The 60116-nt window shown below is 42.2% G+C and overlaps 4 protein-coding genes across 4 annotated transcripts; 3 read left to right on the forward strand and 1 right to left on the reverse strand.

Annotated features, from left to right (window-relative positions):
* Positions 1-3748: 3748 nt before the first annotated feature.
* elnb (elastin b) lies at positions 3749-26701 on the forward strand. Its single transcript, XM_029519462.1, has 53 exons — positions 3749-3854; positions 5913-6071; positions 6518-6883; positions 6995-7015; positions 7218-7313; positions 8952-9056; positions 10970-11053; positions 11138-11704; positions 11967-12047; positions 12130-12177; positions 12266-12328; positions 12428-12475; positions 12635-12697; positions 12793-12837; positions 13009-13455; positions 13610-13645; positions 13737-13982; positions 14113-14145; positions 14239-14814; positions 14904-14933; positions 15119-15334; positions 15606-15638; positions 15965-16222; positions 16342-16374; positions 16475-16528; positions 16691-16735; positions 17064-17099; positions 17208-17330; positions 17419-17457; positions 17559-17612; positions 17867-17956; positions 18105-18128; positions 18560-18580; positions 18925-18948; positions 19027-19041; positions 19321-19380; positions 19697-19945; positions 20079-20345; positions 20447-20485; positions 20555-20611; positions 20720-21010; positions 21148-21204; positions 21290-21604; positions 21688-21720; positions 21890-22204; positions 22317-22343; positions 22684-22977; positions 23217-23264; positions 23510-23587; positions 23722-23769; positions 24060-24083; positions 24885-24950; positions 25073-26701. Exons 1-53 carry the CDS (start codon positions 3779-3781, stop codon positions 25114-25116), a joined length of 6567 nt encoding a protein of 2188 aa, XP_029375322.1. The 5' UTR covers positions 3749-3778; the 3' UTR covers positions 25117-26701.
* Positions 26702-27874: 1173 nt separating this feature from the next.
* On the forward strand, positions 27875-35884 carry LOC115053894 (LIM domain kinase 1-like). The gene is made up of 15 exons (XM_029518762.1): positions 27875-28108; positions 30403-30541; positions 31203-31312; positions 31461-31634; positions 31756-31861; positions 31974-32242; positions 32327-32516; positions 32658-32744; positions 33054-33185; positions 33273-33332; positions 33419-33484; positions 33598-33784; positions 34054-34109; positions 34208-34365; positions 34884-35884. Exons 1-15 carry the CDS (start codon positions 27984-27986, stop codon positions 35455-35457), a joined length of 2433 nt encoding a protein of 810 aa, XP_029374622.1. The 5' UTR covers positions 27875-27983; the 3' UTR covers positions 35458-35884.
* Positions 35885-38607: 2723 nt separating this feature from the next.
* On the forward strand, positions 38608-42785 carry LOC115054497 (septin-5-like). Its single transcript, XM_029519747.1, has 12 exons — positions 38608-38631; positions 38745-39092; positions 39254-39350; positions 39591-39677; positions 39816-39939; positions 40040-40174; positions 40264-40381; positions 40822-40923; positions 40995-41091; positions 41242-41404; positions 41923-42025; positions 42105-42785. Exons 1-12 carry the CDS (start codon positions 38608-38610, stop codon positions 42174-42176), a joined length of 1470 nt encoding a protein of 489 aa, XP_029375607.1. The 3' UTR covers positions 42177-42785.
* Positions 42786-43149: 364 nt separating this feature from the next.
* On the reverse strand, positions 43150-56461 carry mntb (MAX network transcriptional repressor b). Its single transcript, XM_029520143.1, has 6 exons — positions 56131-56461; positions 52182-52764; positions 52055-52096; positions 51747-51858; positions 47469-47661; positions 43150-47226 (listed from the first exon to the last, which is right to left on the reverse strand). Exons 1-6 carry the CDS (start codon positions 56201-56203, stop codon positions 46409-46411), a joined length of 1821 nt encoding a protein of 606 aa, XP_029376003.1. The 5' UTR covers positions 56204-56461; the 3' UTR covers positions 43150-46408.
* Between the last annotated feature and the right edge of the window lie 3655 nt (positions 56462-60116).

Here is a 60116-nt window from a genome sequence, read left to right on the forward strand (position 1 = left end):
GCAGCAGAGACGTGACTGGATCTATATGCTGCAAGTCCAGAGCAATACGTATTAGATTTGGTTAAAATATGATGAAATCAATGAGCTCCCCATTTAATGACTAACTAACTATGATGATGAGGACAGTGACATGCATCACAATACACAGGATACAGCAACAGTGGCCTATACTCACAAACTACGCCAAACTACGACCATTAAAGCAACGTCATGCACCTGTTCGGACTAAATCCTGAGATTTTTTTTTAAGGGGGTGTTTATATCGGTGGTTTGGGGTCTGCCGGTGTGATGTTAGATTTGGAGGTGTAATTCTTTGGCTTGGTCAGCAGTGAAAGTCGATCCAACGCAGACCTTCAGCCTGACACTCAACAGCACTCCAGTCAGTTTATCAAGTCAAACAAGTGCACGTCTGAGTGTGCGTGTCTGTCTGTTTTTCTGTCTGTCTGGGTTGAGCCTTTTCTGTCTTGGGCTCTGCTCTTACCCCCGTTTTCCTCTCTATCGCTTGGGTTTTCTCGCTCTGTCACCCAGAGGGGTAAATGAGCTGTACGGTGGGGGGTGAGCAGCACTGTAGCTCACACACGCCCATATATAGGCAGCAGACATTAGGTAAACGCTAGGTAGACGTTAGGTAAACCCAGAACAGGCTACTTTATTTGCAACACTGATACGTTTCTCTGAGCTGGCAGAGACGAGGACACATGACACTGCAGGTTGAGTGGATGGAGCAGCAGGTGGATGACAGAGACCGTCAGTGTGTTTGTAGCGTTGACTGTCAAAGTGCATATGAATCAAACTGTTTACACACATTGCTACACTTGAATAACACGTAAACTTTGTGAGAAAAATGTTGGCAGTAGAAGTTGCATTTCTGTGCCCATTTTTTGTTGCATGTTTCTTTCTTTCTTTTTTTTTTTTTTTTTTTTTTTTGCAGACGGTCGGCCAAATGCAGACAACATGATGTCATGTCTACATGTTTCCACTGTAACTACAGTACAATAAAGTTTGATAGCAAAGATAATAATAATAATCTATTTAAAAAATTTTTTCCAGCCAAAGTTAAACCACAGAAGGCAGAAATCTTTACATGTATGTGCGCATACTTTCTCTTGTCGACAGGAAACATTTCTGCTGTCTTACTGTTGACGTGAAACCTGCATGTCAGGCCACAAATAAATGAGTTTAAAGTCCAGAATCAAAAGAAGTGTAATGGATTTTTTTGAAAGCTCACATGTTTTCGGTTTGTCATGCTCTGCACATGAAGGGATTTGTTTTGGTCATTACTCTGTTTTTTGTGACTTAATGTACCTTTCCAACGGTGGTCTGTTAGAAAGTCAACCCTTCTCAGATGATTATGACTCAGGGTCACAGGGCACTCAGATTTATCTCAGCACACTTCATCATATGTAAAAAGATGCTCAAACTATCAAAGCACTCATGAGCTCACGGGTCACTTTTACAGTCTCCATCTCACCAGACCTCTGTGGCATTAAATTTTGGGCAGAATCCATAAAAACTGACCTCCGAGCAGACTCAACATAAGAAAAACAAAAACAACTTATTGACGGAGCTGAATTAATGTTGCTCTTTGCGTTTACATGTGCAGGTGTGAGTGTAATTATGTCACTGTGGAGGATGTTACTGTCGTGGAAACTTGTGCTCAGAATTTTCTCATTGAACAAACTAACTGGCTGCTTCCACTGTTGAAGGCTGTTTGAGACGTTTATCGCATTCATTTTACAGTTTCACGTGTCAGATTTTAACACCCTTTGCAAGAAAAACCTGTTCATCTTTTTTTTTTTTCTTTTGGAAATGTTACAGAAGTTTAATACCAGAAAAAAAGAACTGTATCTGTAAAACAAACACATAAGACAGTGACATATAAGAAATCCAAAGTCACTAGCATGGGAAATGAATTGCGGTTAATATTAAGTTGAGATAGTTGAGTATTATCTGACAAATCACCCTCTGGTCTGTATGCTTTGTATTGTGTTCTAAGATTGGAAATTTGTATTAATGTGAACAAGGCTAGAAATGCATACGTTGCCTGTATAGTTTTCATTTCGCCCTACATTTTTTATCTTATTACCCTCACATTATTTCACAGCATAACTATGTAGCTCCATCAAATGTGAACACAGAACATACCAGATCTGAAAAATGGAGCAATAAAACTCCACTTTCAGACCAATTATGGGTGGTCAGGTACATGTAGCACTGCCTCTCTCCTTTCCCCAACACACACACACACACTGCACTCGTGCAGGAATAAAAGTATACAATCCACTTGTTTACTAATTACACCATTTTGGACAAAACTTTTACATGATGACATCTCAGAAACATCTTACACGTTTAAGTCTGGTGTAACTCACATTCTTCTCTGCTGTTGATCCAGTTTGTCATTTGTTATAACCTACTTGAATCTCATGACTGAGGCAGAAATTAGTGTAAGAGACTAAAAACCACACAGAAAGTGAGTTGGATAAAATACCGGCCCCCAGTTGGATTGAAGGGGAGCAGGACTTTATAGAAAGAACTGATACTCATGTCCTTCTCCCAGAGTTAGGTCAAATGGTTGAAGGTCCACTCATTAACTGAGTGGACTCCGCAAAATGATCCGCTCTCTGGATTCAAGTGTCTCAAGGTACTTAATGTCTAAGTGCTATTAGCTCATTTATTTCATCTGTTTTCAGTCCCATTATCACCAGACTAAGAAAAAGTTTTGAGCGGAGAGAAAAGTAGCCAGCCCAAACATGGAGAAAAAGGCCGGCAGTACCACTGGTTGAAATAACCCTGAGTGTTTGCAGGTATGCTCAGTGCAGCTGGGACTTTGTGTGGTGAATCAATGCACGGGACAAATGACTCTTAGAACATGAGACGACTTTCTTTTATCACCGTATGGCTACTCTCATCATGATCTTTAGATTTCCTCTGCTCTCCTGTCTCCCTGTTGTAACTCTGATTTTCTCTCACATCAACGCAGAAGATGCTCTGATCCAACTTAAAGGTCTAAGAGGAAAAGCATGAAGAAAGAATAAAACTTTTCATTCCATCCTTTCACATAACTTCAGTTTTTGAAGAGCCAAGGTCTAATGTGTCCAACTACCTCCTTCCCGTTCACCCAATTATTCATTTCTGTCCATCTTCAACATTTAGCATTTACAATATTTATAGTCTCATTATGATTTCACTTTGACTCGTGAATTTTATCTTTTTAAGATACATTTTATAGATGGATGCCAAAGATTGATGATACAGGTCCTTTTGATTCACTACACGTGGTGTTTTCCATCAATTTCAACATGCACCATTTGAAAGTCCATAAAAAAACTTCTGGCACTGTTTTCTTCTACTTCCTGAGGTATCAAGGGAAAGAGAAAAGCAAGGACCCCCAATCTTTTTCTTTTTTTTGCAAGATACAGACTCCCCTGTTTCTCATACATGTTGTTCTTTCTCCGTCTCTCTCTCTCTCTCTCTCTCTCAGCCCACAACTCACCCTTGACACTGCCTCCTTTTGGCTGCAGAGAACCAAATAAATGCAGCTCAATTTGGTTTAATGAGGTAATTCACTGTACTCTTTCTCCCCCTCCTCTCTGGTCTATCTACCTCTGCGTCTCTCTTAGCCAATTACACAGTGTCCTGTCTTGCATCCTGTCTCCTTTTTTTTCTGCTCTCACTCATTTTCCCTCCTTCTTTCTAAAGGCCTTCCTGAGCCCTGATTGGCTTGCTGGGGATAAAACCTGGTGCCTGGGAGAGGAGAGGGACATTTGGGAGCGGGATGGCGAGAGGAACAGTGGCCACGTACCTACATGCAGTCCTTCTGCTGGCTCTGTGGAATCCATCACTGCAAGGAGGTGGGTCAGGTGTCACCTTAAGTTTAAGTGAGAGTCTCAGCAGCAGGGACACAATGAGTCAGATCCAGGTTTTCTTTACCATAAGTTCACTAAATACTGTATTTCTATTTACAGCCACAAAGTAATTTGGCATTTAGATGAGGTTTTGCCTGTTTTAGATGATTGATGGTGATAAAAAAAATTTCCCTGCATTTATTTTCTGGTATGCACACTGCGAGAAATTTGCAAAAGCGAATTTTTGTTGGTACTTCATAATGGTATCATTGGTAGTTCTCAAAAATATTATCATCATCGTGTCTTTGAAAAAACTTTGAATCAGTAAATTAATTGGTCAATAGTCTGACTGTGGGGAAAGATGGAACGAGCTTATGCTTATCTTAATCTTTACAGGGTTTGCAGGTTTTTCCAAGAGTTGTCTTATTTATTGAAAAAAAAAAAAGCTTTGGTGACGTTAATGTTGAGTGGTTTCTTGTTGCTGTATCTCGCCACACAATTTCAGAGTTGGCAGCTTTGTACTCAATTTTAAAATTTCTGTCTGGAGGAACTGTGTATAAACATGTTAAATTATTTTCATAATCCTTGGCCAAACAACAATTTTAATAGCACTGCTTCTTCCAAGTGACTTTACAAAGCCCAGGTGCATTATTCCTCTGAGCTCTTTTTCCTTTTGAGATATGAGGGGTGGACAACAAGATTATAATTACAGCTTTTAATAAGCCTCTTCACACTGTCCAGGGTGTACCCCACCCTCACCCAGTGTGAGCTGGGATTGGCTGCTGCACCCTCCGCGACCCGGAAACTGATGAGTGGGAGAAGATGAATGGATGAATGAATAAGGCTCTTCACGTCATTAAATCATTGTTTGCTCCAGACTTTGGCTCATTTACTTGTCTGGATGAGCTTAAATTTGGCTGTCATTTTTGATAAACTAAAAACTCATCAAAAACTAATATTCAGGTTAAGAATGGTCACTTGTTGAAACCAACAAAATGTTTAATGTAATTAATTAGAAGAGACAATAAAAAGCTGACAGGACATGAAAGCGGGCCAACAATATGTAGAAAATCTCATGGAAACGGCAGACACAGACACTGTCATCCCTCGACTCATTCTGACAGACCAGCTAAAATATTGCTTACATTGCTAGTCACAAGCCGATCTTGTGAGCGGAGTAATGAACTGAAAAACATAGTAGGTCAGTAGGGAGATGTTTATGTTACCGTAGAAAAACCCTAAAAACTCTCTATATGCCAAACAAATAAATCTTCATTGAAATCAGTGCCAGGCCCACCTGCTGTTTTATTGCATACTCTGGTCTGACACCTATACACATGTAAAGTTTCACCTGCCCGTCGTGTTTAAAAAACATTTTTTTTTGGGGAGAAGGATTCTTAGCTGAATGACTGAGCAGTGAAGTTATTTACTGTGTTCTTGTTAATGTGCTGTAAATGGCATTACTGTGAGATCAGTAACTTGCATTCTGAGGAATCCCTACAGACCTCTTATTTTCACATCTGGACTGTGAAACCTTAAAAAAAACTTTCCTTTTATAGACGTTCATTCTCCGTGTTTCTATTTTTGGCTATTAGGATTTGTGAAACAACATTGGTGCAGAAAAGTGTGAGAATTATGGCAACAGAGACGTGCCTTTTGGATGAAGCTGTGTTTGTTATCATTTACAGAGAAACTCATTGGTGATAATCGCTATTTGCTTGTACGGCAAACTGATCCCATTTGTCACATGTAATCCTTGTTATTCAGACCTATTAAATGCCTTTTATTAAGTGATGGCAAAGAGGAGAAAATTATGCCTCATTAGTTCAGACTTGCAACTTATAAATTCCACAAAATCTGTCTGTTACGAGTCCAAAACAATAAAACACTTCATTTGGGTATAAGAGCAATGCTCTGTTTTTTATAAAAGCAGCCGCGTCAGTGAGATGTATTCACAATAATGGCAAAATCAGTGTCTGAATAATTTGGTGAAGATAAACTAATTAAAAATATATTTGACTGCTTTTGAGCATTAAGTGACTCTGACCTGGTTATGTCTGTCAGGTGTATACATACCTGGTGGTGTTGGTGGAGGAGTCGGAGCAGGTGTAGGGGTTAGTGCAGGCCCTGGTACCGGATTTGGACCAGGTAGTGCTGGAACAGGGTTTGGACCTGGAGGAGCTACTGCCGGTCTAGGAGGCTTTGGACCAGGAACTGGTGGAGGTAAACGCATTTTGTGTTTTAACACTGACTGTGACTGCAGTCTGAAGTTATGGAGTAACTAAGAAGGGATGCGTTAAATTGTTTTAGGGCAGACACGTAGCAAAGCAGCAAAGAATCAGCTTTCAGGTGCAGCTGTGGTCATAAAAAATTATACGTAAACATGTAACTTTGTGTCATCACTTACACAGCCAGCGCACTTCAGATTTTCAGCATGTTTTGTTTAACTTACATCAGTTACTGGAAGAGTTCCAGGTTGTAGGCAAAGGAAAGCAGAAGGTGTGTGTGTTTTATGTCTCACAGAGAATAAATACCTCATGTTCATTTTAACTACATAAAACAAATCAGGAGTGTGTGTACAACATGTGATTGCTCTCATTTTCTGTACTAATGTCTTGTTTGTATTCATCTTTGTGTACAACTCACATTATTCTGGTGACTGTCCCCAGGGGGCTATGGTGGTCAAGGACCTGGAGGATTTGGGCCAGGAGGAGTAAGGCAAGGTGGGGTCAGCCCTGGAGGAGTCGTGCCTGGAGGAGTTGGACCAGGAGGAGTTGGAACAGGAGGAGTCGGCCCTGGAGGAGTCGGACCAGGAGGAGTAAGGCAAGGTGGGGTCAGCCCTGGAGGAGTCGTGCCTGGAGGAGTTGGACCAGGAGGGGTTGGAACAGGAGGAGTCGGAACAGGAGGAGTCGCACCTGGAGGAGTCGCACCTGGAGGAGTTGGACCAGGAGGAGTCGGACCAGGTGGTTATTGGCCAAGCACCTTTGGTCCAGGCAGTGTTGGACTGGGAGTTGGACCTGGAGGTGTTGGGACTGGTGGGTTAAATATGGCTACTTGCCTGAATGTTTATGTATTTTTTCGGTCATTTGTAATTTTCAAATATCCTACATTTGATTTTAATTAACACAAATTCTTTCTTCTTACAGGTGGAAAGCCTCCAAAAACTGGTAAGCCTTTCAGGTCTGAGTGTGGATGAGCTGTGATTTAAGTTTTATAGAATCCTCAAAAGAAAAAGAAAAATTTATGAAAATGTTTAGTTATCTATATGAGATATGTAGATACAGACTTAGAAACCAGCATTGCGGTTCCAACGTTTCAAAACAATTTACGTATATTTGTTTTCTTTTGGATCTTATTTGTGTCTTGGAGGTGGTTATGGTGGAGGACTGGGTGGAGTTGGACCAGGCGGTGTTGGGTCTGGAGGCTATGGAAGTGGGCCAGGAGGAGTTGGACCAGGAAGTTCAGGTGGCCAAGGCATTTTCTTTGGGTTATAATTAATTATAAATATTATTATTTTACATGATATATTATTATAAATACCACTAACAAATAAAATTTAATTAATAAGGGGTGGTGGAAAATCTGGAAAGTTGGTTCAGATTAAATGCAAAATGAAACATGACTCTCATCAAACACATAAAGGATCTTGCAATTTTAGCAATTAATCACGCCCCCACATGTATGGCACACCTGTACTTGCCTTTTAAGATTAAGTGTGGAGATTTATCTGATTGAACTGGGACACAACAGCATGCCAGTCTTGTAAACACAAATGCTGTATATGGCGACTTGCGTTTAGAGGAACAGTCTTTCAGTTACAGTTAGAATCAGGTGACAGTAAAAAAACAAAACAAAGCAAAGGAGCAATGTAATTAATGAAATAAGTAAAAGGAGTTGTATACATTACATAGCATGATACTATTTTGAATGATTATTCGAAGACATCATCTAATGATTATCAGTGAGAACAGCTATCTCTAACTGTGTTGATACGAGTATTTCATAACATTCCTCTGCTAACTAACACGTCGTAAACCTAAAGGATTTTAGGCACAAATGGATCCGTGGTCAGTCCCTGTACTGTTGTTATTGTTCCTCTGAGTAATTCAGTGCAACGAGTTAAGGATTGCATACATGTACTATTATTTCATTTCCTCATTACCTTACCAAAGTGAAATGCTATTGTTAGTGGGCCACCCACCCTCACACACACACTTTCAATAATGCATACATACACTGATAACGACTAATACATCAGGCATGGCAAGTCCCAGATAAAGGACGGAAGTCATCACATCAGTCAGAAAGACTGCTTGGCTTTGGAATTTCGGGCTTTTCAAAACATGCAATTGCCTATGCAGGACGAGGAGTGTCGGTGATAATATCCCAGCTATTCTTTAAGGTTAAGCCCTGGCTTTGTGGAACTTGAATTCCTCTCATTATGTTGGTGCATAAGAAATGGACCAGTGTAAGTACAGGAAACAGATTTATATGTCACACTTTCCAGTTTACCAGAAGTTTGGACACAAACATTGTGGTTGACTTAAACAAGCAATGAGAGGTCTGCGATTCCATGTAGATTGATGAATAAACAAAATCAATCCAAGACACCACTGTGTCAAACAATTACATGAACACAGTGATCTATAGCTGCTTATATTTTCATTATATGAGAGAGAGGAAAACCCCAATTATCAATATTGCAAACCTAGGTGTTTTACCTGTGCATACATATATTTGAATATTAAGTATTGTGTGTTTCTCTGGATGAGAACATTTATCCAGTGACACAGTTTATTTCCTCAGTTATCACCCCACACACTCCCCCTTTGTAGCCTTTTAAATTGTTACTGACCCTTTGAAAGCCAAATCCTACAAGTGATTTAAGAGGTTTTAAAGCCAAACCTGAAGACTTCAAAATAATCTAAATTGTCATGGAGAACAAGTTAATCCTTATGAGGCAGCCACAAGACACTTATATTACAAAAGGGTTGAGTAATACAGGGACATATTGAATTCATTAATGTGTGATCTAGAGTATCGTAGCCATAGGAGCAAATGTAGAAAGCACTGAGTGCCATTTCTCTTTTATCTGCTCATTAGGATATGGAGGCCTTGGGGGAGGAGGTTTGGGTGGGGGAGCGCTTGGAGCAGGGGGCCTTGGGACTGCCAGAGGTCAGGGAGCTGGAACAGGCTATGTCCCTGGAGGTCAGTGATTTTCATTTGTCTACATCTGTTTCTTTACCTGACACCCAATGATAAGTTTAAACGTCTGTCTCTTCTTACAAGCAACAAGTGTATAGACATTTAAACAGGTGTGGACAGTAACAAAGTAAATTTACTTGAACACTGTACTTAAATACAGTTTTTGAGTATCTGTACTTTACTTGAGTATTATTTTGGGGGATACGTTTACTTTCACTTCACTACATTTGAAGGACAAATATTGTACTTTTTGCTCCACTACATTTCTATTGATGCTCTCTACTCACTACTTTTGCTCTGTCTAACATAACTCGTTCATTGTTTTTAATTGTAATTGTTTTTGTAACACACACACTTGTGTGTGTGCTCCAGGTAAGAATATGGCCACGATGTATAATCCTCATCCTACCTGGATTATTTCTCCATAACGATCGGCTCATTCTACATTATACATCGTGGCCGTATTATTACCTGGAGCACGCATTAGCTTGTAGCCGGAGTTTGGATGTCTTCTGTGGACATCACAACACGGTCCAGCTCCTCATCAGCGGTGGAGTACTTCTGTTTGTGCAGAAATAACGCCAATAACTGAAATAAATTTCTCTGCTTTACACGCTGCATTCTCTGGGTCAGCAGGTCCCACTTCCACATACTATGAAAGCTGTAAAATGTCTCTACCAACTCCCCAGAAAGTTGAAGCACATGCTGCGTAGCCGCCAGGTTTCACCAAAGTAATTGCTACGACTCGATTGGCGTTAGCCCCGTCCAGGCCAGCTGACAGTCTTGCCTGGACCCGGGACAACAGAAACACAAGTCACCCCCAAACTCAGCTGTTTCTGTCAAAGATTTTGTGTGCGCTTGTGTCGGCTTTAATACAAGCTAGGCTAATGGACGTTAGCATTAGAGCTTATGTTAAAAGCTAACGGCACTGTTTCTTACCTTGCTCTACGTTTCTCGTCCCAGCTTCACCACCTTAAAAAAAAAGTTTTTCTTTCTTAATTTCTTAACCCTTTATTTTTTAAATTGTCTTTTCGTTTCTGATCACCGGACTTATTCTGACTGGACATTTTCCTGCCGAATTTCAGACAACAGAAAACAGGCTGGCATAGCAACAGTAACCAAGGGGGGCGGGGCTTAGCAAAGGATTGGTGTCCAAACCATTTGTTGGGGGGAGGGTTGACAATTAGGAAGAAAACAAATGGGAAGCTTATGTAACTCAAATATTACATCATCTTTCCCACAAATATGCTTATTTTGAGAAAAATAAAGAAGTTATTCCATAATTTAATGGGGGCCCAGTTCTGGGTCCCCCTCTACCCTGGGCCCAGGACAGCAGATCCTCCCCCCCCCCCCATCAGCGGGCCAGGCCCCGCCCACTGACTTTGATGAGTGACAGATTAAATAAATTCACGAAGCACTGCAACATAATGAATTAAATATTGAAATAATCATAAATATTTTTACATTTAATGAACTGGTACTAATGCTAGTCTGCTTTTGTACTTTTACTTAAGTAATATTTTGACAAAGCTACTTCCAGTTGTATTGGACTAATATTTGACAAGGAGTACCTGTACTTTTACTCAAAAAGTGAAGTTCTGTTCTCTGTCCACCTCTGCATATAAATGCATTCTTACAAAGAGGTTGAAGTAATAATGAAAATAAAACTATAAGAATTACTAATCAAAATATCCTACTAATTTACAGTTTAACACATAAGATAATTATTTGCCTTGTAAATAATTTTGGCTACATCCTGGGGTACCTACTGGAAAAATTATATACTTACACAATTGTTATGGTGTAACTATAAGTATCACAAATCAGTTTTTTAAAAATCACACTACTTTCCTTAAGCTATCTCTCACCTCACATCAGTGCTTAGTTTGATAGATATTTACTCTGTCATGATCCAGGTGGCTATGGCGGTGGTTATGGACCAGGTGGTGTGGGTCATTACCCTGGAACAGGTGGAACTGGTCCCAAACCCCCTAAAACAAGTAAATATAAACTAAAGTTTATCATTCATATAGTATACTTTAAAAAGGAGAAATGTATTATATATATTTTTTTGCTGACTTTAGGTGGCGCTGGAACATCTCTTGGAGGTTATGGATCTGGCGGTGTCGGATTTCAGCCTGTAGGCACTGGGTTCGGCCCTGGTGGTGTCGGAGTTGGGCCTGGCGGTACTGGGGTTGGACCTGGTGGTGTCGGAGCTGGGCCTGGCGGTACTGGGGTTGGACCTGGTGGTGTCGGAGTTGGGCCTGGCGGTACTGGGGTTAGACCTGGTGGTGTCGGAGTTTGGCCTGGCGGTACTGGGTTTGGACCCGGTGGTGTCGGAGTTGGGCCTGCCGGTACTGGAACTGGACCCGGAGGTGTTGGAGTTGGGCCTGGCAGTACTGGGTTTGGACCTGGAGGTGTCGGAGTTGGGCCTGGAGGTACTGGGTTTGGACCCGGTGGTGTCGGAGTTGGGCCTGGCGGTACTGGAATTGGACCCGGAGGTGTCGGAGTTGGGCCTGACGGTACTGGGTTTGGACCCGGTGGTGTCGGAGTTGGGCCTGGTGGCACTGGGTTTGGACCTGGTGGTGTTGGAGCTGGACCTGGTGTTGTTGGGAGTGGACCTGGTAGTACTGGGGTTGGACCTGGTGGAGGTAGATAATATGACTTACATATACATATGACTAACCACTGTATACAACATATTCAGATGTATTTGGAAATACTGAGCAGCTTCTAGCAGGAAAACCAAAAAGGATTAAAAACATTTTAACACATAAAAAATTTGCTAAAATGTTAAAAAATAAGATATTTTGTATTTCCAATAAAAAAGTCTATCTCAGGAAGTCACATATTGTTTACTGTCAACTTTTAAATGTTTTTTCTTTCATTCTTTTTTATGGTTTCCGTTTTCAGTTCCAATACTTCCACAGACTGGTACTACTGGTGGAGGACCTGGAGGAAAGACTGGTGGTAAAGCATCAAAACAAATTCCAGGTATATAGTCTGTTTGTTTTGTTCTGTTCACAGTTAATTATCATCCAGAAACACTGTTTTAAATTAGCACATGCTGTCACAGGAATTGGAGTGCCCGGGCTCTATCAAGGTGGATTTGTACCAGGCCAAGGTATGTTGGTGCAAAGGCAAAAATACTTTTATCTATTCAACAATGAAATATGCACATAATACACTGTGATCACATTTTAAATATCCAGGTTTTGGAGGGCGGGGAGTCCTTCCTGGAGTGGCGACAGGATCTGGGCTTGGGCCTCAGACTGGTGTGTTCATATTTTTTATGTCAGTAACATTACATTTTAGTGTAGAGCACCTGCCAAAAATAAAAACTAACATATACTATCTGCTCTTGGTCCTTGCAGGAGCCGGAGTACTTGGCCAGGGGGGTGCTGGATCAGGAGGAGCAGGCAGTATGTGTCATGATGCCATAGCCTGGCAGACTGCATCATATAACGTTACTGAGTTAATTAATTAGTTACACTTAATTTTTAAAAATATAAATAAATGTTATCAAAATCTGTAATTCATTATTTCATAAGAAGAGTATCTGTGCGTACTTCTCACTCTAGATGGCCGTGGGCAGCAACTCCCTGGGGTTTTCCGTGGTTACCCTCTCATAACACCAAAATCAGGTACACAGTAACCAGCAATAGCGTTGCTGTTGTCTGATAAATGTAAAAGGAAAAACATTTTCATTTTTCAAGTATTTATTTTTTCTGAATTGCAGGGGCAGGAAAATCAAAGAATCCAGCCAAAGCTGCAGCTAAATATGGTAAAGACGTGTTATAAATTTTAGACATCGACTGATGTCAGTGTTTGATAGATGGCAGCAATATACCATGTTGTCAGATATCTTTTATGGCATAATCTAATTACTAATTATTTGTTGTGATGTGTTGTAAGATCACCTGATTGTTTTTTCTCATTCATGCTGGTGTTGGAGGTGGGGGGGGTGCAGCTGGTCAAGGTGGTGCTTTAGGGGTTGGTGGTGGAAGACAACCTGGAGGAGTGGCAGGAATTGCACCTGGATTTGGAGTTGGAGTTGGACCAGGGGCTGTACCTGGATTTGGAGGAGGATCTGGAACGGGAGGTGGACCTGGATTTGGACCAGGGGCTGTACCTGGATTTGGAGGAGGAGCTGGAACGGGTGGTGGACCTGGATTTGGACCAGGGGCTGTACCTGGATTTGGAGGAGGAGCTGGAACGGGAGGTGGACCTGGATTTGGAGGTGGAGTTGGACCAGGGGCTGTACCTGGATTTGGAGGAGGAGCTGGAACGGGAGGTGGACCTGGATTTGGAGGTGGAGTTGGACCAGGGGCTGTACCTGGATTTGGAGGTGGAGTTGGAACGGCTGGCGGCCCCGGAGTAGCCAGCGGCATACCTGGTTTAGGTAAATAAATGAAGCACCTTTTCCGTCTTTTCCTGGTCACTAAAGTGCAGGATTCACTTTTACATAGGCATGCACTCTTTACCGTATAAATAGAGTGAATATCTTTTCTAGAGCGATATATAAAATGAACATTCAAAAACTATTTCTACCTCAGGTTATGGTCCTGGCTCAGCCAAAGCACGCAAATATGGTAAGATCTACTTGTGTAATTTTGTAAATAAAATAAAATTGTGACTATTGCAGTATATTCATACAACATCTATTGCTTTTAATCTCACCAGGTCAACAGGGTTTAGGCACTGGAGCAGCTGGAGGCCTTGGAGGTAGAGGACCAGGAACGGGGCCTGGCTCCGGGACTGGGACAGGTGGCGGCTATGGTTTTGGTCCAGGTGGTGTTGGCACTGGGTCAGTTGGCCTTGGTCCTGGTGGTCTTGGTGCTGTCCCCGGAGGAACAGGTTATGGGCAGGGTACTGGATTTGGGCCAGGTGGCACTGGAGCAGGACTAGGAGCAGGAACAGGACCTGGAGGTAACTTCAGCATAGATATTGTACAGAATTAACTGACAGGCTGTATAGCATTAGCAAAGGCAAATGTGTAGTTACAATAAATATAAATTAATCAATCTCTAAGAATTATTATATTATTTTTGCATTTCAGGATATGATGCCAGTGCCAAAGCTCGAAAATATGGTAAAAATATAATTATCAACTTCATTACTATTAAATAACTGTATTTAACATAAAATAACAATAAATGAGGATAGGCTTTTCTTTTTTTTACAGGCATGTTGAGTGGGACACTTGGAGGCCCAGGAACAGGTCCTGGTGGCGCTGGTACTGGCTTTGGACCAGGTGGCGTTGGACCTGGAAGTGCTGGTACTGGCTTTGGACCAGGTGGTGTTGGACCTGGAAGTGCTGGTACCGGCTTCAGACCAGGTGGTGTTGGACCTAGTGGTGCTGGCACTGGCTTCGGACCAGGTGGCATTGGACCTGGAAGTGCTGGTACCGGCTTTGGACCAGGTGGTGTTGGACCTAGTGGCGCTGGCACTGGCTTCGGACCAGGTGGCGTTGGACCTGGAAGTGCTGGTACTGGCTTTGGAACAGGTGGTGTTGGACCTGGAAGTGCTGGTACCGGCTTCAGACCAGGTGGTGTTGGACCTAGTGGTGCTGGCACTGGCTTCGGACCAGGTGGCGTTGCACCTGGAAGTGCTGGTACCGGCTTTGGACCAACTGGCGTTTTACCTGGTAGTGCTGGTACCGGCTTTGGACCAACTGGCGTTGTACCTGGTAGTGCTGGTACCGGCTTCAGACCAGGTGGTGTTGGCCCTAGTGGTGCTGGTACCGGCTTTGGACCTGGAGGTAAGCTCCAAAGACAAGAGATAAAGATTCCAATAGATGCCATTATTGATAAAAAATATTTTTAAACTTTGATCTCTCTAAATTTGCAGGTTATGCTGGAGCCAAAGCCCGGAAATATGGTAAAATGGTTTTGTCTTTCTAATGAAATTATGATTACATGAAATTCATATCTACAGACAAAAATCTTAAATACACAAAATATCCAATGGTACAAATGAAATCCACAGTGAAAGCAGTCGGTTGTTTGTTAATGAAGTGTTTCTTGCTTTAGTGCTATTGGGTCAGTTCACGCTGCTCTCTGCAGGTCTGCCCGGAGGCGCTGGAGGTGCTTTAGGTGCAGGAGGACTTGGTGGAGCAGGGCCTGGTTCTGGGCTTGGACTTGGAGGAGGGGTCCCAGGAAGAGGTGTTGGACTGGCAACTGGTGGTGGACCTGGAGCAGGATTGGCAACTGGTGGGATCCCTGGTTCTGGTGTTGTAACAGGAGGTGGACCAGGTGGATTTGGACCAGGCAGTGCTGGAGGTATGAACATAAGACTCTTAAAAACTCATCAGAAACTAAATGAAACAAACACAAACAATTTTATTCATATTGCGTAAATGTTAAAGAAAAAATTAACCCTTAAAATAAATGAGTTGCTCATATTGTTAGTTGAGTTTTTATCTGCAGCATACTGCAACAACAGCTGTTTCAGATATACCAGATTCGGTGAATACTGCTGGATGCGCCCACCTGGTGCTATTGAAAACACTTATAACTGTGTGCACATCTTTCTCTGGTGTTTCTTTCATAGGATATCCTGGGGGACCCAAGTCTCTAAAATATGGTGCGACTCATACATTACATTATTTTGGGATTCCAAAAAATGATGCATTTAATGTTGATGTCTAACCCTAACCATAAAACTGTAGTATGTAGTGGGTATTTCCAAAAGTTATTGATTCATCAGATCAAAGCAATAATTTGATATTTAATACAGGACATATCTGATGTAGGATAATTACCTTGGAAATTAAAACCTGAACGTTTTAGTAAGCAATGACAGTTCAACATTTAATACTTAAATCAAGTAGCAGTAGGTGTTTGATGTTGGAGAACAAAATTTCAAGTCTTAACTAAGGCCACACACTTCACCTCCATTTGCTTCCTTAGGGCTCCCTGGTGGTGGAGGAGCTCCAGGATCAGGTGTAAATGGAAGATTTGGTGGCCCAGCAGCTGGTGGTTATGGCCCAGGGACCGGAGGAACACTAGGGACTGGAAGAACAGGATACGGACCTGGTACTGGTTATGGACCTGGTGCTGGTTATGGACCTGGTACTGGTTATGGACCTGGTACTGGTTATGGACCTGGTACTGGTTATGGACCTGGTGTGGGCTATGGTGCAGGACCAGGGGCCGGATTTGGAACAGGTTTGGGTTGGGGTGTGGGTTGAACTTTTTTATAGATAAATTTTTGCCAAAGTCAAAGCACACAAAGTCATAACTTGCTAAAATTCCTGTATTAAAAAAGATTTTTTTGTCATTTACAGGCTATGGACCTGGAACAAAACCCGCTAAATACGGTATCAAAATGTTGATTAGTTATTCCTTCAAAAAACAGTGACGCAGGTTTAATCCAATTTCAGTTGTAATCTAAATAATTTTTTTATGACCTTGGTGTAGGTCAAGGTGGAACTGGTGCCGGTGGAGTCCTTGGAGGTGGAGTAGGACGTGATGGTGAGTTGATTATAAGTGAATATTAACAAGATGTGTATAATGATTTGAGTGATATACCATTATATATTCTGTCAGAGCTCATTGTCTGTTGTTTGATGTTTGTTCCGTGATCCACTTCCTGAACCCATTTTAACATTCTTTGTTATCCCCCTACTTTTACAGGGGGTTTGGGACCAGGAGGTTTTGGAACTGGCACAGGAGGTCCAGGTTGGTATTTGTGGAAATGTGTTTATTTATGCTTGTTTAGAGCTGAACCATTTAAAAAAAAATAAATCTCTCATTGACCTCTGTTGGTTATCAGTAAGTATTACACACACAGGTACCTTACACTCAACGAGGCCTGTAAAAAAAAACAAAACGCATTATTATGTTTAAAAATGTTTAAAAATGCTGTGAGGACAAGAGACCTGGTCTTTTGATGCATTATTTGCATATTAAGTGATTCAGCTAGTGATATTATTGCCTAGATTTAATTATCTGTCTGCACAAATGTCTTGTCATTAATGATGTAGCAGTTTTTTGCTCTTATTTATAGGTTATGGTACAGCTGGATCTAAAGCTGCTAAGTATGGTAAGGCATCATTTGTCAGGTAGAACATTAAACACAGTTTGAAATGAGATAGAGCTTTTAAAAAGCTTGTTTGAATCAACGTCATTCTCTTTCTCTCATAAACTGTAGGGCAACCTGGTGGAGTTTTACCTGGAGCAGGGACTGGGACTGGGACTGGAGGAGCAGGAACAGGACCTGGTGTTTCTGTGAATGGGACTGCCACCGGTGTAGGAGCAACAGCGAGACCCAGAGGTGAGCTTTTGTTTCCAGTGTTAAGGACACATTTTGATAACAGCTAATTATGTATCATTAATCACATCATTCATGTTTTCTGGAACAGGAGGAGTACTTGGAGGCACACTGGCTCCGACATCAGAAGGTATCTGTGCAGTGTTTCACAAAGCACCAAGTATTTTTAATATTAAATATGCCTTACAAGGACAGAAAAACAAAAGTTAATGATTTCAGTACTTCTTCCAGGTGATGGTGGTGCTGGTGGTGTGATAGAAGGATCTGGAAGTTCTGGTGTAGATGGTATGTTTATTTTTGTCTTTTCTTAGCTTGACTTTATATGCAGATTTTATGCGGAGATGGCAGCTAAAGGTCACGTCAGCTAAAAGGATATGATGGTTATAGAACCAAAACCTCTGTATAGACCTGTGAAAATAAAACACCAAAATGTTAAAACATTACAGGGATTTTAATTTAATAACACTCATATTTCAGTATTTCTCAGTATATTAGACAAAAGTTGACACGTGAAAAGACTTACATCGACATTAAAACAGGAGGTACTGGTGTCGCTGGCAGACCAGTGGGAGCAGGAGCTGATGATGGTCTGAGAGGAACAGGAATCCCCATCATTGGAGCAAAACCAGGTATTTTGCTCTCTCATGCTGCAACATTGAAGTGTGAATTTATTTGGCAAATAATTTATTCTGAATTGTTTTGAAAGCAATATTATAGAAAATATTTCATGACGGAAGAATCATTGTCTTTAAATCTTAACTTGTCTTCGTAAAACAGGGCTCAATGGGACAGATGTTCCAGGTTAGTGTTTGTGCGATCAAACTTCTTTATGTTTGTCTGCAACTGTTGTGTGTTTGTGGCTGTTTCCCTGAGGTTTAGTCATGTATTTTGCTTTTGTTGTTGTTGGTCAGCTGGAGATCCAAAAACTGTAACTGTTTTCAAAGAAATCTGGGCTAAAGCAAAAAGCAGTTTCTTAACTTTTTGGAAAGCGCCACCACGTGGCCATTTATAAAAATGATTATTACATTTTCCTTAATTTGTTAATTTAGAAATTAACCCCCCCAACTTAACATTTTAAGATGGGAAAATAATTTAAAAATTTGGTAAATGTTTAATTTGATCTTTTAAAAGTAGTTGCTGTTTTTAGATTGTATGTTTGCATTAACCTTAAATGTAACAAATCTTTTCCTTTGGATTGTATAACATAAAAAAAAACGTTTCATACTCCACAGGTTATACTGGAGGTGTCCCTGGTAAGTGTGAATAAAGTATCATTAAACTACCTGTGAGAGCTTCACAGAGTTTTGAAAGTAGTAAGTAAGTAAAGTAGTAGACGGATTTTGTAATAGCATGGGTAATTTCAAAATAAAATCTAGTACCACCACCCTGTCACAAATGCTTCACATTTCTCTACTTGAATGCTTTCACGGCAATCACTGCTTCACCTGTGACTGAGAGTAAGTGTTTTTAGTCATGCTTTAGCTCACAAAACAGGCACCACTGAATACAGCATAGCGCTTAGAATATGATACTATTCATCTTTAAAAACGGACTGAAAAACAGTTACCTAACATCATGTACATTTCTGTCTTTACAGTTGGTGGTGGGGTGACACCAAGTGGTACGTAAAGCTCCAATAACTAAAATAAATCTAAACCTGCATTACTCTAACCAGTATTTCCTCTCTTGTTTCAAACAGCTGGGACAGGTGCTGGTAAGTAGTCATGTGCGACTTATACACTTTTCAAAGATATACAAGATTTAACAAACCGTACTGGCTTAGAGATTGACATTATAGTATCTTTCCTTGGGTGATACATGAAGGAAAAAATGGCCAAATGACCCCATGCAATTCTTCCTATTCTTTAATGGTTTTTTTTGTTTTGTTTTGTTTTTTGTTTTTTTTGTTTCAGCTCTTATTTGCAGATTGTGTCGGTAAAATCAAGGGAATGTTCCCTGACTTTGCTAATTTCCTCGTATAATTTTTATTCAGGTTCTGATGGCGATCGCTCAAGTCTAACACTTCCAGGAGCCAAACCTCTGAAACCCCCAGGTGAATAAAATAAATTCTAGTTGATCTTTGAACAATTTACAGATCAAGCTTCAGGATGACTTGCACTGAATGAAATAGCAATCTTAACAACCGCCTATAAAAATCTTATATAGAACAGCAACGAAAAGTTGCTTTTACCTCCTTAAGGTACTTGTTTGTCAGAATTTCAATCTCATATGCATTATATTTTAGAAGAAGTTGGAAGAAGGTGGCTCAAGTTTAAATGGGTTTACAAATCACATATTTTCAAAGGATTGTGGTTTGGGTGAAATAGTTACAGATGTTGTTTCAATGTGGTACTGCACCCTGTCTGCAGGAGTCCCCAGAGGGGACACGCCAGGGGAAGGAGATGGAGAAGGAGGTCCTGATGGCGCAAGAGATGGGGCAATAGGCACAGGTGGAGGACCTGGAGGAGCAGGGGGCAGTGCAACCACTGTAGCAGGGACCGGAGGAGTTTCAGCTGTTGTAACAGGGGTGGGAAGGGGTGACAGCCCCGCTTCTGGAACTATAATTGGACAAGGAGGTGTAACAGGTGCAGTAGGAGGGACACCAAAACCTCCAAAAGGTGCCAATTTTGTGATGTAAACTTTATTATGACCACCTTACATTTACCATTATTCAGTATCAACAACAGTTTATCATCTCAAGAAGTATTCATCCTCTAAATGGCTTCTTTGATGTTTATTCTCTAAACATAGCATATGGACCTGACGGGACTGTGGCAACAGGTGGAAGTGGTGGACCTGGTGGTGTTGGTGGTAGGGTAGCAGGAGGTGGCGGTGGTTCTGGGGCAGTTGGAGCAGGTCCGGGACAAGTTGGAGCAGGTCCAGGACAAGTTGGAGCAGGTCCAGGACAAGTTGGAGCAGGTCCAGGACAAGTTGGAGCAGGTCCTGGAGGAACAGGCTTGGTACCTGGAGCTGGTGGACCTGGTGGAGTAGGAACAGGAGCCCTTAAACCTGGAAAAAGTGAGTTTCTGAAATATTTGTCCATTTACCACAGCACTCACACCAGTGTCAATGTAATAATGATGCATTCACATTTCCATTTCCCACGTTATCCATCATAGGCTACGGTACAGGTGGAACTGGAGTTTTGCCAGGTGGAGGTATGTAACTCACATCATCTTTGCAATCTTAATTACACCAAACACATAATTGAAATGTATCTCCCTCAGGTATACGTTACCCAACTGGAGCTGGAGTAGGACAGGGAACAGGAAAACCAGGCAAAGGTTCAAAAAACTTTCAACTGCGCAGTCATCTCCTAACAACAATAAGTTTGGTTTCAGTGATTAAAGATAATCTGTGATGCACTCAATGTTTTCCCCTCTTTTTCTCAGCATATGGAACTGGACCTGGCGGTTATGGAGTCGGCCTGGGTGGCTATGGTGCTGTTCCAGGGGGATATGGCACAGGACCTGGAGGCTACGGGACTGGGCCAGGCAGCTATCCTGCTGGACCTGGTGGATATGGAGCTGGAACAGGAGGCTATGGAGGCAGGGGCGTTGGTGGTCCTGTGGGTGCAGGAACACTTGGAGTTGGAACTGGTGCTGGGGGTCTAGGTGGAGGAGCAGGCCCTGGTGGAGTTGGTGGTGGACTTGGGGGATATGGCGGTGGTTTGGGCCCTAGTGGTAAGTTGACTTCTATGAAACCATCATAATTAAGCTTAAGTCTCACTTCTGATCGAAAAACAACACACCTAATTGCTTGCGATGAAGCCACATGAAAGTGACATATGGAAAACTGATGTATATGCTTTGTTTCTCAGGTTCGAGATATGGCACAGGTCCTGGACTGGGTACTGGCACTGGCAAAGCACCAAAAAGTATGACAAGAACTCATATTAAAATAAACATCCAGATACAAGAATTTATGCATTGAATTGAAACTGAACCAATATTTGCTTTTAGGTTATGGAGCAGGAGGGGTTGGACCTGGTGGCTTTGGGACTGGACCAGGTGGAATTGGTTCTGTTCCAGGAAGTTTAGGACCAAGTGGTTTTGGGCCTGGTGGTCCTGGTGGTCCTGGTAGTTTTGGACAAGCTGGATACGGGCCCCGCACCGCAGGCACAGGAATAGGTGGTGTTGGAACCAGGCCAGATGGGTTTGGACCAGGTGCTATTGGCACAGGACCAGGCAGCTATGGATCTGGTGGAACAGGGGTCATTCCTGGTGTTTATACTGCTGGAGCTCAAGGACTGGGGCCAGGAAAACAACCCAAATCGGGTATAGTGATCGTTTGCTATACAATAAACAATGTTTAATAATGTTTAGTTTCATTAAATATTGAAGGCTAACTCTTGTCACAGGATATGGACCATCCACACTGGGTGGAGGTCAAGGTGAGAAACTCCCTCATTCTCACAACTTTAAAATTTGGATTGTTAAGTATATTTCTTAATGTCTTTGAACTAACAACAACTCATATCTATGTTATCAGTACAGATATAAACATGTTTTATTCTGCTAGGTAAGAATTACTTAAAACCTAATGCTGTTTTCCATTTGCAGGGGTTTTACCAAGCGGAGCTGGCACTGGAATTGGCAGATATGGACCTGGAGGCTTCGGACCAGGAGGCACAGGAACAGGACCTGGAGGCTTCGGACCAGGAGGCACAGGAACGGGACCAGGAGGCTTCGGACCAGGAGGCACAGGAACGGGACCAGGAGGCTTCAGACCAGGTGGCCCTGGAACAGGACCAGGAGGCTTCGGACCAGGTGGCCCTGGAACAGGACCAGGAGGCTTCGGACCAGGTGGCCCTGGAACAGGACCAGGAGGCTTTGGACCAGGTGGCACAGGATTAGGAAAAAGGAAACCTAAATCAGGTAATAAATTATCATATAAGTCAAGCAGCTGATATCCAAATATTAATTGTGGTGATGGAGGATTTTGTGGAATTAGTAGAACATTGTTTGAAGTTTTGCATTGTTTCTACAGGTTATGGAGGACCAGGTTACGGAGCAGGTGAGTTTTGGTGAAGGATTAGAAACACAGAATCTATACTTAAAGTAACAGATTTCATTTTAACCTATTTTGTGAGATACACCTACTGTATTTGAATACAGCAGCTCAACAGGAAATCTTCTATTCATCTTAGTTACTGTACCACATGTATCGTGTGACTAGGCCAAATAAAAGAAGCCCTCTGTATAATGTAATACAGCTCAAAAGCACCACTCCGACAAAAGTTTCCCAGTTTGAACAAAACGTACTTTCGTATTAAACTTTGTTTAAGCATGGCGTACTGGATAAGTTGCCAACTGAGTGCATTTTTGCCCATCTGTTTATATGTGTTGCTTCCCAGCAGGAGGACTTGGAGGAGGTGCAGGAACTGGTCCCGGTGGTGTTGGAATCGGACCAGGGGGTTATGGCACTGGAGGATATGGTCCAACTGGAACTGGGGGTGCTGGCACGGGTGGGTACAGCCCAGGAGGTGCTGGAACTAGTGGTTTTGGCCCAGGAAGTGGTGGAACTGGGCCAGGAGGCTTTAGACCTGGTGGAGCTGGTGGATATGGACCTGCTGGCCAGGCACTTGGAACAAGGAAGCCTGCAAAATCAGGTTATGGCTCATTACTGGGTGGAACTGGCCATGGACCAGGTAAAATATCTATTTGGTGGGTATCAGAATTTAATTAACATTTTTATGAATACCAGCAGTGCTAACAAACAACTTCTTCCTTGATAAATGACATAATTTTTATGTGATCTGGCAAAATTTAATTTAGTGACTATGTTTGAACAACCTGACCATTGTCAACAGTTCACGTGACTAAATACTATAAATCTGAATAGTTTATATGGACTCTAATATACCTCAATCACACCTGTGTTCATCAGGTGATGGAGTAGGAAGGCTTCCTGGTGCAGGAACAGGAGGTGGTGCAGGCAAGTTCCATTTTCAAAAGTTTCAAACTAAAAATAGTCATACTTACAACACATTCCAATAATAAAACTATGAAGGTGAATTTTTACTGGACTTCTATTACAACAGCACCACATACTGTACAATATGTTTGCTGTTATTTTTGGTGAAAATACTTGAAATGTGAAAGTGAATGTTACAACAGCAGTAAGATGAGCAAAAATGATAAATATAAGTAGTAGAGCTTCTGTTATACCCACCTGTCCAGGCAGTGTAGCAGGAGGAACAGGAGGGGCAGGAGGTCCTGCAGGAACTGGCCAAGGAGTATCAGTGGGTGGCCTACCAGGTCAGTTGCATGAAATAGTGACAAAATACAAAAAGGCCACCACACAATAAATACCTTACATGTACTGCTCTCCTGGTGAGTCACAGTTACAGTCCTTTGTAATGCAGACTGTAATGTATACATTGTTCCAGCAGGGGGTGTCGGCCCAGGCTACGCTGGGGGAGTGGCTGGAGGCTATCCAGGTAAAACCTTTTGTGGATGTGTTCCTGGGTTCACCATCATATCTGAAATGATAATAGCATATTTTGATCTAAAATCTAAAATACAAATACATCTAAAGAACCTGCGCACCAGATATGACACAGAAATAGTTTTCATTCCAGCGGCGTGACCTTAAACCAATTAAAATGTTTATCTGGGTATAATTTTATATATATCAAATAGTTTCATATGTGTGATTCATAATGTAACAAAACATTTTAAAGAGTATGAATTATTTACAGAGTTCCTCTTTTCTATTATTGTTCTCTAGGATATATGGGAGCTGGGCAAAAATGTAAGAAAGTCGGCTGTGTCCTTTGGTTAAAGCATGTTCCAAGTAGCTTCAGTCTCTCTTATTATGTTTAACCCAGTTTTGCCATGTTGAGCTCACATTTTATTGATTGATTGATTGAATACCCTACTGGCTGTCCTTTGCTGTGTGTTGGCATGTTGTGTTGTTTTGTGTTGTCTGTTTTTGTTGCAATGCCTGGTGTGTACCGTGAGCTATGGGATACAAAGAATTTCCCTGAGAGGATAAATAAAGTATCTATGTATCTATCTTGGCACACATGCATTCATAGAGCACTTATTAGGAACTGCAGAGTAACACTGGACTGGACTGGCCTTTTATTTAAAAACTGCCATAATTCTTTTTAGCATGGCCTCCAAGATGTTAGGTGAGTGTAAATTGTGGCCACAGAAGAGAACACCTAGTCAGAAAAAATGCTCAGACAGGCTGTGACATTGATCTAACAGTTTAAATTCAATTGAACTGCAGCCACATGAATGGTTGGTTGCATAATTGCACAATGCAGATTTATAGGTGTTCCAAATAAAATGCTCTGTGAGTGTACCCCCACCCCCCCATAAGCACATAGATACACTTATGTTTTTTTCTATTAAATCAACATTTTAACATCAGTTTTAGAGGCTTTTTAGCCTTAATCACAGAACATCATTTTCAACCTCTGAATTTCTTCTTACTATGCTGTCGAATAATGTAGTTAAATAAGGAAAACTGTGCTTGGTAACATTACGTTAAATGTCAGAGGCTGTGCGTGTCAGCAGAATAACGTTTTACTTTTTTCCTATACAGCCAAGGCCCAGAAGGCAGCCAAATATGCAGCCATGCAGGCCTTACTGGGAGCTGGGGGCTACAGAGGTAAAAAAAAAAACAAAAAAAAAACTACTAGCATAACATTCCTTAATATACGTTTTCATTTATATTTTTTAACCATCCACTTTGTATTAAAGAAGCCTATTTTTTTCTGTTTTGCCAATTAGGACCTGGCTGTCAGGGTAAATACTGTGGCCGAAGGAGGAAGTGAGAGGCCAAAAAACAGGAAGTGACCTCATTAAAACGATAGTGGTGCTACTGCATGATCCCAGATTGTAAAATTTATACATTTCCAGATGCTAAAGCTTCAACACATTCCACATTTTCTGTTTTTAGACAAGGTTCTCTAAGAGCAGTGGTTCTCAACCTGCTAGGTTTGTGATTCCTTAACACAAACTGATCCCTCTGTTGCAGTCTGCTGTGCAGAGTGGTGAAATGTGCACTTGTCGTGTTTTCTTTCTTTTTTCCCCCTCTTTTTTAACAAGAAGCACACGTTGAAGCAGGTTTGTATGAGGTAAAAAATGTTGCAATTTTTGTATAATTTTGCAACTGGTGATTCTTACTAACAGGCTGAGAACCATTGAACTATGAGATGTTACAGATTTTTTTCTATATATATATATTTTTTTTTATTATTTTGAGACCAAGCAGTGCTATAACAGTTTTTGCTTACTGATGTTGTGATGATCATCTTTTGTGTTACTGTACAAATATCACCATGTGTGAAGACCAAGGACTCCCTCAGGGAAGCTCCTTCAGCCCTGTCTGCATGCTGACACGAAGTTTTTGTTTAATAAACATCATATTTTTACCCAGTTAGGCTGTCTTTTATCCAGGCCTGTAATGTTTGCTGCATTAAATCACTGTTTTCAGCAGCTACATCAAAGTGCATACTCTTGGATAGCCTGTCCAGCAATGTGTACAGAGAGAAACACAACAGAACTGTGAACAAAAGGGACTCTCTGAATATTTCATGGTGGTGGTTTGACAAGCCATTATCTGATCCCTGAAAAGCAGCCTGTGTTCCCTTAAATTTTGCTCAGGCCTCAACAGTATCAGCAAATGTGGAGGCTGAAGGTCCCCAGCTGTTAACACTTGTGAAACCTTTCATACCATTCACCAAAGTTAAGGCACTGTTTTATATCTATATCACACCAATTGGTATTTGTGCAAAATTCTGGTTAAAATGCATATTTTTTCAGTATATGATTGATTTTTTTTCGTTTTGTTTTGTTTTTGTTATGACTTTCTGAGGTGGCTTAGATTTGGCTTTGTGGAACATATTAAAACTAACTAAATGAGGTAATATGATCTGAATACACAATGCATTTAAGTGACATTTGAGGAGTGTTGATTTCTGTGTTGTTTTTTTAATTTACCTCCTTTAACACTGGTGGACACTGTTCACATTTATTAGTCGTTTTAAATTATGCTGAGAAAGGGCAGAAAAAGCCAAGTTCTTTATTTAGTCTCATTTTATGAATTTAAGTGAATTACTATAGTATTAAATGTTTGAGTTATTTTGTGTGTGTTTTAACGGTTTTGAAATTATGTATTTTTATGCTAACTTTAAGTGCTTTGTTTTCTACATTGTCCTTGAACATGCGCTAAATAACACAGAGGATGAAACAAGTGATTTGAGCTCCCATTTGGGTGTCAACCACGTAGCTCAATGTGGTTTAACATAATTTTTTTTATGTGGTCCATGAAGAAAACTGTGCACTGTTGTACACTTTGTAACAACACTCTCTAAAATAAAATAAAAAAGACCCTGTCAACTTTGTCAGGTACCAGTTTTTAAAGCAGCAACATTCATTGACCATGTTGCAGAACCATAAAATGTGAAACACAACGGAGGTTTATGGTAGAGGGCAATAGGAGGAAGCGTCACATTTAGAGACACAATGTTTTAAATGTGTTAATGTCTAACTGTCTAAATGTCTAACGTGTGGTTCAAATGACCACAAGTTAGACCGAAAATAAAAAAGGAAACAGCAAACTGTCAGACTCAAAAAGCTCTGGTCATTAGGTCAATTCATGCTGAAACTAAGCAAACGCAGACTTTTATCTACAATAAAGATGCAAATCCAGAAAGAAAACCAACTAAAGTAATGAATGCTTACTACAAAAAAAAGAAAATAAGTTAGCCTCACTGCAAAAAAACACAGATGTATACATTTAGTTTTTTTTTTTTTTTTGGAGACATGCATCGCAGCACCACAAACAGCTGTTTCTGTCGGTCAGTTTGTAGGACCTGCACGGTGCATGACAGAAATTCATTAGCTGACAAGATCTATCACCTGAATGCCATAAATTGACTGGCTGGACTAATAATAGAAAATGCCATTTAAATAACCAATGAAAAGTGCACTCAATTGACTGTGTTATTACTCTGGTGGCAAAGTTGCACTCACATGGATAAGCTGAGTGCATCTAGATTTCATACTCAACGGTATCAATGGTTTATTTCTTCTTAGTCTGGGCAGTTCTTGTGTCTTGTGCTCAGACTGAAATCTCCCTCTTTGTGTGTTGTATGTGATGAATAGAGTGCTTTACTGTGGGATCAGGACAGTGCAGTAATTGGGGCATTCATAAAGAGATTATGCCTGCGCTGATGAGAACAGAGCTCAATTCAATACACACTGACTCACTAACACTCAGATACCACCCACTTCTGAGATGAACACAGATTTGCATAAACTCACATGAACATTCATGTAGGTTCACATTTAAGAGTGTGTAAGCTTAACTCTCCTGCACTCTGTGGACTTTGTGAACTCTGCAGAAGAGTGTAACTGTATCTTCTGGAAGTCTACATAGTGGAAGGAACAGGAGGGGGAGGGTGGAGCACAACTTAGCTGGGATAGGTCTGTTTCTCTGCAGCCAGTAGAGGGAGTTTGGCTGGCTGATGTCAGTGGGTCAGTTTTTTCTCACCGCTTCTCTACACATCAGAGAGGGAACTCGTACACACAGGAAGCCTCTGAGTGAGAGGAGAGATAGAAAAAAAACAAAACAAAAACCAAACAACTAAACCAAAAAGAAAACGCCCTCTCAGATGTATGATCCACTCATGAACACATGCAGCAGACAAGCTCCTTTCGTAGCTGGGAGGATAGTTTTCTGAGTGACAGTTGTCTAGACGTGAACAGACAAAGCAGAATGTCACGGCGGGACCAGAGGTTTCGGAGAGGAATGAAAGGACGGTAAGAGCCGCTGTTGTTAATTGGTAAAATATGTTTTGGGATGAAAGAGAAGAAAGTCAGAAAAAGAGACTAAAACTGAACTGTAGCCTGATATCTGTGTTACTTCCTCAAACACAAGTCAACTGCTTCAGACAGATGCATGTGCAACCCGTTGCTTCAAAATTCGCTACTTTGACATCAGTTATCAGTATGTGTATAAGCGGCTTCAGAAACCATAACAATCACAGACAACAACCCAGTCTTAGAGGGCGTGAATGTGGCCAACACAACAATGCAAATCCTCATTTTCGTTTCCATCTGCTTATTTTGATCTGAATCTGTTTAACCCTGCCAAAAACCTTTATACTAAAATCTATATTTTAAAAAAAGCATACAGAAAGAAAACACTGTACACGGCCACATTTACACCACATCCATAACAGTAATGAGGCAGTACCCCTGTAACACAATACGCAATACAATTAGATCAGAACAAATGTTTTCTTTTAAAAACTATTGGGTTTTTTTTTTTTAAGGAAGTTTTGCTGGGTGAAATAGACAGACCAGGGAGGAAACCACGGCAAGAGAATACGTCATTAGATTTTTAACATCTGACCTATAGGTTAAAGGCCTGATCATGACATCTTTGTTTTACATACACCAGGTGCTTGTATAGCCGTTGCTCCACTTTTGTTCACGCAGGGACAGATCGTAGTTCAGAGAGAATTGGTTCCTGAATGGAACAATTTTCTTGTGCCAGATATAAGGAATACTTTTAGGTGGAGATGTTGGGAAATATGAGGAAATGGGTGGCAGTTTGAGAGAGTATAAAATGTCTGAATGCACGCCTGTGCTCATTCAAGGAGTTTCTCAAAACCAGATGTTTGAGCGGAATAACAGATGTGAAACAGAGAGATTCCACATCCGTAGCCAGCAGCACAATAACAAAGACAGAAGGTCAAAAATAATCCTGCAGCTGCCTGATGGTTTTGTTACTTAATTATTTCCTCAGTAATGACGGGCAGCTCGAACAGACCTCTGGCAGTACTTCTTAAACTGCACTATATCACCAGCATTTATTAAGACCAGAGATTTCTGTAAGTAACTACTTACTCCACTGAATGAGCTGCAGTCAACCTCAAGTTCATTATGACGGAATATACCAAGTAATACCTATACATGATAATAATTGAAATTTTCTGTTAACAAATTTCATACTAAGACAAATATTTGTATTTTATCCCATTTAATACTGACCTACAATTACCACAGTAATGAGTTATAGACATTATGAACTATTTTACTATTGATTACTATTTCAATGCAGGTTCATTGTCACGTTAATTCTTTCCCTCCCTGACTTCATTGCCAATATTAAGGCTTTTTGTCCCCTATTGTGAGGGCAGCATGGCATTTACAGTTGAGGCTTGGAGAGAGGAAACACGGAGCTGAACTCTGTCCAGGAAGTCACCTCCCACTCTGGCTGTAGTATTACGGAGATAAGAAAGCAGGTTTCTATTGTACATGTTATATTTCACATTTAGGTTCAAATGGGATGAAGCTAAAAGTTTGTTTACAGATTTTAAAGGACTGAATGTGAGCATGATGTTCTGCATTTTAGGAGCAAGTGGGTTTTAAGTGGTTATGTCATCATGTCTGCACTTTGTTACATTCTCCTTCGTAATCTTTGTGTGGGTGTGCCCATGGGAGGCTGACATTATGCATTGTTTCTGTGAAGACATGTGAGTGGCTGGTGACCCTGGATGATTACTTTTTTTGCAAAAAGCAACTTTGCACTGAGCAGAATAAACTCTTTGCCACAATGACATCAGCATTTTGAGGTCTGTCACACATCATTTAATCTGTCTCCCTGCCTGCAATAATTATTGCTGCATTTCCCCCAGGCTTGTGCTTGAGAAACAGCAGCAGCCTGTTGTCTCAACCTCTTCTTTAAGATCTACAAGAGCATTACATTCTCAGTCAACACAAGCAGGATCAAACAAGTTGAGTGAGGAAAGGAATTAGGTATCCATAACAAAGTATACTATTTGTAAAGAATTGTTTAAATGTATCTATGGTCCAGCTGACCTGGAAATGTTGGAGCTGATCCTGTGTGAGGTGCTCTGACAGTTCTTTCCTTAAGTCTCATGTTTCCATCGTGATGAGGCTCGCGTTACCTTTGCTTGTGCATACCACTGAACTATCTATTGTCATAAAGCCTTTACATCTAAACCTACTCTTTCTTATTTCCTCTTTCTAGCATCTCATGCACTTGATAATGTTGTCTATTGTCTCTGTTCTTTTTTTCTCCTCAGATGTTCTGAATGTAGCTGCATCTTATCTCACTGGTACTATGAAAGAGAAGGACAGTTGTACTGTAAGAAACATTACTGGGCCCGTTATGGAGAGCACTGCCATGGCTGCAAGGATACCATCATGACAGGACTCATTATGGTGCCCTCATAATATCTTTTTAAATCATTAAATGCTAGATACACATACTACATGACTAAATAAGACAAGATTTCCCAACTATGTCCCTCCGCTTGTCCTGTTTTGTTTTTTTGACTAATGTCCCATTATAATTAGTCACAACATTACAGGAAAAGACCCAACATTGCAAATTACCAATACTTTGGCAGATAAGCCTTCCTGTTGTTCTGAAAACATTTTTAACTCAGCCAGTGGTAAATGGATTGACAGCTGGTGGGCTAATTAAAAAATAGCTCCTTTATTGCTCATACAGAACCACCAGTGGCCATAGAAAGAACAACTATGCACACTACATAATAATCATATATTGAAGTATGGCCATTGAATATTACATGGCTTAAAAATCTCAGGATGTTACAACAACTATTCAAGTTTTCAAAGCCTTCCTGCTTCTGGGTTCCCCTTAATATGAAAATAAATGCTTTTGGTCTCTTTCAACTCTCAATTGAGAGGATATCCTCTCAAAACATCCTAACAATACAATTCAGAGCGAGACTGTTTTTACAACTCAGAGCTGCATCTGACCTTCCCAAAGCCAACCCCACTACACTGTTAAAACCAATATTCCCTTTGCCTTTTCATTGTGCTTTACCTGATTATCTTTGCCCCTGTGTTTAAAAAGGTTGCTGGAGAAAAGAAGTACCATCCTGAATGCTTCACTTGTATAAGCTGTGGTATGTTTATTGGATATGGAGATACTTACACACTTGTTGAACACACCAAACTCTTCTGGTAAGTTTGAACGCAAAGGAAACTATGCTAAGTTATTTATGCAAATGCATGAGAGCTCTTAAAAAACAGACAGGAATATTTCTTGGTTATGCTACTTTATTGTTACGCGTGTCCTTCAGTCAGTCTCCATATTATTTCTGTTCTGCAGTGGTCACTGTTTCTGTCAAGGTGTAGTGTCAGCTATGAGGTCCGCCTCTCCACTCACCAAGAGTTCCCACATGGTGGCATTGGTGTCCCTCCCTCCCCATGCAGGTGGTTGGCGCGGCCTGACTGTGGCCACTGACTTCAGCCAAGACAAATGTCCTCTTGTCACTGTAACAGAGTGAGTATCTGGATCTAAGAAGGTGTGGATTTTTAAATGTAATCAGCACTAACCTCTATCTTAACCCAAAAACTGGTCCAGCATTGGACCTGGCTAACCTCCTCTTTTCCATCACCCTCAGGTTAGACCCAGCTGTCCTCAGCCCAGACCTGCTGTCCTCTGTCCACATTGGTGATCAAGTACTGGAAGTCAACGGCATTCCTGTTTGCAGCATAACTCAAGAGGAGGCAAGCAATAATATTCGAAGTATAAATAAGAAATGGAAACAACGCCTCTTGCTCCATGACTTAATACATATAATCCACACAACAAATGGCAATAAACTATCTTTTTCTCTAGATACATCATGTGATCCAGGACACAAGCAGACCACTGCAGCTGACCATTGAACATAACCCACAGTCCTCTGATGGCCTCCTTCCCTCAAAGATTTCCCAGGACAACATCAGCTGTCCTGACCCCTGCACTCGCAACACACTTGCTTCAACTCATAAACTCCCAAGTCTAGAAGAAGAGCCAAGTCCAGGAGCAGAGACAGATGAACCAATCAGGTTAAGCCTCTCACCCCCTCAGCACCAAGGAACAGGAATGCGATCCAGACACATCCTGTAAGTGCTCATGACTGGCCTACCCTGGTTTGTAATTCCCTTCTTTCTCTTTTTAAGTCTATATATATATTTTTTTTTTTTTAGTCGCAGCTGTAGTATAGATAAGTGTCCACTGTCTCCTGGAGCCCTGTCACTATTAACTCAAAAACGAGACATGGTTCGCTCAGAGTCTCTTCGTGTGGACCCTGGAGAACGAACCCACCGCATCTTCAGACCTTCAGACCTCATTCACGGAGAAGTACTTGGCAAGGGATGCTTTGGACAAGCTGTCAAGGTATCACCCTTAGTGTTTTTCCATCGCATTGTCCATTTCCTTTTTAAGTGAGACATTCCCAAAAGCATTTAAATCAACTGCACATGTAGCTGTCGTTTCATTGTGACACTATTTTTAACCAGTGAACTTGTTTTTCTCAAGGTAACACATCAGGAGACAGGAGAGGTGATGGTGATGAAAGAGTTGATAAGTTTTGATGAAGAGACACAGAAGACTTTCTTAAAGGAGGTAAGTGATCATCAGAACAAGACTGCATATGCAAATATAAAAAGCAGGGAAAATATAAACATTTGATACTAAGATTTAGTGGAAATAAAACCTCACACTGCACACATGCACTTACCACTTTCTTTGGGAGACAATACGTCCCTACAAAAAAACACCAAATCACTTGATTCCTATGAAAACCCCAAGCTGATGAGGAAGACATTTCCTCGTGAATGATCCTTCGCCACAAACTTACATCAAGGTTAATTATTTTACCAATCTTTCGTATTGTGATCATTTAAAAAACACATTTCCACTGAATGTGTGCAGGTAAAGGTGATGCGCTGTCTCGACCATCCAAATGTTCTAAAGTTCATCGGACTGTTTTATAAAGACAAACGCATAAACTTCATCTCTGAATACATCCAGGGAGGAACACTCAGAGAGACCATCATAAAAATGGTAAGTCCATGGATAGGTTTTTACAGTTCCTCATGAGTACAGTCAGAGCACATGGGCACTGTATGTTGATGAATAATCTCATTGTAGGACAAGGACTTTCCCTGGAATACAAGAGTGAGTTATGCCAAAGACATTGCAGCTGGAATGGTGAGCTATTCTGTTCAGCAGAAAATAAAACATTCCTTAATCTGGTATAAACTTTAACTGACATATATAATATCGCTCCTTCACAGGCCTATTTACACTCCATGAATGTTATCCACCGAGATCTAAACTCACACAACTGTCTGGTCAGAGAGGTAAACAGCCGGTTCCATCCCATGCAGCTTTTGTTCTTTACGTCCTTTTCAAAAGCAGCAAAAACAGTTCATTTTTAAAATGATCTTATGTTTCTCCCTCTCTGCTCGATTAGAACCAGTCGGTGGTGGTGGCTGATTTTGGACTAGCCAGGCTGGTGGTGGAGGAGAGGAATCAGAGAAGAACATCTTCTATGGAGCGGCCTGCCAAGGGGACACTGTCAGAACTGCGCAGGCCTGATAGGAGGAAGCGGTATACTGTGGTTGGAAACCCCTACTGGATGGCCCCCGAGATGATCCATGGTGAGAGCACAAAGTCTGTGTTTCATTAATTATGGCAGTATCCAAAACGAGTACCCTTAGGGACCAAAGCCCTAGTGTGAACCTTGGTGACCCGATAAATAAGGAATATTTGTCTCCAATCCAGACTGTTCTGGTGATATGAAAGCAAAATGTAAACACCTTTATTTTTTCATCAGAAGCCTAAATTAACTTATGTTAGTTTGAGACTTCCTGTAGTGACTGATGAAAAATATTCAAACGTTTTTTCAAAATTTCTCTGCACCTTTCAGGAAAAACCTATGATGAACGAGTAGACATCTTTTCCTTTGGTATCATGATATGTGAGGTAAGAACCTTTAGGCTGATCTTTTTTGTATTAATCAAGCATCTACAATTCATTTTTAAAGTTGAGGATTTACAGTGTCTTTCTTGGTTTCTCTGTAGATAATAGGTCGAGTGAGTGCAGATCCTGACTTCCTTCCCCGGACAAACGACTTTGGGCTAAATGTAACTGGTTTCCTGCAGCAGTATCACCCCCCACTGTGCCCGTCGGCCTTCCTGCCACTGTCTGTCCTTTGCTGTGACATGGACTCTGATAAACGGTAGGACTGCACGGTTGTAGACCTAAATTTCTACAAAAGCAACACATTTTTTTGCATAAGGTTTATATAAATATTGCACAGTTAGTATTTTGTTGTTTTTAAAGTTAAACTAATGAAAGTGTAGGTAAGTCAGTCAATTGTAACTCTCCTCTGTCATCCCTCGTGCTTCATGATGTGTCAGCAGAGGTTGTGTTGGAAACTTCTATTGTAATATTGTCTTGTTGTTACCTTAACAACTACCACTAAAGCCAGTTCATTTTCTGGTTAGCTGATACAACCAGTAAAGGCTGTACTGCATCAGAATTACTTGTGTATGAGGTTATGCATGGATTTGAAGTTGTATGCATTGAGAGTTCTTATGTTGTTTACTACCTGTATAATGAAAATAATGCTAAAAAATGCATTACACAAATTAACTCTGTTAAGACTTTAATACATAGTTGATTATTAACAGCAGTAATGCATGAAAATTCTTACAGCCTGTAACTCAGATGAGTCTTTGTCCTCCATGATTTCAGACCTTCCTTTTCAAAACTGGAGGAATGGTTGGAGAACCTGCTGATGCACCTGGACATTGGTTTGCCTTTGCTCTCCGAGTTGGACCAACTCCGAAGAGACTTCTGGCAGAATCATAATGACCAAACTCCATCTGACAACCAGCATAACACCATGAATTCTCATGAATTATCCCACTGTTCACAGCCACAAGGACAGAGCCCTGACCACACAGAAGTCAACTGCCTCTCTCAAAGCCAAGCTCAAAACAGCCCACCTGACAGCCATTCAGGTGGCAGGCAGGAAACACGTGACTACCATGACATGAGGACAGAGCAGGACTACACCTGTTTGAGTGGTGACTCTATGAATTGCTCACAAATCAAGACTCTGTGTTGCAGGTCAACAAGCACAGATTTGTGCAAGACTGGAACTGACACCTGTGACCAAAATACATCTTCTGGACAAACACAAGTCCACAACCAGTCCTCACAACCGCTGCAGGTCAACAGCTCACAGCTAAGCCAGTCTACCAGACGCAGGACATGTACAGGAGTGCTGTGGGACGGATTTACAGAGGACAGTTCTTTTCTGTAATTGATAGCCAAGTTTGGACACATCTACAAAGCCTAGTTTTGGGGTATAAAATACAAAATGGTGCCTTCAGAAACAATCAGGAGTGAACTTCGTTTATATGCATTGGACAACCTGCAGTCATTAAACCAATGGATACAGGATTCATAGGGGATAATTTACAGTTTAATGGCAGTTACCTAGTATACTCATATTGCTCTGTGAACCTGTATTCATTAGACAAGATAAAATTAGCAAGAAAGTGTATTGTTTGGGCTCTGGTATCAATTTTGCCCATAAACTGTGAAACACATGGCACTTTATACTTTAAGCTACACTGTATGGGTGACTTATTTATCAGAATGGTGTATTTGTTTTCTGTTAAACATGTTCAGACCACATCCAACATACTGAACTGTGAACATTACATGGAAATGTGGTTAACCTAATAAACAAAATTATACATTTGTATGGCTACATTGTAGTCACTATAAAAAAAGATGCTGCGCATTTGGTACACAGTAGATTCCTCATTTTAGTCTCCGTCTGTTTGAATTTCCCTGCAGCTTCGTCCACAGCCACCAAATCTGTGTGACATCTGAGCTGAGAGGAAATCATCCAAAAATCATAAACAAACATAAGTACAGCCTCCTTTTGGACAAATCCTCTGATCCAAACCTGTGTGACACCTGAGCTGAGAGGAAATCATCCAAAAATTATAAACAAACATAAGTACAGCCTCCTTTTGGACAAATCCTCTGATCCAAACCTGTGTGACACCTGAGCTGAGAGGAAATCATCCAACAATCATAAACAAACATAAGTACAGCCTCCTTTTGGACAAATCCTCTGATCCAAACCTGTGTGACACCTGAGCTGAGAGGAAATCCCCCCAAAAATCATAAACAAACATAAGTACAGCCTCCTTTTGGACAAATCCTCTGATCCAAACCTGTGCGACACCTGAGCTGAGAGGAAATCATCCAAAAATCATAAACAAACATAAGTACAGCCTCCTTTTGGACAAATCCTCTGATCCAAACCTGTGTAACACCTGAGCTGAGAGGAAATCATCCAACAATCATAAACAAACATAAGTACATCCTCCTTTTGGACAAATCATCTGATCCAAACCTGTGTAACACCTGAGCTGAGAGGAAATCATCCAACAATCATAAACAAACATAAGTACATCCTCCTTTTGGACAAATCATCTGATCCAAACCTGTGTGACACCTGAGCTGAGAGGAAATCCCCCCAAAAATCATAAACAAACATAAGTACAGCCTCCTTTTGGACAAATCATCTGATCCAAACCTGTGTGACACCTGAGCTGAGAGGAAATCCCCCCAAAAATCATAAACAAACATAAGCACATCCTCCTTTTGGACAAAAGATTTTGATGCACAGTTTCAGGACACAGCGGATCTGATCTGATCAGATCTGATCTGCTCCACCGGGTTTAGCTGGCTGTTGAGTTTAGCTAGCATTACCTGTGTAAACTCTTATTAAGCCTAAAAATGACCGGAGGCTCCACATTTAATCCTTTCTGTTGTATTTGCCTGCTTGGCACACGTTGTGGTGAATTACACGATGAGTACGGATATTTGTTAAGTCTTCAGCTGTGCACACCGTCACGGACTGTGGTTAGCATACCTTACACAGTATCCTCTAACATCTTTGTTTTTATTTTTGCAGGTATGTGAGACGTTAGTTTTTACAGACCTCTGGTTTTCTCCGATCTTTGATGGCGGATAAGTAAAATAAAATAAAATCCCATGTTTGGTCGCAGGCCGACAGGCAGGCGTTGTCGTCGTTAAAACTTAGCGGCTTCTCTATCATCGAAACAAACAGACATCACAAATACTGCTCCCGTCGGGTAAAAAAAATAAAAATAAAAAATAAAATAAAATAAAATAATAAAGTTTGGTTTGTTATTTTTCCCTCCGAGATTTATATTAAAGTAGCATAAAGCGGTTTGCCGTAGTCGGTCAGTTGCCATGGCAACACAAAATTCCGCTTTTTTTTTTTTTTTTTTTCCCACGTGGCGTTCACTGACAGTAAGGGAAAAATTTTCAATACTCACACATAAAACCGAAAAAAGTCGGGGTATTTGTGAACCATGAAGCATCTGGAATCAACGGTCTGGCAATCTTCTACAATACACATGAGTCTGCACAACAGGGAGAGGAGGCCCGTGACTTCCTTGGTGTTAATTAAAATGAAGTTGCGGCAGTATCCGGTCTGTGTTGGCCGCAGAGAGGCGACAGAGAGCCGGCTGAGCGGTGCTGGCACCTGAACGCCACCTGAGCTGTAGTTTCTGTCGGGAGGCAGCATGGAGCGCATGTCTTCTCCGGTCCGGCTCCGCGGCAAGAAAAAAGGTAGGCTGCAGCATTCACAGCAGTTTCTGGACTGCCTTACTTCCATGGTGTTCCTGCTCACATTTTACTGTCAGCCTATTTAAATGACACTATTTATATAGGCTGACAGTAAAATATTATTATGGCTTATTCAGTATCTGTTCCTACCGATTTAAACCTTTAGTGCTGCATTTAATTTCTACTTCTACTTCTTTATTGGTATTTGCTATAATATACTTGTATGGATTTCATGAAGAGTAACTGCCATATATTTTTTGTTTAAGATTAGAGTTTGTATGAACTATATGGTGTGCAACCTTTCCCCTCACATATGTTTGTGCTTTCCACTCAAAAAAAGCTGCAACTTTCTCAGAAAAAGAGGTGAGACAAATTTATAAAAGAAACTCGGTGATAGTGTTTCTAGCTGTGTGTGTGTGTGTGTGTGTGTGTGTGTGTGTGTGTGTGTGTGTGTGTGTGTGTGTGTGTGTGTGTGTGTGTGTGTGTGTGTGTTGAAGAGTTAAATCTCCAACCCTGCCCCAGCTTGTGAGAGCATTAAAAGTTGGGTTAAGCCTGCTGCAAAGCTTTGTGGGTAATGAGAGCTGACAGGTAGAGACAGTAATGTGTGCGATGCTGTTCTGCTGTCTGTAGATGATGTTTGTGTCCCCACACATGAACATGAGTCGAGTCTCCCTTTGGGGAAATCAGGTTTGGACAGAGGTGTTGTAGAAAAGACAGCACAAATACACACAGAAAAACAAACCATTCAGTCCAGTTGACATATGCAGCTTGATCCTGGTATTTACAAACTGGACAGATGGATGGTATAATTGGATCACAGGTCAGGACTAATTGGGAAAGAAAGGGTGTGGTTAGTCACTAGAATGGTTAAACGTTAGTTCATTTGAATTGTCTCTGTAAAACCATGTGTAACTCTGCCGTCTCTGGTCACAGCTGTCTAGTCTGTCCATCGATGACCAGGAGGACATTCAGTTTCCCTACGCCATGAGGGATCTGCCTCCCGTTTCACCAGGCCAATATGCACCAGTCAATTATGAGGCAGAGGGAACTGGGGCAAGATCCAATGGAGGAGTCCCCAGCCACCCTGGGAGTCCCCTTTTGCCCCGTCCAATCCCCTGCCACGTTGCTGGATCTCCAACAATCCCTCACAGACCAACTAAGTTTCAGCCGCTGCCATTGAGGAGGCCACTTGTCTCCCAGGTTTCTTTGGACTCGCCGCTCAGCCCAGCCTCCCGTCCCCACAGTCCGTGGGGACGCTTTGACCCCTATGACTCTCCAGAGGTCCGTTTCTGTGTGCTTTTTTTCACCTGTGTGTGTGTGTGTATGCCTTTATAATAAGTGTGCGGTTTTTTGTTTTTTTTTTCTATCTGCCTGTTGTTTTTTACCACACCTATTAATATTTACAGTGTTTACATACATCTGTTTGTGTTGTCTGTCTGCAGGATCAGGACAAGGAGTATGTGGGGTTTGCCACTTTGCCCAACCAGGTTCACAGGAAAACTGTGAAGAAAGGATTCACATTTACACTCATGGTGGCAGGTGAGTCCCTTATGCCTGCTTACTGTTTTAGGTTTCATTGAAAATGTTACTGCGACCAAATGTATCAAAACATACAAAAAGAAAGAAAAAGCTTCAGCAGATAAAATCCGATGTCAGCAGACTGATGCATTGCTAAGAAACATCTTATCATTTTACATTAAAGATATCACTACTACGAATTCCACATCTGTCAGCCATGGCTGATTAAGAAGTCATTTCTCTCTCTCTCTCTCTCTGTAGGAGAGTCTGGACTTGGTAAATCCACACTAATCAACAGTTTGTTCCTCACAGACCTGTACAAAGATAGGAGGGTTCCTAATGCGGAGGGTGAGATTACCTCTGTTAGTCCAGCACAACATGGTTCACGTTAATAAAGTAGAAAAGTGCATGTGTGCCGAAAGAGGCCCAGATGATTATGTGATTGTTTGGTGCAGAATGTGACATCAGCTGTGTGTGCTTCTGCAGAACGGATCGCTCAAACAGTCGACATCGTCAAACATTCCATTAGCATTGAAGAGAAAGGAATCAAATTGAGGCTCACCATAGTAGACACACCGGGGTTTGGAGACGCTGTCAACAACACAGAAAGGTGGACTTAATGTTACTCTCTTCCTACACACTTTTTCTGCTGGTCAGGCTAAAATCACAAACTCAGACTCTGCCGTGGTTGTTGTTTCTCTTCGCCACAGTTGGAAGCATGTAGAAGACTACATTGACCAGCAGTTTGAGCAGTACTTCAGAGACGAGAGTGGCTTGAACAGGAGGAACATCCAGGACAACAGAGTTCACTGCTGCCTCTATTTCATCTCTCCATTTGGCCACGGGTAGACTGTAAACATGACTTAGTTCTGCGTGTCAAATACAGCAGCTCCACAATGGGCTCATTTCTGCATGTTTTCTTTCCTCCTGTCAGTCTTCGACCTCTGGACGTGGAATGTATGATGGCTTTACATGAAAAAGTCAACATTGTTCCCGTATTGGCTAAAGCTGATAGCCTGACACAAGCAGAGGTCTGCAGAAAGAAGATGAAGGTATGAGATCATAAACACCAATCCCAAACCACTAGTTATTAAATTTCACTCCAAATCACAAATGTCAGCCTTGTGGAAAATTCTGGGGTTTTCCGAAGCAAGTAGTTTTTATTCTTTCATTTTCACAATGAATTGCTAGAATTCAATAGCAAACTATGTTATAGGAATGTGACCAACACAGCTTTGAGTCCTGGATAGTGTCTTTGGAGTGTCTTTCATCAGATCACTCTTTCCTGGTAAATGGCCACAAGTGTTAAACTACAGACATCCTTGTTGAAAAACGGGTCTCGGTCTGTCTCAACAATTTTATGTGAAATAGGAACATTTAGAGGCTCCAGAGTGAAAATCCACAGATAAAACTCTGAATGCTGCACAGTCAGGTGTTGAAACCTTCTGCTGTCTCTGTTTATCAAACTATATTTTTCACTGTGTCTCTTCAGATCAGAGAGGACATCAACCAGTTTGGGATCAACATCTACCAGTTTCCTGAGTGTGACTCAGACGAAGACGAAGACTTTCAGATGCAAGACCAGCTGCTCAAGGTTTTTCCAGTTCATACCTTGTCTCATCCACTTCCAGCCGGACAGCTCACAGTCTCTCCTTCTGTTGGCAGGACAGCATCCCGTTTGCAGTAATCGGGAGTAACGTTCAAGTGGAGAGCCAAGGTCGCAAGTTCAGGGGTCGTATTTATCCCTGGGGCGTGGTAGAAGGTAGTTCACAGAAATACACATTTTTAACAGTTATTGAAGTGTTTTGGTTTGTTATCAGTTACCTGTCAGCCCCACACATTGTTGCTTTTGATTTCGACGACAAAGGAGAACCTCTCTAACTCTGTGAACTTGTTGTCTTTGCATTGTCAGTGGAGAACCCGGCTCACTCTGACTTCCTGCTGCTGAGGAACATGCTGGTGAGGACGCACATGCAGGACCTGAAGGACGTGACGCGGGAAACGCACTACGAAAACTACAGGGCGCAGTGCATCCAGAACATGACGCGCCTGGTGGTGCAGGAGAGGAAACGAAGGTGGGTGGAGGCAGGATGCACATGGTCACTGTTTGACTGAGTCAGTGATATTCTTTTTCTGCATTTGTTTATTTAAAACATTTTAATTGATCATTTTGGGCATAGAGGGGAGGCAGAGATGAGCCACACGAAGCCCTTACCAAGAATCTTTGACTTGTAATGGGTTTTTTATGAACAGTATATTGTCCATTTTTTTTATTTACACATTGAGTATATCACTTCTAGTTTATCAGTGGCAGCCACTAATTTCAATCCTGACGCGTTAGTTTGTTTGTGATAATGTGACAATCTACAACAAACACCAGCCAGTGTTGGAAAATTAAAGAGCAGCTGCAGAAAACAAGAACATAGGAAGCTTTTTTATATATATATATATCCCTGAAAACGTCTTCAAGAACATTTCAACTTTGGGATTACATTCTTCCACCATGTCCTGAGATACTTTCATTCATTCACTCACTCATCTTCTACCATCTGTTTCTGGGTTGCATGTATGCCGGTATGAATGTGGGTTTCAGTCTGCGGGAGAAGTATCGAGATGGAGGTGAAGGAGATTTTCCTCTGCCGCTGGCTGTCGTTGATGGTGAGAAGGAGAGGCTTATCTTTGAGAAAGACGAAGAGGTACATTTCTCTTCCTCGCTCGCTCATTGATACACTTTCTCACAAAGGTGATAGCCACTCACTTTTTCTGTCCCTGCAGCTGAGGAGGATGCAGGAGGTGCTGGAGAGGATTCAGGAGCAGATGCAGCACAGCCAGACAAGTGGCTGCTGATTCTCTCGTAATCGCCTGCGAGAGGAGACAAACATGGAGTGCCCGAAAGTTTATGAAACTGTTGCAACTATAAATGTATACAAATCAAATGAGCCATGTTGTACTCAGGTGCTTGGCTGATTGACAGTAAGTGTGGCTGGACCTGTAGTTCTAACGATGAAGTGATGAAGTAAATGTTTTTTCGGACCTAGAAAGAGGATATGAGTAATTGGTTTGCAGTCCATACTCCCGAATTTCAACATGTCTTGCACAGAAAGCAACCTGTTCCTTAAACATAGTTTCAATCACAAAAATAAATCCTGCTAATTCTAACACAGCAAATTTGTTTGCTGGAAAGCAGATTAGGGTTTGTCTTGTAATCCTGTACTTGTTACAGTGTTACATGTTACACGAGGTAGCTGTGTTGAGAAGCTGCATAGTCTCTACTAAATTATGATTATACCAACACTCAACGCCCCATTTGAAAGGGAGTTAACCCTAAAACAACCTCTACGGTTCAGCATGTTCCTCCAGGTTTGGCCTCCAGATAAAGATCAGAGCAGCTTTGGAGTAAGTATGAAGGTCTCTGATACCTGTTAGAAGGCGGCGCAGTCACACAAACTCCCATCCAGCCAGAAGAAGCCCGGTCCAGCCTTAGGCAGGCGGCAGGGGGATCCATTCAGTGGCTGTCAGATGCTCCACTCCATCTGCAGACAGACACATGTATTAAGCTGCCACAATTCATTTCTTTATGATGCAAGCTTTGTTAACTTTGATAAAGACAGAACACTACCATCTAGTGGTCATTGTAGTGATGTTGGGACATATTTCTTGATTTATTACTTTTGATTGATCTTTTTTTTTTTGTATTTTTCATATTTGCTTTTGCTGCTTTTGTAAGAAGAAGAAAGTCAAAACTATAAATAAAAAAAAAAATGTAACTGATGTTTGTCCTTCTCTTTTACACAAGACCATTAAACACAGGAGCAAAATGTGTTGTAAATGTAATAAGATTTATTAAGAATATTTATTATTTCATCAGCATAATTCTTCATCATTAATATGTTTTATCCATTATCATCATTGTTATCTTAAACAGTGGACAGTTAGCTCTAAAAGGCAGCCCAAAGTGTACAGGCGATATATAACTTAAAACTTTCTCCATAGGGAAAACATGTTTTTATATTCATATATAATATCAATGTAGCATGAGGTCCAAGATCCTGCCCACGTTATACAGTATATTGTACATGGTCCCAGAAATAAACATGAAAACAAAACCTTTAAACAAAAGAAACGGCAATCTACATGCAAAAAAAAAAAGAAAAATCAAAAAAGAAACAAGCATTTAAAATTGTAAGATACATACACTCATATGCCAAAACGTGCATACAATCACAAATTTACAAAACTTTCATACATACAAATATTACAAAACTCAAATTTGAATATTAGACATTATCATGTTTTCAAGGAAAAGAGCAACAACTTTTTTTGTTTTTTACTTTTTCCACTCCATTTCAGTCCAACGCACAAAATGGAAAACTTAAAAACATAAAAAAGAAAAGAAAAGAAAAGAGAAAGAAAGACATTAAATCTTTGTCTCTTCCATTCGCTCAGAGTGTACGTGTTTTGCCAGAGTTGTCACAGTGTTCAGGAAAACTGAGTATAGGCACACACAATAGCACCCAAACAGGCTCATACCATAAATCACCTCTGTGTAAAAAAATAGCTTGTTTGCTACACACACACATACATACATACATACACACATACATACGTGTACACTCACGCTGTCATGCACAGGGCAATATAACAAAAATCAGAGCCATGCTACGGGTACAGTAGGATTAACTATAGTACAGAATATAAAACGTATTGGATACAGTCACATATACAGACAGAACATACAGAAACAGCAGAAGAGGAAAAGGAGCAAAGGAGCAGATCCACACAACATTGACTACATACACATGTACTGATGGGACACTTCATGATGTGACTGTATAGGCTGGCAAGACGGCTGTGAGGCCACGAACTGTTTGGGTATGCACATGAACACAGACACGCAAAAGACACACACAAATGGGAGTGGGCGACCCAGCACATTTTCCGTTTTGAAGTAAAATAAAAAATAAAAAATAAAATAAAATAAAAATTGAAAGTGACTTTCAGGATCAGAGCAAAGGTTTTGTTTGTTGGATAATGTTGCTGTTGAAGAGGTCATGTTGCCAACAAATTATTCTATTATATTCTAAAATTCAAACTGAATCAACACTTATTGTTAAATTTTTGTGCTATATCCAAACTCAAAAAAAAAAAAAAAAAAAAAAAAGTCAACTTAGATTTCGTTGGTCAGTCTGGTTTTTGCAGCAGTTTTGAGGTAATCCCGTGACCAAAGTGCCATACTATATGTAATATAATAAAGTTTCAGCCTTTTCAACAGTCAATTTTACACTCCCATGTTTCTGATCATATTGTCCAGATTTTAAGCGCCTGTGCAGGAAGTTTGTGTTGTGCCCCAAGAGTTGTGTGTGTGTGTGTGTGTGTGTGTGTGTGTGTGTGTGTCGAGTCAGTATGAGGTCGTGGATGAGGCAGCAGAGGGAGCTGTTGCATTGGAGTGAGGAGGATGTAACCCTGTATCAACACACCGTGAGTGAAGGGAAATCACCCAGCGAAAGGAAACCAGTCACTGAATGTTTTGAGAGCAGTCACTGCCAACATCTTTTCCTGGCTTGTCTTTGGAAATCGCTCCAAACTCATTTTTGATGAGCTGACAACTTTCCACGTGGATGGAGATTCTGTAACAGGCATTTGTTGGTTCGGAAACACCTTACACAATGAATGGTCTCATTAAAAAAAAAAAAAAAAAAAAATCAACATTGTGTAGAAACACTGCTGGGAGTTTTGAATCAAGAATCTAGTCATATGTTTGTCATATTGTCATATAACATTATCATAATTCTTTCAAAACCCCTTAAAAAATACATATTGGCTTTTCACATCAACACCGAATGCTCCATCTCCAGATATTACTTGGCTGCATGAGCGATTAGAAAAATATGTGAAATCCCTTTCTGCTGATTTCTGAACCTAACTTGGCTCAAACCTTTGTCTCCAGTCTTTCAGGACAGACTGCTGAGCTCAGGTTTGTTGCTCTATCTTTAAATCTGGTGCTTCCTATAAGGAAATGCATTGTCAATACAACTGGCAAAGGTCACGCTGTCTCTTGACTTGACTTCTCCACAAGGCGAGCAATAACACATGCTAAAATATGTTTAGCAAAGCAAGTTATCCTTCCCCTTTATAGAGGCCCATCAGTCCTGGAGCTTCTCCATATGAAGGAGCCTCACTGCTGTTTTGGAGTTGCAAAAGTAAATCATAAGGGATAGATAGTAAATAGCAGGACAAATCACATATTCCCGAACATGTTACCATCTACTTTTGCTTTTTTCTTTTCCTTAAAATTCTTTAAAAGGTGTTTAGGGAGTTAAATGTTGAGTAATGACATTTTTGTGGCGAGATCAGGGGCAGAAGCAAAGAAGAAAAGTTACAAATGTAATATAAACCAGGAGCTTCTCTGACCCAGGCTGACGGCGGACTTGATAACTACAATTGAGGAACTGCGTCATCAACAGCTGACGCTTTGGCTCGTTTTAGCTGACTATATAATGTGGTTTGCTTCAGCATGGAGATGTCTCCTCCTGCTCTCAAAAACATCAGTGACATTATTCCAGCGAAATGCCTGACATGGCATTGTTAACATGAATACAAAACGGGCACATACTGTATGACTGTGACAAACGACTCGCTTTCTCGTGTTTTCCCTCAGTAGGTGAATGAATAGTTAAGGTAAATCCTTGATGCCTGAGTGTGAACTGAGCTTATTATGTTAGTGCTTCTGGTTGTAAGGAAGGGAAAGAAGGGAGGGAAGGAAAGAAGGCAAGGAAGGAAGATAAAACAGAGTTCCTGTCTTTGCAGCGTAGACAAATATCACAGTCTTATTTTCACAAACGACGGCCGGACCCACTCACTCTGCTTTAATGTTACTGTTCACAAACTAACAGAGCTGTGACCAAAATATCTCCAGAGATATTTGTCACATGTTGTCCTTATATCAGTTGTTTTTTTAGGGGAAATTTCATGTGTCTGTCAGGGATTCTCTGCTATTGATTATTGATAGGAGTGTAAAAACTCATCCAGAAGTTCTGAATCTTTCTCTCCTGCCTATCCGTGTCTTATTTCTCCCTCTTTCAAGCCAGTTTGAGCGTGCTGACAGGAAAGGTTGGGACTGTAACCATAGTGACAGGGTTGAGGACGGCAGCCTGTCCGACCAGCTGGGGATGGGGGGCCAACACTGCTGTGGGCTTCCCTAGTGATGGGCTCCCCTGGCTCACCACAGCTGCGCTGTTCACCTGGCCTCCATTAGTGTTAGCTTGAGGGTTAGCCTGGACGTGAGGCAGGGTGTGGTGGGTGAAGGTGTGAGCGATGTGGCCCACCATGGTGGGCTGGGAGACAGACACACCCTGGGGGTAAAGAGCTGGGAGGTGAGATGGCAGGGGCGCTCCCAGGTGGGCAACTGGGTGGACGGTGATGTGTCCGATAGGCTGGGCGGCTAACGGCTGGTGAGTGGCAGTGCCAGCTGGAGCCGCTGTGATTGGCTGAGGCGTAGAAGAAGCAGGGCCAGGTGATGGCGCAATGTGTGTTAGATGCTTGTGATTGGCTGGCATGGCATGATTGACAGCTTGGATGACCGAAGGGTGGGAAACCGCGGCATGAGCGATGACGGTGGGCTGGACCTGCACAGCGGGGGGCTGAATTGGATGCGCTGTTGGAGGAGGGGGTGGACCAGGGGCTGGGGCTGGGGCAATGGCTTGGGGAGGAGGGGGACCAGAGGGGGAAGGTGTAGTGAGGACTCCAGAGAGAGGCAAGGTAGTATGCTGGATCGACAGGTGAGGGGTGAGGAGTGGCTGGGCTTGTAAGATGGGTGGTGCTGGTTTCGGGAGGGATGTGGGAGCAGGAGGAGCAGGGACATCATCATCCATGTCCTGTTCAAAGTTGTCTTCTCCTTCTGTGGATCAAAGAAAAAAAACCTGTCAGTCATCACGATATGAGGATGCAGCTTCATTTGCCTCTGTGTGAACCTGAATATTTATGGAAATGTAGCGTCCGCTGAGCCAATCAGGAAGTTAACTGAAATTCAAACTAAATGTAACCGCTACTTGCCTTCTCTGTCATAAAACATTTTATGTACCAATAAACCCATTGTTTGTTCTGTACATCAGGCCTATGAGTTGTATCCCACCCCTGTACCTGAGGCAGTGGACGTGGAGGCCTGGTCATCTTCTGGCTGGATGGTCTGTCGGAGGACTCTGTCAATCTCCATGACGTCCATGGATTGGCTGAGCTCGTTCTTCAGTTCGGCCAGCCGCTGCTGTGTGGCGATCTTCTCTCGGGCCAAACGCTCCATCTCATGCTCATACTCTTTCTCCTTCCGCTTTAGAGTCTTCCAGGGGGGGACACAGACAGCAGAGAGGATGAGTATGAGATGTATATCTAAAACTACTGCTAAATACCAAACAATGCTTTGTATATCTTTTAAGAAGTGAGTGCCAGAGTCGCCACATAGCAAATTCTTCATGTTGATTTACACAATATTGTCACTCCACACTCAACTTTGTTTGACCCAAGACTCACTTTTGAATACATAAAAACAGTTGCTTAATTAGTTCAGATTAAAATGGCTTTTTTGTAGCTTTTGTTCCTCTGTACTAAATTGCTATTAGAAAGCTTAACCCGTCAGGAAAAACCTTAATATGAAACAGATGAAGGAGGGTTGGATTTGTAAGCAAATAGGAGCAGATCATAAAACATAAAATAGACTAATAAAGCATACTTTATAAGGGGGTAAACAGAAGGAAAGGCCTTTTTCTGTCTCTTCCAGACCGCCTTTAGACAATATAAAAATCTAGGATTAGTTTTAAATAGCCACAATTCAAGGACCTGGCATTCCAACAGAAAAGAGAATTAACACAAACTTTCTTTCTCTGTTAAGTTTCAGCCTTTCTCACTTTTCTCCCAGCTAGTACAATCCTCGATATCCCAGTTTTATACACAGACAGGAAGGCATACCCACAAATTCACACGGTACGTTGCTACGTCATCTAATTAAGCCCCTCCCACTTCCTGGATATCAGGCTTGTTTTGTGTCGGAGTCGAAACAACCATCCTGCTTTCTTCACACCAATTCATCATCATCCCAACAATTCTGATGTCAAGTCATTAATCAGAGACGACAGAATGAAACTACTGAATCATGGCATAGTATTGTCATTCATCTGTGTGGTAAGCAGCAAGTGTCTGCACATTTACAGGAAGAAAAACACAGCAGGGGGCACAAAAAGAAAGAGAACTTAACTTCAGCCCGCCATCTCTGTGACCCAGTTCCTGTGTGGGTCAGCTGACGCATGAACACCAAACAGTGCGACAGGCTAAGAACATTAACACAGATTACTAGGGAGGAATGAGGGGGGGGGGAGGAAAAGGGGAGGTACAGAAGGAAAATGGGTGGGTAAAGGAGGGCAGAGGATGGAGAGCCAGGTCAGGAAGGGACAAGTCTGAGGCAAAGTTTTTGCTGTTGGCAGCTGGTTACATGACTGGAAACTCCATATCCAGCTGACTTGTTGAATAGTCAGCATAAGTTCCATTTAAAAAAGACCACAAAAGTTTTCTGTCCTGTTGGGGCAACCCGAAAGGAAAATAAAGATGAAAATGCAAGCAAGAGCTCAGAAAATGAGCACAATGACACATGATCCTACTACAGAACACTTCACTTCACTTCAGTGAGCAAAGCTGTTTACTCTAGAGGCACGTGATGGCCTCACACGCGAGCCCACTCCCCTCGGCGCTCCCATCTGAACACACTGAGCAGCTAACAATTTTCTCCAACTCTTCCTTAACAGCTCGGCACCCTCTTTTCTGTACACACATGCAGCGGTATTTAGCAAGGGTATGAGCAGTTTTTAGAGGTGTCTAGAAAAAAAAAGGGGACTTTGAAAACAAAAACATACCAATTTAATTTCACAGCGTAAGACTTGCGAGACAATCGGGATAAAAACTCTATCCTGAATTTGTCTTACTTACTTACTTACTTACCCTAACCCCATAAAACGAGTTAGGTGATATTAATTTTATGTCTTAACTAAAAGGTATTCCTGCTGATCTGCTCCGCAGGTGGATATCCATCAAGACAAAGTATGACACTACTGACAAATACAGTCCCACAGCCAGTGGATGGCTGGGCAATAACTGCTTTTGTATGTGTCCATGAACATGATTTCAAGGTCTTCTCATACTAACCCAGACACCATTAGTCCTGCAGCAAATCACCAAGGAAACAGCTGCCACCCATAGCCGTTTCCTTGGCAACCCCATCTGCAAGGATTTTGCTGCTTGAGCAGCAGTTTGTTTAAAAAAAAAAAAAAAAAAAAAAACCCACACAAATCAAGGAGCTATCCAATTGGGTTTAAGCAGAGGGGTAATTACACATACAGGAGTGATGTGTCTGGATGTTCGCCAGCAGGGTGTTTCAGATCACTCCCAACACCTCCCCCTCTTCTCGCTCTACACCTCCATCCCACACTCACTCTCCTCCTACTCCCCAATCCACTGCTCCTTGGACACCCTTCCCCCTTCTTCCCCTCCTCCTGCCATTCGTCTATGCCTTCTTTATCCTTCCCTTCAAGGCGTATTCCCCGATTAACAAAAAGAGAGTGATAATATTTGGCCTGACAGTTTCTAGTTCTTGTGTTTTCATATATTCTTCTGAGTAAGCGGGACATCTGCCTCCGCATTAGGAGTGCCAGAAACGCTCTTCCACCATCATTGATAAAAAGACCAAAAATAACCAGCATTTGATTGGTTTAGACCATCGCATCACGGACACCCTCATTCACACTCTCCCATGCAGACAAATATGGAGGAATGGACTGACTACAGTGTCCTGACCACCTGCCGCCTGTTGCTATGGCTACCAAATCTACTGAAGGCAGGAAACAAGAGGGCGGCATGGGACGAGCTACCAGACTGAGACGAAGGGACAGAAAGGGTAAAACAGAAAGACGAGAGAAATCTCATACAACCGCAGTAGCACAACGGCGGCACCCCCACTGTTGCCACAGATTACCGTGTGGCAACAGTGGGGGTACTGCCGTTGTGCTACTGGGGGTGCTGCCGTGGTACCTGGCATCGTCACCCTCTCTCTCTCTCTCTCTCTCTCTCTCTCTCTGCAGTCGAGAGGTGCAGAGCAGATTGGATGGGGTGATGATGTCAGCAGTTCGACTAGCCATGTGCTCAGATCTCACATGGCTCGGGGAGAGGAAGAGGGACTGAGCTTTACAGGTTTACATGAGGAGAAGAAAGTGGGGCAAAAAAGAGAGGCAGCACGATAAAGTCTACCCATTGATGTATTGTCCCAGATATATGTAGACAAAGAAATCTAAATATTTGCAGATTAGGCAAACGCTAGCTAGCTGTGGTTAGTTCATCATTAACCCTTTTTATCTGTAAATGAAAAAAATCTGTTGTGATTGATTTAAATTTTATTTGTTCAGGTTGTTTTTCACATAAGCGGCTAAAACTGTCTATCTCTTAATTGGCTGACTGTTTCAGGATTATTAACAACATCCAGTAAACATACTGCTGTTTCTCCTGTTTGGTGAAGAAAGTTTTACACTGTGCAGCATGTCCTCACCAGCAGCTTTGCTTTGCCCACTTTCGTCCATCTCACAGCTGAGTTTAGCTTCTTCTGCTAACTTCCAAATGCAAAAGACCACACAACTCAAAATCATGACAATTTTTATGCCATAAAAATTTTTTTTAGTTGCTTTAGCTTGAGGCTTCAAATAATTTCAGCCACTGTGCAGAAATACTCTCGTCTATTTCTGTAGACTGAAAACTCACCTCTCCAAGCTACACAGTCCCCTCCCCCACATCAGCCTCAACTCCATCCCCCATGTGTAATGTTTGCTGCACAGCAACGATGTTTCAAGTCTTTCTCCACATGTTACTACTCCATCTTTTTGAGTTGTGGAGTTCTTGGGACAACCACTTTCTTTTTTCTTCCATGTGACACGGCAAAACACGACAACAGGATAAGTTACGTAACATTTCCACTGGATAAGAATCTCAGTGAAAACTCCTCAAATCCAAACTAAGGTGCTCAACAATGGTCAACTCCATGTATGTTACATAAAATAAACTGGCATTATGTTGTGTAAAATCAGGCAAATGTTTGATTTATTCACTACTGTCTTACAGGCTGATGGAGCAGTATTCGGGAGATGCCATATCACGGTCACAAGAGAACAACACGACACAGAACAGCTCACTGACTGACAAAACAGGCATTGTATTGCAATTACACTAAAGCCTCTGCTGTTCCCAGAACTGAACGACTCCATTAAAGACTGGAGAGATGAAACAATAAGATGACAAACAAGAAGCAAAGATACCAAAAACACTATGAAAACCTGCGTAAAAAGGCTTATGGTTGGCCGATGAGCTGAGAGTATGTACTGAAACCCTGCTTACCTGAATGTAACGCAGAGCACTGCGAAGAACACTGAGGTTGGAGGTTTTCTTCTCGTCAACATTTGGAACGTTCTTCTTCAGTGTCTCAAAACACTCTTTGAGGTGCGCTCGTCTGAACAAGATTTGGTTGTCATTAGCTAAATATCCATCGTATATGAATTAATTCATTGACTTGTGAAGTCGGCGACATTGTGGTCATTGAAAAACGCAAATTTATATCTTACTATTTGGACAAAAGTGTGTTTAAGAGGTTGTCAAGCTATAACACCAACTGCAGAATTTAGGAAATTCAGATTATTATGACTTACCTATTCTTCTCCAGTTTATTGTGAACCTCTCTGGTCCCCGCTCTGAAAACACATAATTTACCATCAAATAAAACCATAAACTCCATTGCATTGTCGTTTAATCTTTCACACACACACTAAAACTGACCCTCCTGGTCGCCTCTTCCCTTCCATCCCCCTCATGTCCTCCATCGTCACTCCATTTGGCCGCGGCTGAGACGTAGGCGGAGCTTGATGGGGAACCAGTGCATGTTGAGAGCCAGGACCATTAGTGCTGATGGAGGTTGGGTACTGAATCTGAACCTGAGGCTGGGATTGGGTGGGCTTTGTGCCAATCAGCTGTTGACTGGCCTCTACTTTCACCTGGGGGGCACACAACAGGTGACGAGAGGCTGGCTGCTGCTGCTGCGGTGGGGAGGACGCATTCTTGGCTGGCGGAGAGGTGTTGAGCGACGTCGCAGCCGCAGCAATTGGCGTTGTGAGTGGAAGGGGTGGGACCGAGGGTGTTGCAGTGACAACTGGAACCATTGGGATGACGGCAATGGGGACTTGAGGAGGTGGAAGGGATGGGGGCGGAGGGGCTGGAGGGTGATGCGGCTGTTGACGGTGAGTGTCATCACCCCAGGTGACATGGTTGGCTCTGACAGGCTGAAAGGGCGAGGTCACAAGTTCCACGCGCCTTGAATCTGTCTCCCTTTTAATGAGGTCCTTCTCTTTGCACTGTTCGTCCTCTGAAAAAAGTAGGAAAGAAGATGCAGAGAGGAGTGAACAAAAGAACAGCAAACTCATTAATCAACAATCTTACAATAACAAAAAACTTTACTTTTCGCAAATTAATTTTTTGCATTCATTCTGCATTTTGCATTTTATTTATATTTCAGTATTAATAACAAATGGGTTTCATTTTCACGTGAGGCACTCTGATTGTAAAGCACTGAGCTGCAGTATATGACAACACCAGCGTACAGACAAACACTCATATAATGAATTTGAAATCATTGATCATTTGTTTTCTTTTGTTCAACCACATTCAACAATCTTAGAGGCTTCATTATTGTTGAGTTGTGGTGACTGTGTTTGTGTAGTGAACATTTCAACAGTCTGTGCACACAAATACACACAAAGAGTGATGTCATCGGGGAATCAGACAGCAGGGAGGGGGAAGAAATAAAAATCACAGACATTTTTTCTGCATCTGTTTCCTGACTGAAGAGAACCCCCCTCTGTCTGCTCTATGATTGGACCAGTCCAGCACTGAGCCCGCTTCAACCCAGAGGCTACATCAGGACCAAATGCATGGGAGTGTTGTCAAGGAGCTGCTCAGCTCTTAACAACACACACACAAATTAAAGCAAAAACCTTAAATTAGCGGGAAACACATGTGAGTCAACGTCAGTACAATGTGGGAACACATTGTACTGACGTTGAGTCAACACACAAGCACATCCACACACTTCATGATATGAGTGAGTAGTTATTGCACACTGTGGAGGGAAGATTCAAAGTGCTATGGAAAACCCTCAGTTACCATGGAAACAGCAACATTAGAGACAGAAGATCCCAGGGATTCCTCAAACCTGCGCGATCCCGACGCAAAGCCTAGCCATCACCATTATAAAGCATAACACAAACACCACACGCCAACGCTCCCATTGTATGTTAAGTAACAGTTCTTCCCTACATGACACGGCAAATTCCTGATGACGCAATTTCCATTTTCTTGGGGCAATAGTTTAAACCTGAGAGAAGGCCTGCACAGTCAGACAATGTCATCACGATAGCACGCACAAGAAAAAACGATTTCTATATTCTGCTGAATTTGTGGGATCTGACAACAGTCCATTTGGATGCTACTGACAAAACTACCTGGGAATCGCAAAGTTATTTCAAAATCATTCATGTGTCCTCTCTGAGCTCCCGTAGAGCAGGGGAAGACAGAAGAACAGTTGAAACAGAACCTGTCATCTAGCACTGAATCAATGAGATAACTGACAAGAAATGAAATTTAAAAAAAAAGCACAGATAATGTGTGGTTTCTGATTTCCCTCTTTCCTTGCAATCGATTGTGTCTGGGTTTTGAAGTCTTTTAAAAAAAACCACCGTCAGTTCTGATATATACTGAGCACGCCTGTTCCTTTATAGAGTTGAAAAAATTAATTAAAAAACAAATTCATCACTTAATCAGGGAGGTAATCACAGCCATAAAAGTATCATTCCAGATATGCACTTAATGCAGTCTCTGAGACTGAGACAGCTGCAACTGAAAATGAACTAAAAATAGTTCAGCTTTACAGTCATAACCAGTTTGGTCTGCAGTGATGTGCTACAGAAGAATACACACGAATACCCTTATTAACAATTTCATGAAAGATGAATCATCTGATTATTTTTATGTTCATTAATAAGCCTGTGACAATAAATAGCGACAGCGACAATTACAGACTGAGCAGAACGTCTGTTCTATTCCAGCAAGTCAGAAATCAACACATTTTCAGTTTACTGTAATTTAATACCACAAGAGCAAAATGCAAATGAAATACTGGGGATATTGAATTTTATCCTGTTTGCTGATATAACACATATAAAGAAAGTGGTGACTTTCATAGAATGACGAAAAAAGCTAAAGTAAAAAAACCTTGTCAACAGAGAGGTTACCTACATGCACCTAATTGTTTTGTTTTGTTTTTCCTGCTTTTGTAGTACAGTCCACACACACACACACACACCATGCTCCAGATTGTCAAATGCACGCAAATGTAAATTACATAACTTCTGCATTGAGAGAGGCTGGGTTTGGGTGGGGGTGAGCGGGGAGGTTTGCCCTACTTACCCCCCTTTCTCTCTCCTACCCGCCACTGTCAGCAGGCTGAATGGGGAAGGGCGGGGCGAGGAGTGTTTGTACGTGTGTGTGTGCGTGCGGGCGTGCATGTCTGTGTGTATGCGTAGGTGTGTGTATAGGGGAGGAGGGGGGCTGATGTGCACGTGGTCGCTGTGGGCGGATCATAGCACGCGGTAGGGTAAGTATGCGGGGGGGGGGGGGGGGGGGGCGCGCGCGTGTGTGTGTGTGTGTGTGTGCGGGGGGGGATTTGTCTGACACGTCATCAGAGGGGAGAATCAGAAAAAGCAGCCCCTGACCCCCTTTTTCAACAAATCACCGATCATCATGTCGACTGACAGATCATCGGGGTTCAACACAAATGACGGAAAACTAACACAAACCGATGTTTTCTCTCTCTCCCCCCCCCCCCCCCCGCTTGCTCGCGCGCAGATACACAAATGAGACAGTGAGCGCGTGAGTGCCCGCCCCAGTGTGTGTCATAAGATAGCTGAGCGATGTCAGGGTATTATGTAAAGAGCAGCCTCTGCTCGCCACCGCCCTGCTGCTGCTCGACGGCCACAAACTGGGCCAAATCACTTCTCAGGGCACATTTCAGAGTCAATTCACCCCGAAAAATATTTTCAAAAAGTCACTCCATCGCCGGAAAAATTAAGTTGTTTTTTTTTTCTTTTCTTTCTTTTGTAGACGATCAGATTTATAGAGAAAAAATAAAGTGCACAGTCGACATTTTGTTATGGGACAATAAATATTATAAACATGAATAGATCACAGTTTGTGAGAGGAACTCCTGTTGTGTCTCTAAGACACACACACACACACACACGCACACACACACACACACACACACACACACACACGCACATACATACAAACGCGCGCGCGCGCCTACGGTAAGTCGCTACAGTGTCTAAACTGTCACACACACACACACACACACACACACACACACAGAGCGCGCAAACTAGTTCGGAAAACAACTTTGGTCGTTTCCGCATTAAGAGGACTAATTGCGTGCAGCAGAAACCCGCTCGGTCGGGAAATGCAGACAGTTGTGCAGCGGGTCGAGTCTTTTCCTGGCACGAACCCAGAGCGACAAACACAAAACTACACTGGCTTCCGTCCCCCCACACATAGGCGGGTCAGTTGAAAATACAAAGCCCCCGGCCGCTGGTCGTCCCCGGGATACGGTGTCTCGCAGGGGCCGTTCATCTGGTGTGATGTCCGGTCAGAGAGACGCACCGTCTGCAGCTCCACTTACCACGTGTGGTCTGTTGTTGCTGGGCTTGCCATTCCAGGTATCTGGCCGCCTCCAAAAGTGTATCGATGCTCATTGCGCGTAAACCCTCACGACAGACAACCCGGTGGCCCGGGACGGAAAGAGGAAAAAGACCGACGGGGGAGGGAGGGGGGCTCAGGTAGTGTCCCGCTAGGAAGCGCCGTGTGCACGGTTCACACCCGCAGGCCCGAACTGGTCGTCCCCTGCGGCTCTCCCGAAAGCAGAAAGGCGGTTTCTAATCCGGCCGATCGGAAAGTAGATCCTCGCATACGTAAAAAATAGGATTGCAACAAGATGGCGATGCGAGCCCTGGAATACACACAACAAGGCGAGTGGTGTTCTCGTTAAGGCCCGCCCAGACCCCCGCCCCGCCCTGTTACTACGGCCGCCGCCAAAACCAGGAGGCCGCTCCGCTCCCTGCCGCTCCGCGCTGCCGGCGACCTTTACGGTCACAGTCCGCCGTTTAAACCGACACGACTACCGCAACAACGTCCGTCTAACGAAGCCCCCCGGTAACAGAAACCCCGCCGGCGGTGTAGCCGTGTTTCTCCTCGGGACACCGGGAACGGGGAGCCCCGCCGACGCCGATCCTCCTCCGGGTTTTCCTTCCCGCCGTCGGCCCGCAGCGCACGGAGCCCAGTCGGGCGCCAGCGGACCAATCAGCGCTCAGAACAACAAGGCATGGTGCTGGTCCACATGGGCACCCGCCCGGCTGAGCGAGCCTCATTAGCATGGCGCGAGCGTGACTGGCCACCCTGCCGTCTCGAGATCAGAGCTGTCAATCAACGCGTGAGGGGCGGGGCTTACGGCCGGTTGACGAGTGAGGAGGAGTGGCCGAGCAGCACGTACCTTTAATGTTATTATACAAGGCCCACTTTACACTAAAACTGAACTAAAAAAAAACAAACTTTATCATTCAAATTTTCATAGATCGATTTATTTTATTGATCAAGTTATCAGACATAAAAAACACATTGTACTGCACAAAAAACAATGCAAAACTATTAACAAGAGCAAAATAGAACTATATAAGATATAAAGATTAAAATACAATACAAATATCTATCTATATATAGATATGAAATTGCTTTAAAATTAAAATTGCTTTGTACAGGTAAATGTATAACAATAGCAGCAATATGAAGATATATTTTTCTTTACCCCGAATAAAATGTTGAATCAAGTGGTGGCTAAAGACCTTGAGAATGTGTGAATGAATTATTTTGGTATGCTCCTCCTGATTATTAGATTAGTCCCACAATCAAAGCTCATAAAGCATATTAGTGTGCTGTTTTTCCATTATCAACCTTTTTAAAAAGTATTTTAATTCTCTTTCCTTCTTCCACCCTTCCATCTAATACACACTGTTTCTGTCTGTCACACTGCATCACAAGGATTTTCAGGTTCTCTGTAACCTCCTTCTTTCCATATGGCACAGGGAGCAGAATTCTGCTGTGACTAATGATGGACATCAGCAGATGATATGCAATATGTGATGAAGGAAGCTCATGCAATGTATCACAGTCAAGGAGAATCTAGTTCAAATAAATGGTTTATGTTACAGTGTGTATGTAATGTATGTGTGGCCACATGGTAACAGGGTTCGATTGGACGTCACTGAATTGTATACGTCCTCCACCACATCACGGAGCTCAACGGTCTCATCCAATCAAAACAGCACCTCACTGCGTGTACATACAAACCTACTAACACCATAATATCTGGACCATGAAGCTACACACGACTTACTCAGGTTCATCAGAGGGAACCTGAAACCCACGATGATAAGATGCTAATGCAAGAGGTGGAGAGAACAAAAGAGAGAGAGAGAGAGAGAGTCTCTGGGTGTTTAAAGGGGTGGGAGTCATTTTGCAACAGGCTGAGATACAATGACAGCATGCATGTGAGAAAATGAATGAGGCAGAAAAGAAAAACGAGGAGGAGGGGCAGAGAAGGTAGAGCTGCAGCACATGGTATACACATGAGCTGCATGAAAAAAAGTCTCCTGGGATGTATGGATAGGCTATACAGTCCAAAAGGAGAAAAGGGAGGAAGAGGAAGAAGAGGATGAGGAGGAGGAGGAGGAGGGGTGGCTTGGAGAGAATGTAAGGGTGGGAGGGATGTGAAGCAGGGACGGGCTGACCCAGTTAGAAGTGCTGCATCACTCATGGATCTACAGAGGAGAGACAAAGGGGAAGCAGGGCAATACATGACTTCACATACCTGACACCTGAGAAAAAAGAAAACAGAAAACCTTAATTGTTTAGCCTTGATCGAACTAAAAACTTTCAATTTTGTGGCCTGTCAGTGAATGTTTGGACAGATTGTGCCTCTCAGTAAGAATAATGAAGTGTTTAATTTTGCCCCTGGATGTAATTACAGCCCTGACCATATAACTCAAACCCTAAACTGATATGTAATGCTACCATGAGAATAATTAATATTTAACTTAATGTCACAGTATGTCAAGCCTCTCAGGGAATGAAAAATGCTGTCATTAAAAGTACATCCACAAGAAGCTGAAAATGTAAACCTTATGAATATTTACATATTGTGTTGGACTTAAACCTTCAATAAGACAAAATACTCACCCTCAATACGACTACAACTACACAGGTCCAGTGCAATGCTTCTAAAAAAAGAACCAACATGTCTTCAGTTTGAGTTTGCTGTCATTGTGAAGACATAATGAAACAAATTCAGATTAATTATCTCTGCTGCCCCTGCTGAGACACGAGATGTTCAGGTTTATTATTTTTCCATGACATCGGTGCGACCGCTGCTCGCTGGTACACAGTGCGGGGAAGAAGTGGCTGCTTTTCTCCTTATAGGGACATGGATCCTTCAATTCCTGCAGCCAGTAGAGAGCGCCCCATCCTGTAACATACCTCATCCAGAGCTGCTCCAAACCTCTCCCCACAGACCTCCTCAGGCTTTGCAGAGATTATTGAAACGCAGATCACGTCAACTATAGTGGTACACACGTAAGATATACTGGGATGACACACAAACCTATATATTAACACAGAGCCGGCACCGGTCTGTGCTGCGGTCTGAGCCTGAATCCATTAATATCTGTCTGCATGTGTGTATAAAGGAAAATCAGTCTGGCTGTATGAAACTGACCAGTCCTTTGTGAGAGGATCAACACTGCTGCATCTGACTGACTCAGCTCTGTCGTAGAAATTGACCTTGAAATCTCTCAACTCATCCTCATTGTACTTGCTTATCTAAGTCATTGCTGATGTGCACCTTTTGCATCATCTCTTATTTTATCTTCTTTGCTGGGAATCTATTTGTTTTGTTCGACACGTAAGGAGAAACAGGTGACCTTCAGAAACGTATAGAATAAAGTCAGCTTCTCCCAACCTGCCTCCTGTCTTTATCAGGTTCAGCACGAGAGTGAGAAGTGTGCACGAGGCACGAGAGAGTGGTGGTGAGCGGATGTAGGCCAATGTTTCTACTCCAGTTCCTCTGCGGAGGAACAAGAGTTTCAGACAGAGACAGGTTTATTATCCTTTCATTAAGGCCCAGGAAGCCACCTCTCACCTCTGTGCACACCAGTTACAGTCAGCACACTGAGCTCCCACTATGACTTCACCAATGTTGTGCTTTGTATGACCTTCCCTTCTGAGCCATTTGTCCTTGTGCTTTACTCCGCCACTCCCTGTTTCTCCACCCTCACAGACCTGCAGGACAGAGCAAGGTGTGGCGCCTGCACACTTGCCGCTCTGGCAACTGTTGCCAGGAAACGGCAGCGCACAGAAAAAAAAGAGTAATTGCTGTGTGGGTATATGAAGACGTGAAGTAGGTTGGGGGTTCAGTACATAATTGATAGGGAGGCCTGAACTGTCCCTGCTGCCTCCTGCTGTCTTTGGCTCTCCGGACTGACTGTCGGTTAAATACCTGGACTGCTCCTGAGGAGGACAACATACAGCTTATCACACTTAACACCTGCCTGACAGATG

The sequence above is a fragment of the Echeneis naucrates genome, chromosome 14, assembly GCF_900963305.1.
Source record: "Echeneis naucrates chromosome 14, fEcheNa1.1, whole genome shotgun sequence".
Lineage (NCBI taxonomy): Eukaryota > Metazoa > Chordata > Actinopteri > Carangiformes > Echeneidae > Echeneis > Echeneis naucrates.

Coding starts and splice junctions, on each gene's coding strand:
- elnb (XM_029519462.1), top strand. CDS start 3,779: ATGGCGAGAGGAACAGTGGCCACGTACCTACATGCAGTCCTTCTGCTG. Junction 12,476..12,634: donor TGGATCAGGAGGAGCAGGCA/GTATGTGTCATG, acceptor TTCTCACTCTAG/ATGGCCGTGGGCAGCAACTC. Junction 17,331..17,418: donor AGCAACAGCGAGACCCAGAG/GTGAGCTTTTGT, acceptor TTTCTGGAACAG/GAGGAGTACTTGGAGGCACA.
- LOC115054497 (XM_029519747.1), top strand. CDS start 38,608: ATGGATGGTATAATTGGATCACAG. Junction 40,175..40,263: donor ATCTCTCCATTTGGCCACGG/GTAGACTGTAAA, acceptor TCCTCCTGTCAG/TCTTCGACCTCTGGACGTGG. Junction 41,405..41,922: donor GTGCAGGAGAGGAAACGAAG/GTGGGTGGAGGC, acceptor TGTGGGTTTCAG/TCTGCGGGAGAAGTATCGAG.
- mntb (XM_029520143.1), bottom strand. CDS start 56,203: ATGAGCATCGATACACTTTTGGAGGCGGCCAGATACCTGGAATGGCAA. Junction 52,097..52,181: donor GGGAAGAGGCGACCAGGAGG/GTCAGTTTTAGT, acceptor ATGTGTTTTCAG/AGCGGGGACCAGAGAGGTTC. Junction 51,859..52,054: donor AATAAACTGGAGAAGAATAG/GTAAGTCATAAT, acceptor AATCTTGTTCAG/ACGAGCGCACCTCAAAGAGT.
- LOC115053894 (XM_029518762.1), top strand. CDS start 27,984: ATGCAGCAGACAAGCTCCTTTCGTAGCTGGGAGGATAGTTTTCTGAGT. Junction 32,243..32,326: donor ATGCGATCCAGACACATCCT/GTAAGTGCTCAT, acceptor TTTTTTTTTTAG/TCGCAGCTGTAGTATAGATA. Junction 33,785..34,053: donor GGCCCCCGAGATGATCCATG/GTGAGAGCACAA, acceptor TGCACCTTTCAG/GAAAAACCTATGATGAACGA.